This window comes from Scyliorhinus torazame, chromosome 4, assembly GCF_047496885.1.
Source record: "Scyliorhinus torazame isolate Kashiwa2021f chromosome 4, sScyTor2.1, whole genome shotgun sequence".
NCBI classification, from domain to species: Eukaryota; Metazoa; Chordata; class Chondrichthyes; order Carcharhiniformes; family Scyliorhinidae; genus Scyliorhinus; species Scyliorhinus torazame.
The window spans coordinates 18,807,708-18,879,570 of NC_092710.1; the positions used below are offsets into that span (position 1 = coordinate 18,807,708).

At 51.8% G+C, this 71,863-nt stretch overlaps 1 protein-coding gene across 1 annotated transcript; it reads left to right on the forward strand.

The window, feature by feature from the left end:
• Positions 1 to 4,948: 4,948 nt before the first annotated feature.
• LOC140411565 (beta-1,3-galactosyltransferase 5-like) lies at positions 4,949 to 57,453 on the forward strand. The gene is made up of 2 exons (XM_072500647.1): positions 4,949 to 4,984; positions 55,180 to 57,453. Exon 2 carries the CDS (start codon positions 55,192 to 55,194, stop codon positions 56,239 to 56,241), a length of 1,050 nt encoding a protein of 349 aa, XP_072356748.1. The 5' UTR covers positions 4,949 to 4,984; positions 55,180 to 55,191; the 3' UTR covers positions 56,242 to 57,453.
• The last annotated feature ends 14,410 nt before the right edge of the window (positions 57,454 to 71,863 follow it).

The window sequence follows — 71,863 nt, forward strand, 5'->3', positions numbered from 1 at the left end:
CTTCAAGTAAGGCAGTAACTCCCACCTGCTCCATTCCACCCAGTCGGAGGCCTTCTCCACATCTACGGAGACAACAGCCCCCTCGACTGAGTCATTATCACATTTAAAAGCTTCCTGATATTACTTGTTCTTATAAAACCAGTTGGGTCTTCTGCTACCAAATATGGCACACATCCCTCCATCATTCCCACCAACAGATGGGCAGAGGCCACAACAGATGTGGCCTGCAGCTTTCTGTCAGTATTTAACAATGAAATGGGCCTAAAAGACACACGCTCCAACGGATCTTTCCCACTTTTTGGGATTAATGTGATCAACGCCTGTGTTGATGTCTCTGGACATGTCTCCCTTCTCCACAGATTGATTAAACGTCCCAACAAGTGCGGACTCAATTATGCAAACACCTTGCAGAAGTCTGCTGGAAAGCCATCAGGCCCTGTTGCTTTCCCTGACTTCATTCCCCTAAAGAACTCCAAACTATCTAGGAACCTTCCCATGTCCCCTCCCCATTCCGTCTGCTGCCACCCTATATAACCTCGTAGTATCTCCGAAACACATCATTTCCTGGTCCTGCTTCACTCGCACTTCCTTTCTTCCTTTTAAAATTTCTCTGGGCGCGGCCGTCTTTCTTCGCTGGTGGGCCAGCATACGGCCCGCCTTCTCCCCATGTTCATATTGCACCCCCCTCGCCCTTCTTAACTGCCCCACTGCCTTCCCTGTCATCAGCCTACCAAACTGTCCCTGCGACGAATGTGATGTAAAATAGTCACTTTAAAGATATTAGCTACTGTAATGTAGGTGTAGGCCGGTCTAATTCATGTTAGCTCACAGACAAAGGATTTCAGAGAGCACGGCAAGGAAGGGGGGATGGGGTGTTTAGAGTATGAGGAGAAAAGGATGCTGGGTAAAAAGAGGCCAGGGGAAGGAATGAGAAGTGAGCCAATTAGGATGTATGGCCAGGTCAGGAGGGGTATAGGATGACCTATGGGAATATTGTGTGTGAAACTTGATGCCATTTGAATGTGTTGGTAGAGATTTCTTTGTTCTCCAGAGGCACTCGATCCTGGAGAGCTAGGAGGCAGCTTGTGTCCTGGGTTTTTGTGAAGCGAGTCAGACTTGTAAGTCGGTTAAAAATAACTAATGCTATGCCTACAAATCCATCTCGAGTTTTATTGAGGCCAGACTGACGGGTAAAGAATTTAGAAATTCTCACCTGCAACCTCTTTCTCACCACTAGCAACTCCTTTGTCGGGGCCCCTGCACTTCTCTTGTCCGCCTCAGCTATCTCCTCCAACAACCGTCCATATTCTTCCCTCCGCCTCCTGTCTCTATCCGCTTGAAAATGAAATAACCTCCCCTCAGACCACTAGCTGAACTCACCCCAAAATGTGGTCGACGACATCCTTTCTGGATAATCTCCACACACACTCCTCAATTGTCTACCTCACCTCCTCACAGAATCCCTTGTCTGCCCAAGGATTTGTGTCAAACCTCCAACCCGGCCTCCGCACCCGCCCCTCACTGGGTATCACCGCCATCCAATGTGGCGAGTGGTCGGAGGTTACGATTCCCGCATACTCCGCCTCCGTCACTCCCAGAAACACCGCCCGGCTCACCACAAAGATATCAGTCCTCGAGTCTGCTTCATGTACAGGTGAGAAGAGGGAGTACTCCTTCGTCCCCGGATTCCTAAACCTCCTCGGGTCAACTACTCCCGTCTGCTCCCTAAACCCTCCCAGTTCCTTTGCCACCTTCGGCCTTTCCGTTGACTTGGGGGCTCGACCTGTCCACCCTCGGCTCCATCACACAACTGAAACCTCTGCCCATCATCAATTGGTGCATATTCAGGTTCAGCATCACTCAGCAGCAGCCTCCTCAGAAACCCCGCATCATCCCAATTTGGTGCATATATGTTGACTAGCCCCACTGGTGTCCCCTCTAGCACTCCGCTCACTATTATATATCTCCCCCATCCAAGTCCCGTAGCTCCCTCGCTCCCACAAACCACATTCTCTTGTTCATCAAAATGCACCCCCCCCGGTGCCTTCGAGTCAAACCTTGTGTGGAATACTTGTCGCACCCATCCCTTCCTCAGCCTAATCTGATCTTTGACTCGGAGCTGCACCTCCTGTAGGAAGATCACCTCCGTCTTCAAACTCTTCAGGAGTGCCGCGGCTAGGGATCTCTTAATCGGCCCATTTAGCCCAAAAACATCCCACGAATGGGGGTCTACACCTCCATTCCCCTTGTTTTTGAAAACTCACCACTATTCTTAGAAGTCCCCCTGTACCAAAAAGGGCCGACATTCTAAATGGTGATCAGGGATTCTCACTCCCCGACTCCGATGCAAGCTTCAGTGGGTGCTATTCAGGTCAAACTATATTTTCAAGTTATCCCCCGGTATAACCCATACCTTCACCGAAGATTTAATCTACTTACCACTTAGTAGCATCGATCCTGGGCCCCGCATTGCTAAGTAAGTAAAGTAGACTTTGGAATAACCACTGTTTCAGGTTAAAACCTTTAAGTTATTTTTTTTTTCTCTTTTTAAAAGATGCAATCACCGTCTTTACAGAAAAGTAAAAAGATCTTGCTTCTGGATCCTTCTGGTTGGTTGAAGGGACCTTCAGGCCCAACTTGACAATCAATCTTCTTTAAAGTCTGGTCTTCCTTAGATGTATCAGCTATTTTAGCTCGGCTGCTCTGCCCTGTCCATTTCCCATGACCGAGCTGATTGTGATCTGACTCTAGCTGCTTGTTCCTTCTCTGCTTCTCTCTCTCTCCCTCTGAGCTCTGGTTGTGGATCTGGATCTGAATCTGATAGTTCCTGCCCTGGTCTCGAGGTTTATATTTGCTTTCTAACAATTGCGTTTTTTGATGTTATTGTAAAGTAACTCTTATTTTCTTCGATTGTAAAAAGGACCTTTTAATCTAAACCTTTTAATCCAACTAAGTATTCATTTTGACATGACTTCATCTCATAGATCTGATTACATTGTGTCCTTTGTGGTGTTCAAAATGCTTTGGTTTCAATAGGTGTTACTTTTAATTCCTGTCATTTCTATAGTTTTATTTTCCAATTGTGTCCTCAGCTCAATTTTGACTTTGATTTTGGCTTTGATATTATGTTTCTCGTAGACTGATAAACCTGGTATTAGCAAATTGTCACACCTAGAACCTCATTCATTCTTTTCCCGATCCTTACTAAGTTAGTTACTTTCAATGAAGGTGTGAGCCATTGTTTTTGGCTTCATTCAAAATCCTGTTTGTCTTGTTTGCTGAGCCTTCTTGACCAAGGATATCTGCATTTTACAATCCTTCCCTGGCAGCTGCTGTTAACCCTTTGTGGGATCTTGCCCTGTATTCTCTCACGTTTCTCTCAGACCAGATATTGCCAGACTTCCATGTTTTAAATGACACATCTTCCCGTATTATCAATTACACCCTTCGTCAAAGCGACTTGGGAGTTACAGGTCCATAGCTCCTTGAAAGTGGAGTCGCAGGTGGACAGGGTGATGAAGAAGCCACTCGGCATGCTGGGCTTCATTGGCCAGAACATTGAATACAGGAGCTGGGACGTCTTGCTGAAGTTGTGCAAGACATTAGTCAGGCCACACGTGGAATACTGTGTCCAGTTCTGGTCACCCAATTGGAGAAAGGACAGTATCAGACCAGAAAAAGCGCAGAAAAGATTTCCGAGGGTGCTACCGGGACTTGATGTTATCAGGAGAGGCTGGGATTTTTTTTCACTGGTGCGTAGAAGGCTTAGGGGTGATCTTATGGAGGTCTATAGAATAATGAGGGGCACGGATAAGGTAGATAGTCAACAGCTTTTCACAAAGGTAGAGGAGTTTAGAACTAGAGGGCACAGATTTCAGGTGCGGGGGGGAGAGATACAAGAGGGTCCAATTTTTTCACACACAGGGTGGTGAGTGTCTGGAACAAACTGCGAGAGGCAGTAGTAGAGGCGGGTACAATTTTGTCTTTTGAGAAGCATTCGGTCAGTTATATGAGTAAGATGGGTACAGAGGGATATGGGCCAAATATGGGCAATTGGGGCTAGCTTAATGATTAAAACTGGGCGGCATGGACAAGTTGACCGAAGGGCCTGTTTTCATGCTCTAAACCCCTGTGACCCTATCATCCACCATCTTCCTCAATCTCTCCTAAATCGGGCCCATTCAAGACTGCCCCTCTCTCTGTCCTTGACCATGCTTGTTTTCCACCGCATCGCAATTTTCTCTTCTGACTTATCCCTCTCCCGTCACCCCGCCATCATCCCTCTGCTCACGTTCTCCCCCCCCCCCCCCCCCCGCCCCTCCCGTTACTCCCCTCAACCACTTCTCTCAACCTCCTCCCCCGCCTCACCTCCGTTCACAAGCCAACGTGACAGGTCCACGTCCCCCCCGTCCACAGCGAGAGAGAAAAAAGACCAACGTTACAATCTGGCCCCCCCCCCCACTCCCCAAAAACACACCACGGAGAGAGGGGGCAACTACCCCCCCGCCCCGGGATTTCTATTGCCTTTCCTGAATCAGAGCAGCTCACGCCATGGTCGCCACTGGAAGTCCTGAAGAAGGATTGTCGGTCGTATCCATCAGTTCTGTTTCTTTCTCCACAGGTGCCGCCAGATCTGCTGAATATTTTCAGTATTTCTCATTCTTATCTCAGATTTTCAGCACCCACAGTAATGTGCTTTTGTCAGATAGTTTAATCAGCCAGCTACCCCCGTTTCCCCCTCCTTAATACTCAGGTGTCTCCATGGCTTTTCCTCATCGATAAACTTGGGTGGAATGTCAGGTTTTATCCAGCAGGACTTCACCTGGCAGTTAAAATAAAAGAGACTGAGGTAGAATTCAGTGGGACTTGGTAATGACACCAGGAAATGAAGCAATCTGAGTGCAATACAACTTAGAGACGGGACACACCCAACTCTTACTTGTGTCTCTGTTTTTGACTGATGGTGCAGTGAAAATCTCTCAGTGTGAGTATTAGATGGAAGGTCTGTTTGATTTGTTTCACTGGCTTGGATTTACAGGACAGACATTTTAAAGTTTGTAATTTACGCAGAACTCAGACATTAGTGAGGATAGGAACAGACTTCAGAAGGACACGGACAGGCTGGTGAAAGGGGCAGGCAGCTGGCAGATTAACTTTGATACGGAGAAATGTAAAGCGATTGATTTCAGTAGAATGAGGACAGTCAGTAGGAACTAACTGGTACAATTTTAAACGTGGCGCTGGGACAGACCCAGGGGAACGTGCGCTCATTCTTGAAGGTGGGAGGACAAGTCGGGGATTCTGCATTTTTTAAATCTGGTTTTATTAATGTTATAACTGTGCAAAGATAAACACGTTATGCCGAACCTTTATAAAATACTGGATAGCTCCCAGATGAAGCACTGTGTCCCATTCTGGGCCCCACGCTTGAGGGAGAGAGGCTTTGGAGAGAGAGTGGACATGAGATTGACCAGAATGATGGCAGGAATGAGGAAGTTCAGTTAATGTGGAGAGACAGGAGAGGCTGAGATTGTTCTCCTTGGAGCAGAAAGGGTGTGGGGAAGATTTAATCGAGGTATTGGAAATGGCATAAATGCGGGGAGAATGTTTCCCATGAGTGAAGGGCCAGTAAGCAGAAGAAAGCAATCGCAAAGAGTCAGAGGAGACATGAAAAACAATGTTAAAGTGCGCAAAGACATATGGGCGGGAATTCTCTGCCCGTTCTGGCAGCGGGATGCTCTGGTCCTGTCAGGTGGGGCATGTGGGTATGCGGCATGTGTGAATGGTGCATTCTCTCTCCCTGCTGGCAATTGCATAAACACTCGCAGGGAGATACGTCGCAGAGGGCGCGGGGGGTCAGTGATTCAAATCTTTCACAGTGTTTGCACAGGCTCAATGATTTGATCTTGCAACAGGGAGTGAGCTGCCTGCATTTGCATAATGTTGGGCGTGGCATTTGTGATGACAATTGGCACCTTGTTTTTCAAGAGGTGGCAGTTCCAGCATTGAAATACTGCGCAGCAAACCTGTGTGAGTGGGACTTTCTTTGTGGTGAAGGAGTTGATGGGGTGGGTGGGGTATCAGCATCTTTGTTGTAAACAGCGCCTTGTAGGTAGTTACAGGTATGTTCCACAGTGACCAATCAGGATGAAGCAGCCCAATATAGAGCACGGGTTTGCTTCCTCCGCAGTCTCACCCTCCGTCAAAGTAATTCAGAGACAGACTGCTGAAGGCTTTGTCAGGTGTGTCAGGGATAAATGCTGTGGAAAGTGGGGTGAGTTAAATCTGTTCAGGCTTGCTGGGTACAGAGGGAAGGTAATTATGGTTTTAAAGTATAACAATTTATTCTTGTCACAAGTAGGCTGACATTAACAGTGCAATGAAGTTACTGTGAAAATCCCCTCGTCGCCACATTCCGGCGCCTGTTCGGGAACACAGAGGGAGAATCCAGAATGTCCAATTCACCTAACGAGCGCGTCTTTCGGGACTTTGTGGGAGGAAACCGGAGCACCCGGAGGAAACCCACCCAGACACAGGGAGAACATGCAGACTCCGCCCAGACAGTACTAACTACTGTGCCGCCCCTATCCGTCCTGCCCCGTAGCAAATGTATTTCATGTTTAGGATGTAGAACACGGCTTTGCTAATTTAATAATGCAAATGCATGGCGGATCTGGCAGCGCTAAAGAATGATGGTCGACCTTCAGTGTTGGGAGAAAATATTCCCGAATAGACCTTTCTGGTGAGCAAGAGAAGCAATTTATTGTCACAGAGCTCTGGGAGAAGAGTCCTCGTGGAAACACGTACTCGCTCGAGCCAGGGCTTATGCTGGCTTAATATACAGTTTTGAAATGCAGAATTAGTCTGCGCACTATTTACATGCAGCCAATCGATTCTCTCAGCAGCACATTTAGGTCATTTTTCTCCAATCAATTCCTTTCAAATCGGGCGACATTGTTCCAACCAGCTCTTTACACTCGTGATTACATAATGGCCATGGTGTCTCAGGTCGTACCGCACAGGATCTCGGGCCTGATCCTCTTTTTGTTGCTGTCTCGACAGTTTGGTTGTGGAGCACGGGTCAGGCACATACACAGCATGCACCTGGTCAGGGGCCACATGTTTCACACAAAGTCCGTGTTCTACAGAATTCAGTGTTCGTACAATAGTCAAGTATGTCCAGCATGCAGCGTCAAGTCCAAAATGTAACTCCAACATTAAGCATTGGGTCTGGTTAAGCAGGCTTGAGTTAAAGTCTGTTTAGGCCCCGCTGTTCAATGGCATTTTGCCGATTCATTTTGGCCTAAGCGAGGAACTGCCCGCCGAGGTCATTCGTCAAGTCATATTCAGGAAAACTGCTCATGGGTCAGGGCGCCCTTTATAAAGGCAGCCACGTTCTTTCAGCCCCCCTCAGTGCCCCCCCCCTCACCCCCCCCCCACCCCTCCCACTGCAGCCTCCGGACCCCCCCCACCCCCATTAAACCATAAGACACAGGAGCAGAATTAGGCCACTCGGCCCATCGAGTCTGCTCCGCCATTCAATCATGGCTGATACGTTTCTCATCCCCATTCTCCTGCCTTCTCTCCATATCCCCTAATCCCCTTATCAATCAAGAACCTATCTATCTCTGTCTTAGAGACCTCCACACCTTTCTGCGGCAAAGACTTCCACAGATTCACCACCCTCTGGCTGAAGAAATTGCCTCTCATCTCTGTTTTAAAGGATCGTCCCTTTAGTCTGAGATTGTGTCCTCTGGTTTTAGTTTTTCCTACAAGTGGAAACATCCTCCCCACGTCCACTCTATCCAGGCCTTGCCGTATCCTGTAAGTTTCAATAAGATCCCCCCTCATCCTTCTAAACTCCAACGAGTACAGACCCAGTGTCCTCAACCATTCCTCATGTAATCAGCTCTTCATTCCGGGAATCATTCTTGTGAACCTCCTCTGGACCCTTTCCAAGGCCAGCACATCCTTCCTTAGATACCGGGCCCAAAACTGCTCACAATACTCCAAATGGGGTCTGACCAGAGCCTTAGACAGCCTCAGAAGTACATCCCTGGTCTTGTATTCTAGCCCTCTTGAATGCTAACATTGCATTTGCCTTCCGAACTGCCGACTGAACCTGCACATTAACCTTAAGAGAATCGTGAACAAGGACTCCCAAGTCCCTTTGTGCTTCTGGTTTCCGAAGCATTTCCCCATTTAGAAAATAGTCCATGCTTCCATTCCTCCTTCCAAAGTGCATAACCTCACACTTTTCCACATTATATTTCATTTGCCACTTCCTTGCCCACTCTCCTACCCTGTCCAAGTCCTTCTGCAGCACCCCCCCCCTTGCTTCCTCAATACGACCTGTCCCTCTACAGATCTTTGTATCATCTGCAAACTTAGCAACAGTACCTTCTTCCAGATCATTAATGCACATTGTGAAAAGTTGTGGTCCCAGCACCGACCCCTGAGGCACAGCACTAGTCACCGGCTGCCATCCTGAAAAAGACCCCTTTATCCCCACTCTCTGCCTTCTGCCAGTCAGCCAATCCTCTATCCATGCCAGGACCTTACCCTGAAAACCATGGTCTCTTAACTTATTCAACAGTCTCCTATGTGGCACCTTGTCAAAGGCCTTCTGGAAATCTAAAAAATCATGTCCACTGGTTCTCCTTTGTCTAAACCCCTTGTTACTTCCTCAAAGAACTCGAACAGATTTATCAGACACGACTTCCCCTTGACGTACTGACTCAGTCCTATTTTATCCTGCACTTCCATGTACTCCGCGATCTCATCTTTAAGAATGGACTCTAAAATCTTATCAGTCAGGCTAACCGGCCCGTCTTCTGCCTCCCTCCCTCCTCAAACAGCGGTGTTACATTAGCCACCTTCCAGTCCTCTGGGACCCTTCCTGCCTCCAGTGATTCCTGAAGGATCACCACCAATGCCTCCACAATCCCCTCAGCTATCCCTTTTAGAACCCTGGGGAGTAGTCCATCTGGTCCAGGTGACTTATCCACCTTCAGACCTGCAGTTCCCCCAGAACCCTCTCCTTAGTGATGTCCACTGCACTCCCCTCTGCCCCCCGATTCTCCTGGAGCTCTGGCATCCCACTGGTGTCTTCCACCGTGAAGACTGATGCAAAGTAACTATTCAGTTTGTCTGCCATTTCTTTGTTTCCTATTATTACTTCTTCAGCCAAATTTTAAAGTAGTCCAATGTCTATTTTTGCCTCTCTCTTACCTTTTATATATTGAAAAAAACTCTTCCTACCTTCTTTTATATTACTCGCTAACTTACACTCATATTTCATCTTCTCCCCCCCTTATTGCTTTTTTTTTAGCTGTCCTCTGCTCACTTTTAAATGATTCTCAATCCTCTGGCTTCCCACTAATCCTCGCCACTTTGTATGCTTTTTCTTTAGCTTTTATGCTGTCCTTGACATCCCTCATCAGCCATGGATGCCTTGACCTCCCCTTAGCATGTTTCCTCCTCCTTGGGATGAATTTCTGTTGTGCCTCCCGAGTAATCTCCCGAAACTCCTGCCATTGCTGTTCCGCTGTCTTCCCTGCTGGGCTCCTTTTCCAATCAACCCTGGCCAGCTCCTCCCTCTTGTCTTTGTAGTCACCCTTGTTTAATTGTAATACCGTTACATTTGATAAAGTTCCCCATGGTAGGCTTATGCAGAAAGTAAGGAGGCATGGGATAGTGGGAAATTTGGCCAGTTGGATAACGAACTGGCTAACCGATAGAAGTCAGAGAGTGGTGGTGGATGGCAAATATTCAGCCTGGACCCCAGTTACCAGTGGCGTACTGCAGGGATCAGTACTGGGTCCTCTGCTGTTTGTGATTTTCATTAATGACTTGGATGAGGGAGTTGAAGGGTGGGTCAGTAAATTTGCAGACGATACGAAGATTGGTGGAGTTGTGGATAGTAAGGAGGGCTGTTGTCGGCTGCAAAGAGACATAGATAGGATGCAGAGCTGGGCTGAGAAGTGGCAGATGGAGTTTAACCCTGAAAAGTGTGAGGTTGTCCATTTTGGAAGGACAAATATGAATGCGGAATACAGGGTTAACGGTAGAGTTCTTGGCAATGTGGAGGAGCAGAGAGATCTTGGGGTCTATGTTCATACATCTTTGAAAATTGCCACTCAAGTGGATAGAGCTGTGAAGAAGGCCTATGGTGTGCTCGCGTTCATTAACAGAGGGATTGAATTTAAGAGCCGTGAGGTGATGATGCAGCTGTACAAAACTTTGGTAAGGCCACATTTGGAGTACTGTGTACAGTTCTGGTCGCCTCATTTTAGGAAGGATGTGGAAGCTTTGGAAAAGGTGCAAAGAAGATTTACCAGGATGTTGCCTGGAATGGAGAGTAGGTCTTACGAGGAAAGGTTGAGGGTGCTAGGCCTTTTCTCATTAGAACGGAGAAGGATGAGGGGCGACTTGATAGAGGTTTATAAGATGATCAGGGGAATAGATAGAGTAGACAGTCAGAGACTTTTTCCCCGGGTGGAACAAACCATTACAAGGGGACATAAATTTAAGGTGAAAGGTGGAAGATATAGGAGGGATATCAGAGGTAGGTTCTTTACCCAGAGAGTAGTGGGGGCATGGAATGCACTGCCTGTGGAAGTAGTTGAGTCAGAAACATTAGGGACCTTCAAGCAGCTATTGGATAGGTACATGGATTACGGTTAAATGATATAGTGTAGATTTATTTGTTCTCAAGGGCAGCACGGTAGCATTGTGGATAGCAAAATTGCTTCACAGCTCCAGGGTCCCAGGTTCGATTCCGGCTTGGGTCACTGTCTGTGCGGAGTCTGCACGTCCTCCCCGTGTCTGCGTGGGTTTCCTCCGGGTGCTCCGGTTTCCTCCCACAATCCAAAGATGTGCGGGTTAGGTGAATTGGCCAATGATAAATTGCCCTTAGTGTCCAAATTGCCCTTGGTGTTGGGTGAAGGTGTTGAGTTTGGGTAGGGTGCTCTTTCCAAGAGCCGGTGCAGACTCAAAGGGCCGAATGGCCTCCTTCTGCACTGTAAATTCAATGATAATCTATGATTAATCTAGGACATAGGTTCGGCACAACATCGTGGGCCGAAGGGCCTGTTCTGTGCTGCATTTTCTATGTTCTATGTTCTATGCTACATCTGATTGCAGCTCCCCCCTCTTGTCTTTGTGGTTACCCTTTATAGTTCACCCAACTTACCTCTTTAGGGATCCTTGAGCACCCCCCCTCACCCCACCTCTGATGGGCTAGATGGCCTGGGGCCATCCAGATTGTGCCAGGTGGAGCGAGTCGGTGCATTCACGCGGAAATGCATTCACGCGACCTGGCTGTGCCACCATTTTATTGCCCAGCCCTCATTGCCCTTGAGGGGGCAGTAAAGAGTCAATGGCGTTCCAGTAAATATGGAGCCACATGGTGATCAGACCAGAAAAGGATGGCAGATTTCCTTCTCTGAAGGATATTAATAAACCAGATGGGTTGTTGTGACAATCGACAGTGGTTTTATGGTCATCATTGGACTTTTTAAATTCCAGCTTCATATTGAGTTCAAATTTCACTATCTACGGTGGTGGGATTTGGACCGGGTCCGTAGAGTATTACTCTACATCTCTGGTTTCCAAATCCCGTCACCGTACCACTATGCCACTGCCCCCCCCCCCTCGCGATCGGACCTGCCCATGGCGTGGAGTCCGATTTGGGGCTCTCGGGCAATGGGGGGCAATGGGGTCGCTGAATCATGCCCTCTAAGTGTGGGATTGTTCCCGTGAGAAACTCCCCAAGCTCAAAGCAAATGATTAAATTTGAGTGAATACTGGTCTGAGTTTCATCCAGACATCCGTCAGGAATCACCCCACGGAACCTGCCCAAACTCACTTTTGGGAGGAATTTAGCCCTCAATTTCTCATTGTCCTGCTCACATGCATAATGTTTTGTGAATATTTAGGAGGGAGTGAATTGAAGATTGGATAAAGGACTTCAAGGGGAAGGAATATGGTGATTGTCCCTTTAAGGGCAACACAGCAGAGTAAGGTTCACATGGCCTGTTTGACCAGAGTGTGGAATCACCCCATGATGAGAGACATTTGGATTGGAATTCTCCGGCCTTTGGGATTCTCAGTTTCTTCCCGCAGCACATCCCTGTCCGCGTGTTTCCCGGCGGTGCGGGGTGGCTTCAACGGGAATCCCATTGGCAAGCTGCGGGAGTAGACAATCCCACCGCAAGCGAAAGGCGTGCCACCGAGACACACGGGGCTGGGGGACCAGAGAATCTCGCCCATTCTGTTGCTTCCTGACTGCATCCCCTCCAACGCATTGACAATATTCCAAAATTGCAAGGTCGGCAATGCCAGGAGTCGGGCCAGCGGGGATCTTGCCACTTGGAGGGAGGGTTAAGGGGGAGCGTGTGTTGGGCGGGGTCTTCCCAAGGTTGGGGGCTGGGGGTGAGGGGGGGCATCAATAAAGTGAGGGGGGGTCCTGAAGGGGGGATGTGTTCGGAAGATGGGTAGCTGGTCAAAGGGGCAGCCAGATCTGCAGACGGCCTGTCCTGCTGGTGGGCTCAGCTGGCCAGCTGGAAATTACTGCTAAGTGTGGCCTCACCGGAGAGCGACGCCCTGAGCGAGGACAAAACAGGCAGCAACGGTTCTGTTGAATGCCGCCGCCGCCTCCGTAAAACACCCTGCAAAACGGGGCTGACAGTAGGCTTCGTTTGAAGTCCGCTGAATTGCTCCCAGAATTCTTTCCTGCACTGTCGACGAGACCGGCTCCTCAGAGAACGGCGCCATTTTTACAAGGCTACGCGGATCTCAAAAAGGGGTTGAAGATGCCCACACCTCCCAACCACGGATACCGCGACCTTTCTGCCCCTCCCCCCCCTCTCCCCCCCCCTCCCACCCCCCCTCTCCCTCCTCTCCCTCCCCTCTCCCCCCCTCTCCCTCCCTCCCTCTCCCTCCCTCCCCTCTCCCCCCCCTCTCCCCCCCCTCTCCCTCCCTCCCTCTCCCCCCTCCCTCTCCCCCCTCTCCTCGACTCCCGAGAGGCCAACCTCCCCACCATCACGGAAAGTCCGCATGACCTCCCCACCCCCCCCCCCCCGCAAGTCACCCAGGCATGAGGGTAACCTCCCCATCCATCCTCGTAGGCATTGGGGCATTGCGCCCCCCCGCCCCCCCCACTCCCCACTCTCCCTCCCCCTCAAAATTAGCAAACTCCACTGTAGAGCCACTCCGCCTTTGGGGCAACCCTTCCTCTTTCAGGCCCCCTCCCCTTCGCTCCCCCACCCTTCATAAAACCACTTCATACCCCTTCAATCCCAAGCTTCAAACCTAACCTTTCACGGGCATGGCCCCCTCAGGCCCTTCCCCTTGGCAGTGCCAACGTGGCACCTGGGAACTACCCCAGGCACTCCGACAGGTTGGCAGCGCTATGGCAACTGTCCTGCCCTGTCCCCGACCACCCAGGCCTCCAATGGCCTCCGAGCCCCCCCCCCCCCCCCCCCCCCCCCCCCCCCCCCCCCAAACACGGCCATCATTTTGGGTCTTCGTTTTGGAGATCAGCACCGATTCCCACTTGCGTGAGGCCAGTCTGGTGGGGCCGGCGAATACCGACAGGCTGGGTCCTCATGCAGGCTGCGTCAATTTAAATGATCCCAGTGACTCATTTCAATATGCTCCATTGGATGATGCCGAGCGAGGGCGTGATCCAGATTATGTCATGGGGGCCGAGTTGGCTGCATCGAGCTCAGAGCCTGGGGCAAAAGCCTCGCCTTTCCCACTATGAGCCTGGCGTAACGGTATCTGCGCCGTGCACAGTGCACATCCCAAGTCTTTGAGTCTTTTTCTTGTTGAGCAGAGTAATTCTGTAGTCTGAGTTGCTTCCACAGGATCAACGTTAACAGGAACTGCGATAACAGGTACCCCTGCTGGCACAGGTTTTTGCTTCCACGGAAGAATCAGTTCTGTTGACGACAGGCTGATCAGTTACTCTGGTTGGTTACAACCAGACCCCGACAGTGGGTAGGATACTGGACCGAAAGCCCAACATTTTAATTTAATTTTGTAGGACTGTGAGGACAGGATGCCGCGCTCCAGGAGTGACTGCACAATAAAATAGTGATATGGTATATTAAACCAATCTTGATCACGAACACAGTATTGGTACGGCACCCTGGTCTGGTGCACGGTCAATTTCAGCCCCGCTTGACCTGGAGTTGCAACACAACTGAATTAATCAATAATTCTAAGAAAAACACCCAAACTCTTTGGCCCTTGGCTGTCCAATAATTACAGTCACCAGGTTTGTAAATTTAAACACAATTACTTTTTATTTATAATAACAACAACAGTGAAATATAAAGCAAATACAATTGGTTAACTATTATCGACTTCCTAATCTACCACTTCTACCTACCCCCCCCCCCCCCCGCCCCCCCACCCTCTGTGAAGTGTTGGGTACTCTGATACACAGACGAACCAACGCGGTTGCGTATGGTACCACGCAAGTTTTATTTCATTGAACTATAAACATAGTAAACTCTGGTAATCAGCACAATGGTGAACCTCTGAGTGGCTGGCAATCAGGTCTGTGCCCTGAGCGCCCTCCTGCTCGAGTGCCCAGGAAGTGTCGTGTTCCCTGCTTTGTACTGTGTACGCTCTTGTCCCTGATTGGCTGTCGTGTTGTGTGTGTTGATTGGTCCGTTGATCTGTCCATCATTATGTGTGTGTGTATGTGCTGTGATGTTCACATGAAAATCATGGCACTCTGCACACATACAAGACAGATAAACACCGAAGAAAAGAGAAGGGTGACAATAATAAATAAAAGTAAAAGATGAGCCTTTGTTTTAGATAGTTGTCTACTCAAGTCGGACCTAATCACCGCCTGTTACCAGGCAGAATATGGCCTTTTAGCCAGTTCATTGGCCACCAGCCAACCAATCGAACCGAGTCCCACCCCATCTCTCGGGTGCCATAAAGTCTGAGCTCTCCTGTTCAAATACTAGCACCAAATACCATGTTGCAACTTCATGAATTCCCCGTTTTCTCTGCTGCTCGACTTAAAGATACATATCCATTATGCATCCAAATAGATCAAAGTGAAAACAGCAAAACAATAAAGAAAGGGGAAATGAGGGAGTCAACAGTATAAAATATCTTTAACGTCACACCAGAACATAGCTGGCATTTGAGCTACTACTCAATACAGTGAATGCACTACTCTTCAATGCTATCCTTATTCTCACTCAAACAACAAGAAATACCATCTCAATTCTCAATCCACTCCAACTATTATTAGCACTTAGGAATGCCTGCTATACAGAGATGATCTTTGAGAAAGAGGGATCTTTTGATACTGCTTTAAAGAAAAGACCTGAAGCCTGTCAGAACCATGCAGACACTCTCACTGTATTTCCTGAGAAGCTGCTTCTGTTCATCTTCTAATCAGACAAGTATGATCTGCTTTGAAAGATTGCTAATATGTCTACAGACCTATCTTTTACTGAACTGCAGAGAGCAAACTGCTTGGCTTTTGGTCAAGGCTGCATCTAAAACGCCACTGAGCTGCTTTCGGCAAAAAATGTCTGATACCTTAGCTCCACCCATTAATTACATAATCTTATCAAGCTGAAATCTAATTAACTCCACAGGGAACCCCCCTTAATCCAAACAAAAGTGCATTAACCCAAGATTTTTTATGGTGCCTTCATTGCACCCCTGGCTCCCAACCTTTCAAACCAGGATTCTTTGAAAACATGGCTGTGACAAATCCCAAATTTCTTTACCCGTCAGTCTGGCCTCAATAAAAGTCGAGATGGATTTGCAGGTACAGCATTAGTTATTTTATTTGACTTGCAAGTCTTTCTCAATTCACAGCAAGTACAAAGCACATCTTGCTTCATACACCTCTGGAATCAAGTGAGCCTGTAGGACAAAGGGATCTCTACTACTCACACAACTGGCATCAAGTTTCACATACACGATTCCCATAGGTCATCCTATACCCCTCCTGACCTATCCATACACTCTAATTGGCTCACTTCCAATCCCTTCCTCTGACCCCTATTACCCAGCATCCTTTTCCCCTCCGTAGCTGGACACACCTCTTCCTTTGCTTTGCCATGCGGTCTGAAATCCTTTGTCTGTGAACTCACCAGAATGAGACTGGCCTATCTCTACACTACAGTAACTAATATCTCTAAAGTAACTATTTTATATCACATTCATCATTCCCTCCTTTTATCATTCCATGATAACCGAACTATCCAATCCATAGCTACGGTTCCGCATCTAAAAAGGATCCGTCGCTGCATTTCCAATTCCTGGCGTAGCCCCCCTTCATCTGCTGCACCCTCATGGATTTTGACAGCTAAGATTTTAGGGGCGTTGATCTGTTCCAGTGCACCCCGCATTCTACCCATCACGCATTTAAGGATGGCTAGGCCCACAAAGATGCAGCCGGTAGCCACCACTAAATACATGGCCATAATTATCAACCAGTCCTTCCAACCTCCAAATCCCCAGTTACCCCAAGAGCCAGGATTCTGCATTCCGTCCAGGTGATCCCGTATGTGATCCATAAATTTAGTGATGTTAGCGGTCAAGTCCTGAACTCCCATGATACACTTGCCCTGCACTATGGCGCATACCCCACCCTCACGGGCCAGAAGATAGTCAAGAGCATACCGGTTCTGCATTGCAAACAACCGTAGCTGAGACAACTCCTTGGTTATTGCCCCGAGGGCTCCCAAGGTTTCATTTCCCAAGATGGTAAGGCCACAAATAAAATAATTCCGATCACTGACAGCCAAGGAACCCCCCACACCTCCCAGTGTCAAGATGCTCAGAATCCCCCACCCGGCTGAGTGGCCCGGGTTGGGTGCGAGAACCTGAGGTTTTTTCCAGTTCTCGCAGAATTCAGCTGAGACTGCCCGGCGTGCTAACTGATTATGCAGCATCCACGCCGAAGGGCAGGGGACTGTGGTAGGGACTAGAGTCCCAATAGCAATTTGGCGGGGAAATGGGGGTGACAAAACAGTGGTCGCTGTGCCATTAAATAAAAAGTAGTATCCTTGCTCCGTGTGCAGGCTAGCATCACAATCAGTATATCGGTTGCGTAAGGATCCCCCAGTAGCCCAGTTTATCCAGCTTCGAATCGCCCATTCGGGCCGCCTAGCAATGCGGAAAGCCCTAGTCCCAACAGTGATATGAGAGACATTCGCCCAGCCACAAAGGAGCTGGAGGCCGGCGTTCAATGGAACGCAAGTGGTGTTGTAACAAACGCATTGGCCAGACGCCTGGGTGATATGGCACCTCCTGTCCGTACAGGTGGGAAACAGACATGTTATATTTGTGTCCACCTCTACCAGCAAACAGCCGTATCCTTCACTGCTGAAACAATTCTCGTACGACCGGGAATCCCTATTGGGAGTGAAGTGGCTAGGTATATATGCCCTCCACCGTTGCAGCATATCATACTGTGAATGGGAATTATCCCGAGGAAGGGGAAGACAAATAGCCGGTGGTGCTGAACCCGGATCGTAAGGAAGAGTGACTAGCTCGGGCAGTGGCTCGGAACGCTGACAATGAACCACCGTTTGGGGAGTGCCCCAAAGCGGTGAAACAGAAAATAACCTAGACACCGCTGCGGGGTTCGGGTAGCAGACAACCCGTCCCTGGCCATACAAGCGGTGGTAAATCTGGTAGAAGAGATTCAAACTACCCAGGTTTTCCTCAGTTTGGCCTTTAACTAAATTAAGTGTATCTCCCGGTAACCTACGTTCTAGCTGTACTTCCCTTCTCACACGCCCCTCCTCTCTCTAGTCCCTCTCTCACAGCCTCTTCCTATGCTCTCCTGACGGTCTGATGTTACCTTTATTGCACCAATCTTAACACATCCAAAATCAAATTTACATGTATTCCAAAAACAAGGCAATGTCCATGTAATATTCCCTTCCCATTGCCGGGACCGGTGCAATTGCTTCATGACTCCTGCATTCTCCTTAACTTTGACGACCTTCCATGAGTCGATACCATGTCCTCGTATATGGGGGCAGCGAAGAACATCACCTTTGCATAGGTGATGTATCCTTGTAGATTGGTTGGGGTTATAAATGTAGATAATATTTCCCTTTTCCATGTCCGTCGCCAATAACACTCCAAGCGAGGTGAGGCCGTAGATCACACAGGCGGTGCGTAGCCACCCCATCATGCTCCACACCTGTAAAATAGCACTGGAGAAGGGAGGCAGGTTAGTATCCGACCTTTTACAGTAGTGGAGATGTACTCAATTTACAGTGATGTAGGTGGACCCAAGCACTTCGCCCCTCCACTTTAACTGCTGTGGGGGTGGTAAGGAGAACTTGGAAGGGCCCGTCCCATCGCGGCTCCGACCCCTTCCTAGTCCAATTTTTGACCATGACATAACTACCGGGCTGGACTGAAAGTGAGCTAGGTACTGGGGGCGATGGCTGGTGAGCCGCGCGGACCTGGCCATGGAGTTCCTTGAGGACCTGAGTGAGGGCTAGAACATCGGTGGTCATCTCTTCAGTCATATGGTGAAACTGAACCAGTCTGGGAACCTGCAGGCTCCAGGGAGTTCTAAGAGGCCTGCCATAAAGAATCTCGGCGGGAGAGAGCCGGGCCGGTCCCGCAGGTGTAACCCGCAGCTGGAAGAGGGCAACGGGGAGCAACTTAAGCCATGTCAGTCCCGTGTCTGCTCTTAATTTAGCCAATTTAGTTTTGAGGGTCTGATTGTGTCTCTCAACCAACCCGGCCGCCTGCGGTCTGTAAGCACAGTGTAACTGCTGGCGTATGCCCAACTGGGAGCAAAACTCCTTGTTAATTTGTCCAATAAAATGAGGCCCATTATCAGAACTTAACTGAGCTGGTATACCGTACCGGGGAATGATTTCCTGCATCAGAACTTTAACCACAGTAGCAGCTTTATTATCGATAGTCGGATACGCCTCGACCCATCTGCTGAACACATCCACAATGACCAAAACATATTTGTAACATTGACACCTTTCCAACTCAATGTAATCCATTTGGAGCGTCTCAAAGGGACCACTGGGCAATGGGGTTTGCCCCATCCCACAAGGGATACCTTTTCCGGTGTTATATTGCTGACAGATTAAACACCGATTACTGATACTCTGGGCCAACCCCTGCAACAAATCACTAGTCCCCCGAGCCCCACAATGAGTTGCAAATTGTACACATTCAATGACCCATAAAGCCAGCACATCAGACATACAAGTCTGATGTGCTGGCGTGGTCCATAAAGAGGAAACAGAATCATATGTACAACCTAACCACTTCCACATTTGTTTATCACTCTCAGGAGCGTCCTCCTGTAACCTTATGACGTCTTGGATGGTTGGCATTGACTTGTCAGAAGCAGACATATTTATAGTAGATCGTTTAGTCTGACTTAACATTTTAGGCACCATCACTTGCTGAATTTGCGCGGCTGTCCGCGCTGCACAATCTGCTCGTTCATTATCAACGTCAACTGGGGTCTTACCGTTTGTATGGGCAGCGCATTTAATAACGGAAATCTGCGCTGGCAGAAGGAGGGCCTGCAGTAGGTCATTAACTAAACCCCGGTTGGATATTTCTGTGCCTGCCGAGGTAAGGAATCCCCTATTCTTCCAGAGTTGTCCGATGTCAGGAACTACCCCGAAAGCGTATCGGGAGTCAGTGTAAATATTTACCCGACGATCTACCCCAAGTATACATGCACGGGTGAGGGCAAAAAGTTCGGCTTGTTGTGCTGAGTAAGGGGTCTGGAAAGCTGCCGCTTCTAAAATCAGACCATCCTGATCTATGATTGCATAACCGGACAGTCTCCGGCCAGTGGGGCTTACTAATGCACTGCCATCAACATACATAATCATGTCAGGTTGTTCTAACGGAATATCACTCAGATCGTCCCTTATTGTTGTAGTTTCCTGAATCAAGGCTAAACGGTCGTGACCAGGCGCATCCTCATGGACAGGGGGACCGCTAAGAAAACAGGCTGGATTGATAGTGGTACAATATTTAAATGTCAGGCGTGGATTGTTCAAAAGGTATATTTCATACCTATTCTGACGAGCTGCGGTAAGATGCTGAGTCTGCAGTTGCCCCAATAGTGCGATTACCGAGTGGGAGCTATACAGCGCAATATCCTGTTGGAGAGTGATGTTGGCAGCAGCCTGCAAACTATTGTATATCGCTGCCAAGATCTGGGTGCAAACAGGGTGGCCCAACGCCACTGGGTCGAGTTTGGAAGAGTAATATGCTACGGGCCGGTGCTTGTCCCCATGTTGCTGGGTGAGTACCGCTGTTGAACATCCTTCCAGAACAGTACAGTATATCTGGAATGGTCGGTCGTATAGGGGCCTACCGAGGGCCGGTGCTTGTAGCAAGGCCTGCTTCAGGCAACGGAAGGCCTCGAGTGCCTCGGTGGTGAGAGTAAAATTCCCCCCTTCACTAGTGTAAGGCGTCAGCAGCTTTGTATAGACAACGATGTTTGGTATCCACTGCCGACAATAATTCACCATACCCAGCCAATGACCGACCTCCTTGGCTGTGGTAGGGGCGGGGAATTGGCATATTGGTTCAATCCTACTGGGTTCGAGACCTCTTTCTGTGGCTGTAAGTAAAACTCCTAAGAACTTGACCTTTGTCTGAGCCACCAGGACCTTTGATTGTGAAACAACATAACCCAACGAGGAGAGGTGGGTTAATAGCTGGATCACATCATCCCTGTTACTGGGCTCGGCGGGACTCGCTACCAATATGTCATCTACATACTGCACTAGAGTGGAACCATGCTCCAATGTCAAGGCCTGGAGTTGGGTCTGCAGGCATCTGGAGAAGAGCGTAGGTGAGTTGAGGAACCCCTGTGGCAGTCGGGTCCAGGTATACTGCTGTCCATTGTAAGTGAAGGCAAACAAATATTGGCTTTCAGTTGCGAGTGGGAGGGCAAAGAAGGCGTGCTGAAGGTCAATTACGGCGAAGACCCGGGCTCGAGCTGGAATTTGAGCCAGTATGTGGGCAGGGTTAGGAACGAGAGCATGTAACGGCTGAACAATGGCATTGATTGAACGTAAATCCTGTACTAATCGGTACTGGTCTGGTTTGGCTGGTTTAGGCACAGCAAGTATGGGGGTGTTACATTCTGATTGGCAAGGGACCAAAATATCCTGTTGCAACAGCTCTTGAACTAATTTGTCTATTGACGGAGCAGCTTGGAGTTTCAGGGGGTATTACCGAATGGATGGTAGCTTTACATTATCCTTAATCGTTACCTTAATAGGTGTAACATTTGCCTTTCCCACTTGTGATGGGTATTCCGCCCAGACCTGTGGATTGACATATTCCAACACATCATGTCCCCTGTGATGCTGCAGTCGAGTGTTAATCGTTTCAGGGACCTCAAAATATTTTATGGCAGTGCCGTCCGGCATGACTTGAAGTGCGTACTCTGTTGGATCCGAATGACCCACTGCCCTCCTTACCATAGGCCCCAGATCCCTGGCATGGTACTGGTCGTGGACCTGACGTGTAATATGAGGGCTTACAGAAGCTGACTGTGGCCATAAATGTGGTGGTATTGTAACAAAATCGGCTGTACCTTCTTTTCCCGTGACTGTGGCTGTAACCTTGACTGGCCATTCGGTCCCAATTAATGGCCGGTATTTGTCCTCCAACTCCCTGTTTTGTCTGGTTCTGTCATAGGCCAGGGTAACGTGATGCAGTGACTGTTCAATTTCTAACGTCCACCGCTGGGGGGTGATAGAAATATAGCACTGTTGTCTCATCCTCCATGATTTAACCGTTACCCCCTCGTCTCCGCACTCTAGCTGTAGCTGGAAGATACACAGTAAATCTCGGGCCAACAAGTTACAGTCCAATCCAGTAGTCACTACAAACTGATGATCTGCAGACTTATTCTCGTAAATGACTGTCACAGGTTCAGAAATAGGATACTCACACAACTGTCCTTGGAACCCCGACAATTGCTGCGTGTGGTCGGATAGTGGTAGTCGAAGTTCTGATTGCACAGAAGACTTGGCTGCTCCAGTGTCGATTACAAATGAGTGATGTTGATCTCCTATCTGCAGAGAAATAATAGGTTCCCTGTACGATTGGAGAGTCCTTATGACTAAATTAGCTAGTCAATCCTGTGTTGGGAAAGGGTTTGCCTGGAAGAAGTCGCTGTACCTCGTCTGTCCTCCCCTTGGTGGGTACCCCCTCCTTTGGGTCGGGTAGTCTCCTTCTGCTGCCTGTCTTTTAAAGGGGCATTCCTGTTGCCAGTGATCTGCACGGCCGCAATTAAAACATGCATTGCTCCCTCTATATCTGCCCCGTCCTCTTCTCCCAGTAGACCAATGGCCCCTCAGAGGGGGCGGCGGTTGTATAGCTGTTTGTGCATACGGTGGGCCATAAAAAGGAGCTGAGGGTCCCTTTGGGTGGGTTTGATATCCTCCCCCTCGCTGATCCACCCACCCAAAGTCACAATATTGGGGTTCCAGCTGGTAAGCTACCATTTCTGCCGCTTGTTGGGGTCGCAGATCATCCTTTTTCATTACATACTCAGTCTTAACCTTTGTAACTGAGCCTCCTTCCTGGTCTACACCCTCCTTCCAATAAAATCTGACTGCCCTTGCCATCTGGGAATGGTCGTTCTCTGTCCAATTCATGTTATTACATTTCACAGCAGTAGCCACGGAAGGTGGTAGGCAATGCATTGACATAGCACAATATTGAGGGGAATTCTGACCATTTTGATATGGCAAGTCGCCTGACTGCCCACGGTAGATTTCATGAAAACGTTCCAGAAATTCCTCTGGCTCTTCAATCTTCTTAGGTTTTAGGTCTAAGATAGCAGAAATATTTATGGGCTTTTGAAATGTGCTATTCAACGCATTCAGGATTTGTGTCCGTCTATCGTCGTCTAACGCATGGGCTTGCTGAATTGCGGCGTGGCTAGCATAATCCAAGTGATTAAGATAATTGCGGTACTCTACTGGGGTTAAAACCTGCTGGACTAGGGCCCAGAGGTCCCTAGAATCAGCGTGATAAATTGAGATGGTAGTTCTCCGCGAATCCACGAAAGCAGCAGGAGATTTTTTTCTATCTGGGATTGTAGCCATAATAGCCATCATCTCACTGGGTGTCCATGGGAAGTAAACGTCTATCATGGGCTGCGCCCCGGCAGTCACCGCGTCAGGGTTTGGTAGCTTCCTAATCGGCAACTGTCTCCGAGTCTCACCAGGGGGCACTCTAGCTATTTCCTCTGGTTCTTCCAAGACTTCGAATTCCCTCCCTGTCACTAGAGGGAGTTCTTTCTCTTCAAAATCATCTGTGGCATCTCCCTTTGTTCTCAAAATTTGCGGTTTCCCCTTGGTCTGAAGGGATTTAGGTGGTCTGCTTAATTGTTTCTGGTTAGGATCAAGCCCTTCTCTCGCTGTCCGAGATCGGGTCCTAGAGCTAACTGGGCTTGTGGAACAGAGCTCCTCTTCCCCTACTGATCGTGAAGATGGTAAATCGGGACCCACGCTATCAACCAAAAGGGCTGGAGTTACTGGCATGATTGGAATCTGGGGAGCAGTGACTGGATATAAATGATTATACTCTGGTGGTTCTGGAATTAGTGCAGACAATGCTACAGGTGCAGTCGGAACTTTTGCTGACATTTTCAAATCATCAAATTGATCATTTTCTGTCAATTCAAGGCCAGCCATTGAACTATGTAGCCCATCTTTTGTTTGACCCGAGCCTTTCCTGTCTTTACTTGCGCGTTTTTTGAATGCACATTCCTTTTTCAAGACCTGTAATGTTTTTTGGTTACCCTGTTCACTAATTGGAATTCCCATTTTAAGGGCATTGTCCTGCCAACTTGATAACATGATCTTATCTCTTTCCTCTTGGCAATATTGTCTCCATAATCCAATTAATTCTTTTGCTTTCATACTTTGACTCTTTTTCCAGATGTGTCCCTGAATTTTCTTAACAATCTCTAGGTCTTTGGTGCCCCCGAGTGGCCATTCCTCCCCCATTTTACTCCTTAACGTTGCTGACATTTTCCTGAAATCTTTTGCTTTATCCGGATACATATCGCATAATATTTGCAGTGGCATGCCTGGATCATTTGTGCTATCCAAGGAATTCCCCATAATCTCAACTAGTCCTCAGAACTGCGTTTTTCACCACTACAGTCCAAGGGTACAATTTTAGCTTAATCAACTATAGATTTAAAACACTCACACATGGAATTGAATCATCTTCAGATTTAAAAACACTTATTGAACTGAACCTTCATCTACTGAAGTCCCATCAGCCTTAAAAACACTTACTTAACTGAACCTTCATCTACTGAAGTCCCATCAGCCTTAAAAACACTTATACATGGAATTGAATCATCGTTTTAGATGTCCAATCAACCCAAAACCTAACCCAAGCCAAATCAACAATATGAAATCCCATCAATTAAATTTCTAATCCCCAGACTGACCTTTGATTTCGTCGAGACGATCTTTCCGTACCACCCGCGAGTGACCAGACTAATCAGACGATAAGAAGAGGGGAAAAATCAATGCGCGGTCATTTTCCAGCTGTACATTGTGGGCCCCTTTTTCCCATCCTCCTGTTCATAATCAGTCTAATTCTGATTTCGCAGTTGGTCAGAACCGTCTTGAGAAATCCCGGGTTTCGGGCACCAAATGACAAATCCCAAATTTCTTTACCCGTCAGTCTGGCCTCAATAAAAGTCGAGATGGATTTGCAGGTACAGCATTTGTTATTTTATTTGACTTGCAAGTCTTTCTCAATTCACAGCAAATAGAAAGCACATCTTGCTTCGTACACCTCCGGAATCAAGTGATTCTGTAGGACAAAGGGATCTTTACTATTAATACAAATGGCATCAAGTTTCACATACACGATTCCCATAGGTCATCCTATACCCCTCCTGACCTATCCATACACTCTAATTGGCTCACTTCCAATCGCTTCCTCTGGCCCTATTACCCAGCATCCTTTTCCCCTCCGTAGCTGGACACACCTCTTCCTTTGCTTTGCCATGCGGTCTGAAATCCTTTGTCTGTGAACTCACCAGGATGAGACTGGCCTATGTCTACACTACAGTAACTAATATCTCTAAAGTAACTATTTTATATCACATTCGTCAGCTGCAGAAGTTATGCACACACTAACCCAGGCTTTAACCCTTACTGACCAAATACTTATAATACAATGTATCTGAAATTCCTCCATTCATTTCACCCCTATATATTCTCCTGTACGTTAAGGCTATCATCCTCTCTATTTACTACTCCACCAATTTTTGAATCATCCAAGAACTTACTGATTCATCCTCCTACATTCATATCTAAATCATTTGTAGAAACTACAAACAGCAAGGACCCCAACACTGCTCCCTGCGGGTCCCCACTCGACACAGGCCTCCAGTCAGAAACAACCCCCCTCGACCACCACCCCCCCCCGCTTCCTGCCACTCAGCCAATGCTGGATCCAATCTGCCTCATTCCCTTGCACCTCACGGCCTCTTCCCTTCGCTATCAGTCTCCCGTGTGGAACCTTATCATAAGCCTTGCTGAAGCCCAAGTAGACCACGTCAAAGGCGTTTCCCTCATCCACACACCTGGCCCCCTCTTCGAATAATTCCATCAAGTTGGTCAGACGTGACCTGTCATTCGCAAAATGACCCGTTTATTTCTCCACTTTGTTTTCTGTCTGCCAACCAGTTTTCTATCCATCTCAATGCACTACCTCCGAACCCGTACGGTTTAATGTTACACGCTAATCTCTTATGTGGTACTTTGTCAAAATCCTTCTGAAAGTCCAAATAAACCACATCCACTGGCTCCTCTTCATTAAATCTATGAGTTAGATCCTTGAGGAATTCCAGTCGATTTGTCAAGTAAGATCTCCCTTTCGGAACTCCATGCTGACTCTGTCCGATTCTGCCGCGTGTTCAACTACTAAATCTTTCATCATGGACTCCAGAATTTTCCAACTGCTGATGTCAGGCAGATTGAGCGACAATTCCCAGTTCTCCACAGTCCTTGTTGTTTTAAAAAATATATATTTTAATTGAAGGATTTATATATTTACACATCAAGGTGTACCTTAGTTAGGCCACACTTGGAGCAGAGTGTTCAATTCTGGTCGCCACACTACCAGAAGGATGAGGAGGCTTTAGAGAGGGTGCAGAAGAGATTTACCAGAATGTTGCCTGGTATGGAGGGCATTAGCTATGAGGAGCGGTTGAATAAACTCGGTTTGTTCTCACTGGAACGACGGAAGTTGAGGGGCGACCTGATAGAGGTCTACAAAATTATGAGGGTCATAGACAGAGTGGATAGTCAGAGGCTTTTCCCCAGGGTAGAGGGGTCAATTACTCGGGGGCATAGGTTTAAGGTGCGAGGGGCAAGGTTTAGAGGAGATGTACGAGGCAAGTTTTTTACGCAGAGGGTAGTGGGGGCCTGGAACTCGCTGCCGGAGGAGGTGGTGGAAGCAGGGACGATAGGGACATTTAAGGGGCATCTTGACAAATACATGAATAGGATGGGAATAGAGGGATACGGACCCAGGAAGTGTAGAAGATTGTAGTTTAGTCGGGAAGCATGGTCGGCACGGGCTTGGAGGGCCGAAGGGCCTGTTCCTGTGCTGTACATTTCTTTGTTCTTTGTTCAGATACAACCGTAACACAAGACACGCCAACAAGGTTGCAAATAACCAAATCAACGAAATACCTAACACCCCACCATTCTGCTTCCTGTTCCCCAGCTCCCCTACCTCCCTATTTTACGCCCCCAAACCCTCCTAACTGCTGACATCTTGACTGTTCCCAATAAAGTCGATGAACGGCTGCCATCTCCGGGCAAACCCCTCCACAGACCCTCTCGAGGCGAACTTTATCTTCCGCAGCCTAAGAAACTCTGCCTGCTCACCTCCCCCACCCCCCAGTTTTAGTGGCCCCGAGTCACTCCATTCTAATAAAATCCGTCTCCGGGCTACCCGGGAGGCAAAGGCCAAGACCTCGGCGTCCCTCGCCCTCTGGACTCCCGGGTCTTCCGACATTCCAAATATCGCCGCTTCTGGATTCGGGACCACCTCCACCTTCAGGACCGCCGACATAATGACGGCAAACCCCTGCCTGAATGCCCCAAACTTCGGACAGGCTCTAAACATATGGATATGGTTCACAGGCCCACCTGCACTCCTATCCGCCACCCCTTCAAAAATCTTGCTCATCCGAGCCACAGTCATATGTACCCTGTGGACCACCTTAAACTGAATAAGGCTAAGCCTAGCACAGGATACATTCACCCTCCTCCCAAACCCCAGCCTCCACCTCCCTCCCCAACTCTTCCTCCCAGTTACGCTTCACTGCCCCTATCGGGGCTCCCTCCCAATCCATCAACTCCTTGTACATTTCTGACATTCTACTCTTACCTACCCCTGTTTTTGACACCACCTTGCCCTCACCTTGCAGCCCCTGGGGCAGCAGGTGACTAAAGGTCGGTGCTTGCTTCCGAACAAAATCCTTCACCTGCGAACACCGGATCCCATTCCCGTTGGGCGACTCAAATTCCTCCACCAATCCCACCAAGCTCCAGAAGCTTCCCCCAATGAATTGGTCCCCAAACCGCTCGATCCCGGCCCGTTGCCAACCCCAAAACTCCCCGTCTAGCCACCCCCCACCTCGGGCCAAATCTATGATTGCCATAGATCAGTGCCCAAACCGAGGCCTACCCCAACCTCAGGTGCTGCCTCCACTGTCCCCACACCCTCAGGGCCCCCACCACCACCAGGCTAGTGGAGGACCTAGCCGGCGAGGATGGGAAAGACGACATCAATAGTGCCCCCAAGCTCGAGTCCTTAAGAGGCTGCCTCCATCAGTGCATTCAACCCCCGAAAATAGCCTTCGGGATAAAGATCGTGATATTCTGGAACACAAACAAGAACCTCGGGGGTTCCGTCACCTCCACCGACTGCACCCATCCCGCCAGCGACAGTGGGAGCACATCCCGCCTCCTAAAATCCCCCTCCATCTGTTCCACCAATCGAGCCAGATTCAGCTTGTGCAGCCGCTCCCATCCCCGCACCATCTGAATACCCAAATACCGAAAGGTCGCCCCCCCCCCACTCCTCTGAACTGCAACTCCCCCAGCCCCTTCTGCTGCCCCGTCGCTTGGGTCGGGAAATCGTCGCTCTTCCCCATATTCAATTTATGTCCCGAGTCCCCGCCAAATTCCTCCAATAGGCCCATAATCCCCCCCAAAACCTTTCAACGGGTTTGGTATATGGAGCGACAGATCGGCGAGGACAAGGAGACCCCAATGCTCCACCCGCGCTCCCCCCCCCACCCCCGCACAATCCCTTGCCAGTCCCTTGATGCTCTGAGCGCCATTGCCAGTGGCACTATCGCCAAGGCAAAGAGCAATGGGGAGAGTGGGCACCCCTGCCTCGTCCCCCGATGCGGCCTGAAATATTCCAACCTCACCCGGTTCATTCACACAGGTGCTACTGGTGCAGCAAACGGACCCAATCCACAAACCCCTTCCCAAACCCCCACAGCACCTCCCACAGATAGTCCCACTCCACCTGATCGAAGGCCTTCTCAGCATCCATGGCGACCCCACTTCGCCCCTCCGGGGGCACCATTTTAACATTTAACAGCTGATGTTGCCTGGCAGATCCCTCCCGTGAATGAACACCGTCTGGTCCTCCCAGCTCACAGTTCTCAATCCTTGGAGCCAAAATCGAGGCCAACAACTTAGCATCCACATTCAGCAATGACATTGGCCTGTAGGACCCACACTGCTCCGGATCTGGGGCTGGTTTAGCGCACTGGGCTAAATCGCTGGCTTTGGAAGCAGACCAAGGCAGGCCAGCAGCACGGTTCAATTCCCGTACTGGCCTCCCCGAACAGGGGCCGGAATGTGGCGACTAGGGGCTTTTCACAGTAACTTCATTTGAAGCCGACTTGTGACGATAAGTGATTTTCATTTTAATTCCTTGTCCGTCTTTAAGATTAAGGAGATCGAGGCCTGCGGCAGTATAGGGGGAAGCATCCCCTGCTCCCTCTCCTCATTCAACGCCCTCACCAGCAGGGGTCCCAAAGACGTTTTATAAAATTCCACCGGGAACCCGTCCGGGCCTCGGGCTTACCCCCCCATATCGCCCAAACTCCACCTGGAATTTCTGCCCCTCCCTCAACAACCCCGCCTCCGGGGACTCCGAATATCTCCTATCCACCGACCAAATCTCAGACACTAACCTAGCCCTCTCCGCCCGCTCCACCTTGTCTATGTGCGCCCGTATTGAAATAAGCTCCCCCCCTTACTACTGCCTTCAGTGCCTCACACAACATGGCGGCCAAAACCTCCCCCGTGTCATTCAGCTTACGCATCCCGAATGGCCGGCCCCACCCGCTCAGAGACCTCCTCATCTGCCAACAGCCTGTTGCTAACGTTTGGTTGGTTCAATTGCTCTGTTTTATAACCTTTGCTCTCGAGTCGCCAGGTATCTTTATGATACCGCCACGAGGTTCAAGTCCAAGTAATGATCAATAACTCAATACACCGATTAGTGAGATTCAAGTCAAAACATATTTATTAAACACAGTAATCGCTACTCATGCACAAATTCTACGTCTAAGCTACGTCTACAACTAACAGGCCTATACTTAGCTTCAGACTGGCCCACCAGGTCAGGGGAACAAATGGCCTTCAGTTCGGGTTCTGAGTCTGCGGGATTCAAAGTTGGTACAGATTGGTAGCTAGGAGCGCCTATCTCGTAGCGAGCGTTGACTTCAGACTTACTGGATATCGGCGGCAGTTGAGCCGGTCACGGTCAAGGTTGGTTCGCGTTGCTGAGTGACCCGGTCAAGAAGAACGATTCGAACTTGGGGGCTTAACTTTATAGTCCCCAGGGGCTTCCCGCCTTTCGGGGCGGACCCCGTACCTGGTTCTAGGTGATTGGACTTCGTTCCAATCGCTTGGTTCGATTTCTCCAATACTGGAGCGGTTCCCTGATCGATGGGCGGTCTTGAGGTGTCCGTTAACCTCTTTTGTGTTGGCTCCTGCTGAAGCCGGGGAGTCTGGCTTGGCTTTGTTTATCCCAACTGTTTCGATTGTTCCCGGGGATCGCTTATTAGTATTTTGATGGCTGCTACATTATTATGCAGATGGCTGCTTGTATCGATGCTGTCTGGGCTTTGCAGAGTTTAATGCACAGTAACTTGCACCTGCTAGTTTCTGCCTGTGTTGGCTGAATTTCCCTTCAGCCTTTGCTGTTCTCCATTTTAAATCGGGACTTGGCCAACCCAGGTGGCTACACACCCTCCTTGTGATCCTAATGCGAAGTGTGAAGGATCACATAACTACGTTGTTTTTCATTCCCTGACCCGGCGAGCACTCTTCTATGGCCTCTACACTGACCACAACTATGCAAAAAAATGTTAACTGACAATTCTAAGGGGCGCTATGGCAAACAGGGACATGCATTACAAAACAAGAAAATGGGAACCTCTAACTATCCTTAATACACTACACTCACTCAAACATTTCATCACACGGACTTCCTAAACCATACAAACAAAATCATAGCAGTTTTATACACATTTTCTGGCTTGGCAGTCAAGCTCAGGAACATTTTTTTATTTACAACAAACCGCAAACGAATGCTCTTTATTAAAGATCGCGGGTTCGGGGGTCTGGTCATATCTGAAAATAGGGGATCTGATCCTATATACCGGGGTGCGAGCACGGTAGGCTCTCCTTCTCCATTTTCTCAGACGAATAGTCTGCACGATGCGGCAGAGTATCGCCAATACCAAGAAGGATTCTATCAAGTAGGACAGGGAGTACCAGGTTATAAACCTGTCACCAAGATGGTGTGGTGTTGCTGGTGACTGGGCTCTGGGTACTGTAGGGAAGTGAATCATTAACGGCTGGGGGGGGGGTTGGGGTCAGGGGGTTCGCGTTCGCGCGCAACCAAATGTCCATTATGGCGATGAGCCACGCGGAGGATGTCCTCATGGTTCTTTTCTTCTCTTCTCTTCTCTTCTCCGGTCCTGGAGCTTCTGGGGTTCTGTGGGATCAAGCATAGTGTCTGTTACTATCTTGGTTTAATATCTCGTACGATAGCCTGTCTGTCCTTTAGTGCCAATTACTCCCTTTATAATTGGTCACTATGTGTGACTCACTCATTTATTTTTCAAAAACCGAATTTCAGGACAAGTGTAGAGGGTGCCATCTCTGCTACTCCACTACTGGGCCGATATCTGGGGTTTGAGTATCTGTGTGTGTCTCCCTCCAGCTGGCACTGAAACTTCAGAGGCCAGGGGATGCCACACTGGGACACCTCCGCGGGAGAGAGCACTGAATCAAGCCGGCAGTTTATCCCTAACCGGAGGCCTGAGGCTTATATCACACAGATATCCAGACCCCCACCAATGCCCAGGTGATTCTCTCTCTTGCCGGTGGTACAACACCCACCCGGTTCCTACTTCGCTGGAGTAGCTTTCCCAAGAGAGAGAATAGGACACTGCTGTTTATCACCTAACCAGCAGCCTGTCCTGAGTGAACGGGTTCGAATCGTTCAAAATGACCCTAGATTCTCGACCCCGGAATTAGGGTGAGGAATATCTTAACAATGACTTGGTCAGAGATCGCTGGTGAGAGATTGAAGAATTGAAACGACTCCAATTATCAGCAAATCGAGGTTTATTGCAAAACCCAGGTCGAAATCATCAAACAGAAGAAATTATAATAAAATCTTAAACTCTAACACAAACTAAGTCTATTCAGGAAGTACTATAACGGACACAACGTAAAATCTTATTGTTACACAGGTTTAGCAATGGTACAAAACACAAATCAAGCCCCTGCCCCAAAGCCTCAACCACTATCAAGGTCAAGGGAGTTTCGCAAGCTGCTGCAGGGTACTTACAGTCACAGGCTGCGGCTCGAGCGGGACGTCAAGTCGAAGGTGGAGAGGTCAAGCCAAGAGACCCTCAATCGAAACACAGCCCCTTTTATATCCGTTTTACCTGGCTTTTTCCTGTGTTCGGCCAGCCCCTTTTGCATTGAATCCATAAGGTTTAAAGTTCCCGCTGGTCCCGCCCCCTTTGAGCCGGTCAGACCTGTCAAGATGGGAGTACCTCCCCTAGATCCGCCTCCAGTCTGCTTTTTGAGATAACAAGGTTAAGCTCCCTTGTGAAGATTTTCAAAGTCTTCCATCTGCTCCGGAGATCGCTGCTATTCTCACCTCGCTATGTTGGTGGGGTGTTGATTGGATTCTGCTCTGGTGGAGGCCAAGTCATTTACATCTGCATGGGGCTATGACCATCCCATTGTCCTGCTCGCAGGCAGGCCCCTTTATATTACCATGCCCCTTTGTCTCTGTGTTTAATCTTATCTAGTTGTCTGGCCCCTTCTTCCTTGTAGCTCCGCGGGGGGGGGTTTGTAAGTATCCATACACATACCCAGCTCAGCGGGCCAAGCCTGCTGGGAAATTTGGTTATGTTCCAGTCTCTGGATTTTACTCTTGAACAGTCCAAAAAGGGCCGAGTTGCCTGAAAACCTTACAGATGCCCCTTCGATACGTCCCTACCTGCTTGGACCGTATCGACACAGGTGAAGGGCAATCATTTCCTTTTGTGTGGACCGCAGGCACCCCCTCAACAACCTGCCAAACTACAAGTCCCAAGACAGTTCCCTTAATCTAGGCTACCCCTAATTTCATTGAAAGAGAAAGACAAGACCATACTTAATTTAAACACACAGTAACATACACACATTTCACTGGAACCCCAAACGTAAGGGTCCCTGTACATACACCACAATCAAATAACTGAAACCCGCGAATCCATACAACTATTTACATTTGAATCTCTTTATTACACTAAGGATCCTCTTTTCTGGGCTGCACTTCGCTTCTTCCCAAAAGCCCGTTGAAGGCTCTTCATTTTCCTCCGTCGTCAATACCTGCAGCTGAGAGATTCCATACAACTGAGGCGACAGCATAATGTACCCCCTGGTGCAACATTTTCTTTGTGGGGACAAACACTAAACCATTCTCAGGCCCCCTGGTGGTGATCGGACAGTCGTGAGGGTCGATTGGTTGGGCTGTGGGCAGGGGTCGCTTTACCTGAACCAGCAGTTCGGTAGCTTTTACAGTCATCCCTTCCCTGGGCGTTACACATCCCTCCCCACTGTGGTCAATTCATCCCGTTCCCTGGGTTCTGCCACCACCTTCCAAAAGTGATCGATGTCCCTTGTGGACATGCCTTGGTAGACCCCCATAAACACAAATAAATGCCCTGGTCAGAAGCCCACCACTTATCCCAGCAAACGGTGATCCTACCCGGTGACCCCGTGATGGTCCGGTAGGTGTCATTGTCCAGGCGTTCCCAGTCCGAGGACCGATCCCTCATGTCCAGGCTCAGCTTCCTGGGCCACCACCATCTCCCCAAAGGAACGTCCCCCTCACAGGTTAAACACACCCGCCTGCCCTCAGTCACCCTAACCCGGTCAGTCGCCACCTGTATCTCCTCGCAGAGTACAGAGGCCTCTCCATAGGTGAAGCTCTGGTGGCCGGAGTACCTGGTCGAGTTCGACCCCAGCCACCCAGGCCACCTCCCCAGGTGTGAGTAGCGGGTCTGCTTGGAACCCTGGGGACTCCGCCTCTGGCTCCGCCCATCTGGGAGCCATACATAAAGGGCTGCCTCATGGTCTGTGTAACAGTCAGCTCTCGTCTCTAGCTCTAGTATAGTTATTAGTCTAATAAAGCCTTCTTTACAGTTTAATCTCTAAGCGTCATTATTGAGGGTACCTCAATTTATTAGACAAAACTAGATTCAGGATGGACGCAGGCCTAAAACCAGAGAAGCTCAATCTGGAAGCACGAACTCCGGAGGCAAAGGAAATTTTTTAATACTGGCTGCGGTGCTTCGAGGCCTACCTGGACTCCGCAGAGACTCCCATCCTGGGGCCACGCAAGCTGCGTCTACTCCACGCCCGGGTGAGTCACAGAATCTCCGCCACGCTCGAAAAGGCGACGATTTATGAGGAAGCGATTGAGTTTCTCCGCAAGCGGTTTGTCAAACCCGTCAATGAGGTGCATGCCCGGCATCTGCTCTCTATCTGCCGGCAGCGCTCGGGGGAATCGCTCGACGAGTTTGTTGAGAAACTCACCGCGCTGGCCAGGGACTGTGACCATCAGGATGTGACAGGGGAAGTCCATATGAACCTGCACATCAGAGATTCTTTCGTGTCCGGCATCCGCTCGACCTACATCCGGCAGCGGCTGCTCGAAAACGAGGCAAACGACCTCCAGGAGACGCTAACGCTCGCTTCCTCGCTGGTGGTGGCCTGACATAACTTGGGTACGTACCCCGCGGACTCTGCCAGCCCCCCCCGGACTTCCTCAGACTCGCCCGTATTCCAGGCCTGCGCCATGCGGCGACCCGCTCACCATGGGGGCACACCATGCTACTTCTGCGGGCAGGGCCAGCACCCACGCCCACGCTGCCCAGCCCGCTCCACGATCTGCAGCGACTGCGGGAAGAAAGGGCACTTTGCGAGGGTCTGCCTGGCCAGACCCAGGGGCCAGAAGCACAAAGAACAGCCTGCCCGAAAATCAGGCTCTCAGGTCCGAAGGCCTCGCAATGCTGCTGCGCATTGACCCGACACGCCCTCTTCTGATGCATCATCAGCCTCGTGCGAATCATGGGAGCGGCCATCTTGTCGGCGGCCATCTTCTCGACCCGACACGTGCGACCAGCGGCGGCGGCCATTTTACGAGTCCGACTCGGCTGACAACTCCGATACCCGCGACTGGGTGCGATCACCCTCGATCAAACTCGGCCAAAACACCTGGAGAACTCCATGATGCAGGTCCAGGTCTACGGGCACGACACTGCATGCCTCTTCGACTCCGGGAGCACGGAGAGCTTTATCCACCCTGAAACGGTAAGGCGCTGCTCCCTACGCACCCATCCCACATCCCAAACCATAGCCCTCGCATCTGGGTCCCACTCGGTACAAATCACGGGGTACTGTATTGCGGATCTCTCGATCCAGGGCGCCAAATACACCCCTTTCAAATTTTATATCCTCCCTCACCTCTGCGCCCCCCTGCTGCTCGGACTGGATTTCCAGCGCAGCCACCGAAGCCTGACACTGAAGTTCGGCGGACCCTTGCCCCCCCCCTCACGGTGTGCTGCCTTGCGACACTGAAAGTCGCACCCCCCTCGCTATTCGCTAACCTCACTCCTGACTGTAAGCCCGTCGCCACCAGGAGCCGGCGGTACAGTGCTCAAGATATGGCTTTTATCAAGTCAGAGGTCCAGCGTTTACTGGGAGAGGGGGTCATCGAGGCTAGCAACAGCATTTGGAGAGCGCGAGTGGTGGTAGTCCGGTCCGGGGAGAAGAAACGGATGGTCGTGGATTATAGCCAGACCATAAACCGATTCACGCAGCTTAATGTGTACCCCCTTCCTCGCATCGCGGAAATGGTAAATCGGATCGTCCAATACCGAGTCTTTTCCACGGTCGACCTCACATCCGCCTACCACCAGCTCCCCATCCGACCAAAAGACCGCCCCTATACTGCCTTCGAAGCAGCCGGCCGGCTCTTCCACTTCCTCAGGGTCCCCTTCGGTGTCAGAAATGGGGTCTCCGTCTTTCAAAGGGCGATGGACCAAATGGTGGACCAGTACGGTTTGCGGGCTACATACCCGTACTTGGACAATGTCACCATCTGCGGCCATGATCAGCAGGACCATGACGCTAACCTCAACAATTTCCTCCAGACCGCCCGAGCCCTTAACCTGACCTATAACGAGGGCAAATGCGTTTTCCACACCGCCCGGCTGGCCATCCTCGGCTATGTCGTGGAAGACGGGGTCCTAGGTCCCGACCCCGACCGCACGCGCCCCCTTAAGGAACTCCCTCTCCCCCGCAGCCTCAAGGCCCTCAAACGGTGCTTGGGGCTTTTCTCCTATTACGCCCAGTGGGTCCCCAGGTATGCGGACAAAGCTCGCCCACTCCTAAAGACCACCACTTTTCCCCTCTCGGCTGAGGCTCAATTGGCCTTCAACCGCATCAAGGCCGACATCATCAAGGCCGCCATGCACGCGGTGGATGAAACCATCCCTTTCCAGGTAGAGAGCGATGCATCAGACATCGCCCTGGCTGCTACCCTCAATCAGGAAGACAGACCAGTAGCGTTCTTCTCCCGAACGCTCACCGCCTCCGAGGTTCGACACTCTGCAGTCGAAAAGGAGGCACAAGCCATTGTGGAGGCTGTACGGCGCTGGAGACACTACCTAGCCGGTAGGAGGTTTACCCTCGTCACCGACCAACGGTCGGTCGCCTATATGTTCGATAACACGCAACAGGGCAAAATAAAAAACGATAAAATTTTGAGGTGGAGGATCGAACTCTCCACCTACTCGTACGATATCAAGTCTCGTCCAGGGGAGCTCAACGAGCCCCCAGATGCCCTGTCCCGCGGCACATGCACCAACGCGCAGGAGGACCGCCTGCAAGCCACCCACAATGACCTCTGCCACCCGGGGGTTACCCGGCTCGTCCATTTCATCAAATCCCGCAACCTACCTTACTCAACCGAGGAGCTCAAGGCCATGGTCAGGACCTGCCAAGTCTGTGCGGAGTGCAAACCGCACTTCTATCGGCCAAACAAGGTTCGGCTCGTGAAGGCCTCGGGCCCCTTTGAGCGACTGAGCGTGGACTTCAAGGGGCCCCTCCCATCCACCAGCCGTTATACCTATTTCCTCACCGTGATCGATGAGTTCTCCCGTTTCCCATTCGCCATTCCCTGCCCCGACATGACCTCAGCCACGGTGATTAAGGCACTACACAGCATCTTCACCCTGTTCGGTTTCCCCGCTTATATCCACAGCGACCGGGGTACATCGTTTATGAGCGATGAACTGCGTCAGTATCTGCTCAGCAAAGGCATCGCCTCGAGCAGAACGACCAGCTATAACCCGCGGGGAAACGGGCAGGTGGAGAGGGAGAACGCGACCGTGTGGAAGGCTGTCCTTCTGGCCCTGCGGTCGAGAAATCTCCCAATACCCGCTGGCAGGAGGTCCTACTCGATGCCCTACACTCCATTAGGTCGCTCCTCTGCACGGCCACGAATGAGACCCCTCACAACCGATTGTTTGTCTTCCCCAGGAAGTCTACCTCCGTGGTCTTGCTTCCACCTTGGCTGACGGCTCCGGGACCTGTTCTTCTCCGGAGGCACGCGAGGAGCCATAAATTGGACCCCCAAGTTGAAAAGGTCCGACTGCTCCACGCCAACCCCAGTTACGCCTACGTGGAGTACTCCGACGGCAGGCAAGATACGGTTTCCCTCCGGGATCTGGCGCCCGCTGGATCCCCCACCACAGACGCCCCTTCCCGCGCCGCTCCCCTGCAGGACCCGTCGCCCCCTACAACACACCCCCTTCCGGCCCTACCACCCGTTGGTGAGCTCCTACCGTGCGCCCCCCCTAGCGCCCCCCCTTTACACACCCCGCCGGCACCGGTTCCGCTACCCCCGGCCCTGCCTAGTTCCTCTGCCCCGACCCTGACCGAAGCTCCGACCGCTGTGCTCCCGCATGTGCCCTCAACCGGGACGTCCGTGCCCACCACACCACTGCCCGCATTGAGGAGGTCGAGGAGGACGATCCGGCCACCGAGAAGGATGGACCTTTGATGGCACTTCACACCCGCCGGACTCCTTTTTAAACAGGGGGTGAATGTGATGAACGGTTACTGCCTTATCATCATGTAAGGTGATGTCCCCTTTACGAACGGGCTTGGAATCCTGGGGACTCCGCCTCTGGCTCCGCCCATCTGGGAGCCATACATAAAGGGCTGCCTCATGGTCTGTATAGCAGTCAGCTCTCGTCCAAATCTGTAGCATAGTTATTAGTCTAATAAAGCCTTCTTTACAGTTTAATCTCTCAGCGTCATTATTGAGGGTACCTCACCAAGATCACCAGCAAGCTCCACATCGTCGGGTGTCCCATCTGTAAAACAGACAAAACACATCCTTGCCTCTACAGAACTACCTACCTTAAAGTGCATGGGTTCTATCCAGCGGCAGCAGCAGCTCCCGCTTTGAAGTTGGGAAATCGACATGAAATTGCCGCAGCCTGTCTGTGGTTCTGTGTCCACAGCCCGGCTCCACCAGGGTCCTAGTGCCTGCAGTTCATCCATTATATCACTGCACTATGCGCTTCTGTGATCCCACGATCCTAATTAACCCACACACCACTAAACACTAATTAGAACTAACAGGGGGAAAATGATATATACAATGCCACCCGTCTCCGGGTGGCCAAATTAAAACTGGACCCCGCTATACTGGGGCTGTTCACCTGTTTGGACCAAAGGCTCGGGCCAGACCTCCCCCTCCCGGGGGTCCGGACTGCTCCTTGCCTCTCCTTCCCCAAAGGGGTTCGGGGATCCCTTTCTGCTCCCTCCGGAGACTGGGCTACCTGTGGCAGCACTGGATAATGTCCTACATCCCTCACCGTTCCCTTCTACTGGGGACCATCTTACCGGGGGCTTGGGGACCCGATTGCTCCTTCGTCCCCTGGATGGTTCCCACGCCCAAGGTGATACCTCCCTCTACTCTGCCTCCCTAGCCTCTATACTAAGGCAGGCTACCTGACCCACAGGCAGGGGCTTGGGGATTGTTACTGTCCCTGGGCTGGGTGCTTGCAGCACTGTCGGTCTATTTGGGACTGCCCCTTCGGGACAGCACCTTGTCACCGGTTGTGTGACCGTGGAGTCAGGGACCTCCCCCACCGTCGTTAATTCTACGAGGGCTTCCTTCACCACCACCCCCAGTCTTCTCCCCAACTTGCTCTTTCTTGCCCTTCTGGGGTGGAACAATTTAAATTGACTGATGTGGCGTTCGCATGGGTCCCACCTTAAGGGATTTAAACTGCAAATAGCCGCTGAGGCAGCCTCCAGAATGGGACCCTGCACCTGGACCGGACCAGGGTCTGGGGCTAGAACTACCCCTGCGCTCCCTTTTTCCTGAGGCTGCTCCCTGGGTAGTCACACGGGTTCTTGTGGTGTGGGTGCGGGCAGGTCCTGGCCCGTTGCCATTGCCACCTGTCCCGACCCAGCTGCTAGGCTCTGCAAAAAGGCTAAAAGCCTTTTCAAGCTGATGTTTTCCGGGGCAGCTGCTCCTGCCGCCGGGGTCTGACTCTCTACTGCGGGAGCCCTCTCCTCCTTGCTAGGGTTCTCACACTCCCTCTTGAAATGCCCGGTCTTTCCACACCCGGAGCATACCGGTCTCTTGTCGGAGGTCCGGGTGCCCTCATGCTTCCACTCGCTCTTAGGGGGTGCTGGCGCGATTTCATGCACCTGACCCTTATGGGGCTTTTCCTCACTCCTCTCCCCGTTGCGATATGCAAGGGTGAGTTTTCTAAGGACCTCTGCCTCATTAAGGGCCGGACTCTGCGGGTCGAACCAGTGTTCGGCCTTTGCCCTAACGTGAGGGAGACAGTTAGCTACGAGGGTCTTCAGCCAGTGGGCTGTTCTCTCATCTAAATTCTGTCTATCCGCGGGGACCCCGCACGCCTCCACATAGACAGTCCACAGCCTGTCTGCGAACATATTTGGCGATTCCCCTAGCTGCTGCTTGGTTTCCCCCACCCTCATGAAAGGGCTCCCCAGATTCAAACCCATTGCCTCCAGAACAGCAGTCTGTGCTGCCGCCCATGTGTCAGGTCGTCCCCCATTCCCGGAGGTCACTGCCCTGCATAGTTGCGACTCTACAGTCATCAGGAGCATCCTTACCTGCTCCCCCTCGTCGCAGTCATTAATGCTGGCAGCCTGCTCCACCTCCATAAAATGAAGCGACGGATCCCCTTTCGGAGTCAGCCTGGGAACGTGGGCCACCATCCCCCTGAGTGCGGATGCCCCATGAGGAATGATAATGTCGCCCTCCACCTGTCCCCTATTCGCCAGCCCCGCCGGGGGACCATACCTTCTCTGCCTTACAGGGCACATCTGCCCTACCTGGGGTTCCTGCTCCTCCTCCTCCTCCCTGTCTGACTCTTCTTCTCCTGTGTCCTTTGGCCCTACCACCCCTGGGTTAACGACACACACAGGAGATGCTGTTACCTGGGGATCCCTCTCGGCTCCCCCTTGGGCCCGTCCCTTCCCGGACGTCCCGATCCCTGCCTGCCGACCCGGACACCATCCCGGCCCCTCAGGAAGCGGTCTGTTCCCCTTGGCCTTTGGGGAATCATCCGCTGCGAGGAGCATCTTGCCCCTTGGGAACCCCCCTGGGCTTACCAGGTGTACCTGTCCCCTGACCTTGGACAAGATCTCCTCCAACTCCGTTATCCGTGCCTGGCACGGCCCGTGAGCGCAGTCCCCTACCGCCTCGCGAGCCACCCGGTACGCTGCCTGGATGTCCCGGGACTTCCCCTCCATCTTCCTATACTGCTCCGTACTTCGAGCATAGAGTCCCTGGAGCCTTCGTTCCTTTGCCTTACCCTCCACTATCTGGCAGTGGAGATATTCCTTCTCATACCGGTTAGACTCGCTTTCCTGTAGGCTGCCCTGTTTCATTTCTGCCAATTCCTCCCGCAGTCGTTCCGCTGCACTAGCGCTGTCCCCTGCGCTGGCCCTAACTTCTCCCAACTCCTGCTCTAATTCTTCCACCCTTCGCTCTGTTTTGGCTACCTGCTGGGACAAGCAGACCAGCCACACTGCCTTCTCCAAGTGCCTTTTGTGCGCCTTACTCTCTGTCCATGCGGCCGCCGCCATTACGGGTCGCTCCGCATTGATTAGCTCTGAGACCCAAGGTTTGGTGAGGTTGACCTTTTGCCACATATACGAGGAGATTCTCTCCTCCATTTTACTTCGTTCCCTTACCCCCTCTGCCAAGTCACATACTCCAAACCACCGGGGTCCTGCCGCGGTCGCCATTGTAGAGGGTTCCATCTCTGCTACTCCACTACTGGGCCGATATCTGGGGTTTGAGTATCTGTGTGTGTCTCTCTCCAGCTGGCACTGAAACTTCAGAGACCAGGGGATGCCGCACTGGGACACCTCCGCGGGAGAGAGCACTGAATCAAGCCGGCCGTTTATCCCTAACCGGAAGCCTGAGGCTTATATCACACAGATATCCAGACCCCCACCAATGCCCAGGTGATTCTCTCTCTTGCCGGTGGTACAACACCCACCCGGTTCCTACTTCGCTGGAGTAGCTTTCCCAAGAGAGAGAATAGGACACTGCTGTTTATTACCTAACCAGCAGCCTGTCCTGAGTGAACGGGTTCGAATCGTTCAAGATGACCCTAGATTCTCGACCCCGGAATTAAGGTGAGGAATATCTTAACAATGACTTGGTCAGAGATCGCTGGTGAGAGATTGAAGAATTAAAACGACTCCAATTATCAGCAAATCAAGGTTTATTGCAAAACCCAGGTCAAAATCATCAAACAGAAGAAATTATAATAAAATCTTAAGCTCTAACACAAACTAAGTCTATTCGGGAAGTACTATAACGGACACAACGTAAAATCTTATCGTTACACAATTTTAGCAATGGTACAAAACACAAATCAAGCCCCCTGCCCCAAAGCCTCAACCACTATCAAGGTCAAGGGAGTTTCGCACGCTGCTGCAGGGTACTTACAGTCCAAGGCTGCGGCTCGAGCGGGACGTCAAGTCGAAGGTGTAGAGGTCAAGCCAAGAGACCCTCAATCGAAACAGCCCCTTTTATATCCGTTTTACCTGGCTTTTTCCTGTGTTCGGCCAGCCCCTTTTGCATTGAATCCATAAGGTTTAAAGTTCCCGCTGGTCCCGCCCCCTTTGAGCCGGTCAGACCTGTCCAGATGGGAGTACCTCCCCTAGGTCCGCCTCCAACTTGGTAGTTGGAGCTTGGTGCGGGCTCTGCCCACTCCGACCATGGTTCCTGTCAATCAGACCTTCCAAGATTGGAGTACCTCCCCTAGGTCCGCCTCCAACTTGGTAGTTTGAGCTTGGCGCGGGCTCCGCCCCCTCCAACCATGGTTCCTGTCAATCAGACCTTCCAAGATTGGAGTACCTCCCCTAGGTCCGCCTCCAACTTGGTAGTTTGAGTTTGGCGTGGGCTCCGCCCCCTCTGACCAGTGAATTCCTGCCGGTGGCTTCTGTCAGGATTGGAGGACCTCCCCTAGATCCGCCTCCAACTTGGTTTTTTCTACCGTTTATCTTTCCGGGCTTTTCCAGCGCAATATACTAAGCCCAGACAGTCTGCTTGTTTAGATAACAAGGTTAAGCTCCCTTGTGAAGATTTTCAAAGTCTTCCATCTGCTCCGGAGATCGCTGCTATTCTCACCTCGCTATGTTGATGGGGTGTTGATTGGATTCTGCTCTGGTGGAGGCCAAGTCATTTACATCTGCATGGGGCTATGACCATCCCATTGTCCTGCTTGCAGGCAGGCCTCCTGTGTATTCCCGTGCCCCTTTGTCTGTGTTTAATCTTATCTAGTTGTCTGGCCCCTTCTTCCTTGTAGCTCCGGGGGGGGGAGGGGGGGGGGGTGGTTTTGTAAGTATCCATACACATACCCAGCTCAGCAGGCCAAGCCTGCTGGGAAATTTGGTTATGTTCCAGTCTCTGGATTTTACTCTTGAACAGTCCAAAAAGGGCCGAATTGCCCGAAAACCTTACAGATGCCCCTTCGATACGTCCCTACCTGCTTGGACCGTATCGACACAGGTGAAGGGCAATCATTTCCTTTCGTGTGGACCGCAGGCACCCCCTCAACAACCTGCGAAACTACAAGTCCCAAGACAGTTCCCTTAATCTAGGCTACCCCTAATTTCATTGAAAGGGAAAGACAAGACCATACTTAATTTAAACACACAGTAACATACACACATTTCACTCCGGGGAGGGGGGGGGGGGTTTGTAAGTATCCATACACATACCCAGCTCAGCAGGCCAAGCCTGCTGGGAAATTTGGTTATGTTCCAGTCTCTGGATTTTACTCTTGAACAGTCCAAAAAGGGCCGAATTGCCCGAAAACCTTACACAAGACACACTTACAAATACCGAAACCGTGCGAGCCGTCTCGCAGACTGTGCGGTTTACCATCCAAATGTTTGAGGATGTAAATAGCAGAGGGTTGGCAACCTCAGGGTCACCTGAAAACAAAAGAAAACTTCTTGAACAAAACTTGACGGAACGAGGTGCGCACGGGCCGCGGCGGGTACGATTTGGATGGAGTCCCCGGGTAGGACGGCGACCAATGCCGTGTGTGCCCTACCCGAGCGTAGCTGACCAGGTTCACCTGCAGGTCCACCCAATGTGGCACATGGTCTGAAACTACAATTGCTGAATCCTCCTCTCCGACCACCCCTGCCGACAACGTCCTATCCAACACAAAATAATCGACCCGGGAGTACCCTGTGCACGTGAGAGAAAAAAAAACAAGAATTCCTTCGCCCTCGGCCTACCAAACCTCCACGAGCCCCCCCCCCCCCCCCCCCACCCCCCCCCCCCCCCCCGCTCCATAAACCACCTCCGTTTCCCCCCCCCCCCCTCCCCTCCCAATGTCCACCGGTGTGAGTCTGGGCCCGCCTCATAAACTCTACATCGTCCCAGTTCGGGACATAAACATTCACCAACACCACCAGCATCCCGCTCCCCTTTCTATCCCACACTGATCCCCCCCCCCACCCCTTGCCCCCCACTCTCACAATAGCCTGATACAAACAATAGCAACATTCAAAGACCAAAAGAGAACAGAAGAAGGGCCCATCCCCCACCGAAGAACAATGGCCCCCAAATAAAAAAGGACACCTCCTGCAAAGTTCAATGTCCTCCCGCTCCTGCCACTCCATTGTCCCTCAGAAGTGGCATTGCTTCCTCCGGTGCCCCAAAATAATATTATCGGCCATTGTAGGTCACTCAGAGACGGGCTGCGTACAGCATCCCCAACCTCACCCTTTCTGAAAGAGGGCAGCCTTCACGTTAGTAAAACCCGCTCTCCTTTAGGCCAGCTCTGCACGCAGGTCCTGGTAAACTCGAAGTTCACTGCCCTCCCAGGCATACCGCCTTGCCTGCCTCCTCAGGGTCACCCAGAAACCGGTGCAGCTGCTGCACCATCGCCCTCGGGGGCTCGTTACTCTGCGGCTTTCCTCATCGGCTCCCTGGGCGCCAGGACCGCCTCCCGTGGCCGCTCGAAGACCTCCTCTCCCAACAACCTCTCGGACATCTTGGCCACGTACAAGCCAGCGTCCGCTCTCTCAATGCCGACCAGGAATGTAGGCCAAAACAAGCACCAAGGCCCGGGAAACCTGGTTATCGAAGAAGAGCTGACGGGGCTCTTCAATGAAAAACCGTTCAAGTCAAAAAGCAAGATTGAGAGTGACCTGTTCGGTCTCTTCAACTCGCGTAGACCTGAATCAGGTCTACCGTCCTCGCCCCGCGACGAGCAGCTTACCTCGCTGCCGGCCGAGATGGGGGCGATGCGTGATATCCAGAAGCGGCTTCAGGAGAAGGTGGAGGATGTGGAGAACGTGGGGTCCTGAGGATGGTGGGGTTGCCAGAGGACATTGAGACAGTGGACGCTGGCTTGTACGTGGCCAAGATGTTCCCGAGACTCCTTCCACTGCTGGGTGAACCTCTCGTTCAAGAGGCCCACCAGTTGCTCCATTGTGACGTTAGGGCCGGTCCCTTACCCTCTGAATTCTTCCCCTGTGGCACAGGGAAAGTTGCCCGCACCAGCAGCTCCTTTCGCCCCAAACCTCTCCTGGTCCATGACTCCATCCACCGGTGGGACAAACTCTTCCTCCACTACTCCTCAACCTTTTTCCATTAAAAAGTCTGCCCGTTAACCAGCCCAAAAACATCACCACAAGTGGGAGCTATTGAATGCGTGACCACTCACACCATGGCCATCACCGGAAGTCCCTCTACCTCCCATTTTCAATAGTGGAGTTACGTTAGCTACTCTCCAATCTATGGGAACTGTTCCAGAGTCGATAGAATCGTGGAAGACGACCACCAATCCATCTTCTACTTCTCGGGCCACTTCCTTAAGTAGCCTGGGTTGTAAATTATTCAGCCCTGGGGATTTATTATCCTTTAACCGCATCAAGTTCCCCAACACCATCTCCCTATTGACACTGATTTCCTTCAGTCCCTTCCTCTCACTAAACCCCGTGCTACCCAACATTTCTGGTTCATTATTTGCGTCCGCCTTTGTGAAGACAGAGCCAAAGTGCGTATTCAGTTGTTCAGCCATTTCTTCGTTCCCCATTATAAAGTCTCCTGTTTCCTGACGAAGCCATTTGTCTTCCCCAATCTTCTTCCCTTCACAGACTTTAAGAAACTTTTACAGTCAGTTTTTAATGACCCCCCGCGAGCTTTCTCTCGTACTCTACTTTCCCCTCCTTATTCAAGTCCATTGTCCTGCTTGGCTGAATACTCTTAATTTTAAAAATAATCCTTATTGTCATTGTAGCTTCCATTAACGCTGCGATGAAGTTACTGTGAAAATCCCCTAGTCGCCACACTCCGGCGCCTGTTCGGGTACACACAGAGGGAGAATGCAGAATGTCCAATTCACCTAACGAGCGCGTCTTTCGGGACTTGTGGGAGGAAACCGGAGCGCCCGGAGGCAACCCACGCAGACACGGGAGGAGAACGTGCAGACTCCGCACAGGCAGTGACCCGAGCCGGGAATCGAACCTGGGACCCTGGCGCTGTGAAGCAACAGTGCTAACCGCCGTGCTACCGTGCTGCCCTCTTGTGCTATGACTCTGGGACAAGTGCGGCTGTAACTTACCGCTTGTCAGGATATCACTATCCACCATCATCCCTTCAAGTAACCCTTCCCAATCCGTGATAGCCAACTCGTGCTTCATACCATCATAGTTTCGTTTATTGATATTCATGACCCTCCTCTCAGAATCAACTACTTCACTCTTCACCTTGATTAAATATTACGGTGGCTCACCCTCAAAGGGCCTCGCACAACCAGATTGTCAGCTATTCATTTCTCATGACACAAATCCCAGTCTCTGATGGTCTGTTCTCTCGTTGGTTCCTCAACATGTTGGTCCAGAAAACCACCCCGTATACACTCCAGGAATTCCTCCTTGTTATAACCTGCCTACTTACCATTGGCTGGGGACTAATGACAATCCCACAATCCTGTGGGAGTATGAGCTTCCCCAATGAGGGGGGCGGATAAACCATTAGTAAACTCCCAGTATAAATAAAGCTGGCCAGTTCAGGAACCAGCAGGAAGGAGTATGTAGCAAGGGAAGTTACTGCTACTGTTATGTATATACGTTATAGTAAATAAATGTTATTACTTTGTATCCTTAAAACACGTGCTGGATTCTTCGTGGCCCTCACAAAACTCCTCTACGGTATTGTTACTACTACTAATAATAATAATCTTTATTCGTGTCACAAGTAGGCTGACATTAACACTGCAATGAAGTTACTGTGAAAATCCCCTCGTCGCCACATTCCGGCGCCTGTTCGGGTACACACAGAGGGAGAATTCAGAATGTCCAATTCACCTAACGAGCGCGTCTTTCGGGACTTGTGGGAGAAAACCGGAGCACCCGGAGGAAACTTACGCAGACACGGGGAGGACGTGCAGACTCCGCACAGACAGTGACCCGAGCCGGGAATCGATTTGATTTGCTCAATCTATGTGCAAATTAAGATCACCCATAATTACATAATTACTTTGTGTCATGTGCCTCTCATTTCCTGTTTAATGCCATTTCCAACATCATTTTGAGGGTCTGTATACAACCCCCACTAATATTTTTTGCGCATTTGTCTTTCTCAGCGATATCCATACAGATTTGTGTTAATATCCTCGAAAGCAGCTGTAGACTTTTGGATTCCATTTCGTGTTGAATTAAAGTATTTAATTTATTAAATATGTTACCAGTGACGATAGAAATAAATGATTTCTTCAGTTGAAGGAATATGTGAGTGAGGGTCAGAATCTTTAAATGAGAACTCGGTCATTCAGGATGTACCGTTGGCAACAAAGAGGAGCGAAAGTCTGGAACTCTGTCCCTCAAAAGCTAGTGAGGCTAGCGGGCCATTTGAAGGGTTCGGATCGGGGATTGACAGATTTGTGATGGGATGGGGTGTTCAGAGTTAAGGCCTCCTCCTGTTGCTGTGTAACAGGCTGGAGAAGGGGCTGAATGGGGCCTCCTCCTGTTCCTGTGTAACAGGCTGGAGAAGGGGCTGAATGGGGCCTCCTTCTGTTCCTGTGTAACAGGCTGGAGAAGGGGCTGAATGGGGCCTCCTCCTGTTCCTGTGTAACAGGCTGGAGAAGGGGCTGAATGGGGCCTCCTCCTGTTCCTGTGTAACAGGCTGGAGAAGGGGCTGAATGGGGCCTCCTCCTGTTCCTGTGTAACAGGCTGGAGAAGGGGCTGAATGGGGCCTCCTCCTGCTCCTGTGTAACAGGCTGGAGAAGGGGCTGAATGGGGCCGCCTCCTGTTCCTGTGTAACAGGCTGGAGAAGGGGCTGAATGGGGCCTCCTCCTGTTCCTGTGTAATAGGCTGGAGAAGGGGCTGAATGGGGCCTCCTCTTGTTCCAGTGTAACAGGCTGGAGAAGGGGCTGAATGGGGCCTCCTCCTGTTCCTGTGTAACAGGCTGGAGAAGGGGCTGAATGGGGCCTCCTCCTGTTGCTGTGTAACAGGCTGGAGAAGGGGCTGAATGGTGCCTCCTCCTGTTCCTGTGTAACAGTCTGGAGAAGGGGCTGAATGGGGCCTCCTGTTCCTGTGTAACAGGCTGGAGAAGGGGCTGAATGGGGCCTCCTCCTGTTCCTGTGTAACAGGCTGGAGAAGGGGCTGAATGGGGCCTCCTCCTGTTCCTGTGTAACAGGCTGGAGAAGGGGCTGAATGGGGCCTCCTCCTGTTCCTGTGCAACAGGCTGTATAACGGGCTGAATGGGACATCCTCCTGTTCCTGTCTAACAGGCTGGAGAAGGGGCTGAATGGGGCCTGCTCCTGTGTAACAGGCTGGAGAAGGGGCTGAATGGGGCATCCTCCTGTTCCTGTCTAACAGGCTGGAGAAGGGGCTGAATGGGGCCTCCTCCTGTTCCTGTCTAACAGGCTGTAGAAGGGGCTGAATGGGGCCTCCTCCTGTTCCTGTGCAACAGGCTGGAGAAGGAGCTGAATGGGGCCTCCTCCTGTTCCTGTCTAACAGGCTGGAGAAGGGGCTGAATGGGACCTCCTCCTGTTCCTGTGCAACAGGCTGGAGAAGGGGCTGAATGGGGCCTCCTCCTGTTCCTGTCTAACAGGCTGGAGAAGGTACTGAATGGGGCCTCCTCCTGTTCCTGTGTAACAGGCTGGAGAAGGGGCTGAATGGGGCCTCCTCCTGTTCCTGTCTAACAGGCTGGAGAAGGGCTGAATGGGGCCTCCTCCTGTTCCTGTGCAACAGGCTGGAGAAGGGGCTGAATGGGGCCTCCTCCTGTTCCTGTGCAACAGGCTGGAGAAGGGGCTGAATGGAGCCTCCCCCTGTTCCTGTGTAACAGGCTGGTGAAGTGGCTGAATGGGGCCTCCTCCTGTTCCTGTGTAACAGGCTGGAGAAGGGGCTGAATGGGGCCTCCTCCTGTTCCTGTGTAACAGGCTGGAGAAGGGGCTGAATGGGGCCTCCACCTGTTCCTGTGTAACAGGCTGGAGAAGTGGCTGAATGGGGGCTCCTGTGCCTGTGTCACAGGCTGGAGAAGGGGCTGAATGGGGCCCCCTCCTGTTCCTGTGTAACAGGCTGGAGAAGGGGCTGAATGGGGCCTCCTCCTGTTCCTGTGTAACAGGCTGGAGAAGGGGCTGAATGGGGCCTCCTCCTGTTCCTGTGTAACAGGCTGGAGAAGGGGCTGAATGGGGCCTCCTCCTGTTGCTGTGTAACAGGCTGGAGAAGGGGCTGAATGGTGCCTCCTCCTGATCCTGTGTAACAGTCTGGAGAAGGGGCTGAATGGGGCCTCCTGTTCCTGTGTAACAGGCTGGAGAAGGGGCTGAATGGGGCATCCTCCTGTTCCTGTGTAACAGGCTGGAGAAGGTGCTGAATGGGGCCTCCTCCTGTTCCTGTGTAACAGGCTGGAGAAGGTGCTGAATGGGGCCTCCTCCTGTTCCTGTGTAACAGGCTGGAGAAGGGGCTGAATGGGACATCCTCCTGTTCCTGTCTAACAGGCTGGAGAAGGGGCTGAATGTGGCCTCCTCCTGTTCCTGTCTAACAGGCTGTAGAAGTGGCTGAATGGGGCCTCCTCCTGTTCCTGTGCAACAGGCTGGAGAAGGGGCTGAATGGGGCCTCCTCCTGTTCCTGTGCAACAGGCTGGAGAAGGGGCTGAATGGAGCCTCCCCCTGTTCCTGTGTAACAGGCTGGTGAAGTGGCTGAATGGGGCCTCCTCCTGTTCCTGTGCAACAGGTTGGAGAAGGGGCTGAATGGAGCCTCCATCTGTTCCTGTGTAACAGGCTGGAGAAGGGGCTGAATGGGGCCTCCTCCTGTTCCTGTGTAACAGGCTGGAGAAGGGGCTGAATGGGGCCTCCTCCTGTTCCTGTGTAACAGGCTGGAGAAGGGGCTGAATGGGGCCTCCTCCTGTTCCTGTGTAACAGGCTGGAGAAGGGGCTGAATGGGGCCTCCTCCTGTTCCTGTGCAACAGGCTGGAGAAGGGGCTGAATGGGGCCTCCTCCTGTTCCTGTCTAACAGGCTGGAGAAGGGGCTGAATGGGGCCTCCTCCTGTTCCTGTGTAACAGGCTGGAGAAGGGGCTGAATGGGGCCTCCTCCTGTTTCTGTGTAACAGGCTGGAGAAGGGGCTGAATGGGGCCTCCCCCTGTTCCTGTGTAACAGGCTGGAGAAGGGGCTGAATGGGGCCTCCTCCTGTTCCTGTGTAACAGGCTGGAGAAGGGGCTGAATGGGGCCTCCCCCTGTTCCTGTGTAAGAGGCTGGAGAAGGGGCTGAACGGCCTTGTATTCCTGTGTTGCCAGTTGAACCAAAGAATCTTAAATGGGAAAGTGATTCCTATGGTGTTGGGTGCTCTGAGGTACAGATGCACCAACACGGTTGCAATTGGTACAACGCAGTTTTATTCCAACTTGTTATTTACACATATGTCCTTGTACTCAGCACGTGGTGACTTCCTGAGTGTCTTGTTAATGAGGTCCTGTCCTTGTCCTGGTCTCTAGATGGACCGGCCACCACGTGTGGTGTTTCTTGTCTTATACTGTGTGTGCTCTTGTCTGTGATTGGCTGTCGTGTTATGTGTGCTAATTTGTCTGTTGGTCTGTCAATCATGATGTGTGTGTTTGAATATCATGACATCCCCCCCTTTTTTACAAGATTATGTGCCTAAGTGGTGAAAATATGAATGTGTCCTGAGTGCAGCTAAAGGTGTGTGTGCGTGATATGTACAGCATGTACATGTGGCGTAACTATATACATGGGGCGATGTCAGGTGTGGCATGCTAACGAGGTTGTACCATAACAAAAGAAGAAAAAAACTTTGAAGTGTGGTCCGGTCAAACGAGATCTGGAATGATAAAACAGTGACATGTTACAATACAGTAGTTGCTAAACTTTGACATGTGAACAGTCTCATAAGTCCAGTCTAGTAGGTGGGTGACGAATTCGGGTTGACCGCCTCAAGGGTGGGTTGAGAACCACCGGCCGAGGTGCGAGCCTGGCCACGGGCGGCGACAGAAGGGGCATGGTCTGTGGCCGCTCCACGAAGTCGCTATCAGGAACCAGTGGAGGACCCGGCGTCTGTGTGTGGTTCCGTTGCGAGTGTGGAAGTAGGCGAAGGGCTCGCCGATTGCGCCTACGCACGGATCCATCCGTCATGCATACCAGGAACGAGCGGGGAGCCACCCGTCGGAGAACTTCGGCAGGTGCTGACCAGCCACCGTCTGGTAGGTGGATGCGGACGTTGTCTCCAGGGGCCAGGGGGGGGAAGATCAGTTGCTCTTGTGTCGTACGAACTCTTCTGGCGATCACGCTGCAGTTGCATCTTATGCAGTACCGTAGCATGGTCCGTTGTTGGTGTCAGGATGGAAGGCACAGTTGTCCTGAGGGTGCGACCCATCAGCAGCTGGGCTGGTGAGAGACCCATGGCTAATGGGGCCGAGCGATTGGCCAGCAGGGCGAGGAAGAAGTCCGATCCGGCAGCAGCAGCCTTGCAGAGGAGCCGCTTGGCAATGTGAACGCCCTTTTCCGCCTTTCCATTGGACTGGGGATGCAGAGGGCTGGACGTCACATGTGTGAAGCAATACGAGGCGGCAAAGGATGACCATTCATGGCTGGCGAAACAGGGCCCATTGTCCGACATGACAGTCATCGGAATGCCGTGGCGAGCGAAGGTGTCTTTGCAGGCCCTGATGACAGCAGACGACGTCAGATCGTGCAGGCGTATGACTTCTGGGTAATTGGAGAAGTAGTCCATGATGATAACATAGTCCCTGCCAAGCGCGTGAAATAGGTCGACACCCACCTTCGCCCAGGGGGACGTCCCCAGCTCATGGGGCAGAAGCGTCTCAGGAGGTTGCACCAGCTGAAACCTTTGGCAGGTTGTACAGTTGATCACCATGTTGGCAATATCGTCACTGATGCCCGGCCAGTATACCGCCTCTCGGGCCCTCCGTCTGCACTTATCGACCCCCAAGTGGCCTTTGTGTATTTGATCAAGAACCAGCTGGCGCATGCTGTGCGGAATGACAATCCTGTCCAGCTTCAGAAGGATCCCATCAATGATGGCTAGGTCGTCTCGTACATTATAGAACTGCGGGCACTGCCCTTTGAGCCAACCTCCCGTCATGTGGCGCATCACTCGCTGTAAAAGGGGGTCGGCCGCTGTCTCTCGGCGGATGCGGGCCAGACTGGAGTCGTCAGCCGACAGATTTGCCGCTGTCAAGGCCACTTGTGCCTCGATCTGACATACGAACCCCTCCGTATCTGGCGGCGTGCTCACTGCTCGGGATAGGGCATCCGCCACGATGAGGTCCTTCCCTGGAGTGTAGACCAGTTGGAAGTCGTACCTCCTGAGTTTAAGTAGAATGCGCTGGAGGCGAGGGGTCATGTCGTTCAGGTCCTTGTTTATTATGCTGACCAGGGGGCGGTGGTCAGTTTCGACCGTGAACCGTGGAAGACCATATACATAATCGTGGAACTTGTCCAAACCAGTTAGCAAGCCCAGGCATTCTTTTTCGATTTGCGCGTAGCGCTGCTCTGTGGGGGTCATAGCCCGTGATGCATAGGCCACTGGGGCCCATGATGCCGTGTCATCCCTCTGCAGGAGCACTGCTCCAATGCCGGATTGGCTGGCATCAGTTGAGATTTTGGTGGGACGAGACGTGTCGAAGAACGCCAACACTGGTGCCGTGGCGAGTTTGCGTTTGAGCTTCTCCCATTCCAGCTGGTGTGTGTGTTGCCACTGGAAGTCTGTGGATTTTTTTACGAGATGGCGCAGAGCCGTTGTGTGGGAGGCAAGGTTGGGAATGAATTTCCCTCGGAAGTTGACCATGCCCAGTAATCGTAGGACAGCCTTCTTGTCGGCCGGCCGCGGCATGGCTGTGATGGCGCTCACCTTGTCTGCATCGGGACGGACCCCTGATCGGGAGATGTGGTCCCCCAGGAACTTCAATTCGGTTTGGCCAAAAGCACACTTGGCTCGGTTGAGGCGCAGGCCGTTTTCCCGTATGCGGGCGAAAACGCGCTGGAGACGATTGATGTGCTCCTGCGGTGTTGTGATGGACCAGATGATGGCATCGTCCACATATACGCGCACCCCTTCGATGCCCTCCATCATCTGCTCCATGATTCTGTGGAAGACCTCGGATGCCGAGATGATGCCAAATGGCATCCGGTTATCGCAGAATCTGCCGAAAGGGGTGTTAAAGGTGCATAGCTTTCGGCTGGACGGGTCCAGTTGGATCTGCCAAAATCCTTTAGAAGCATCCAGTTTGGTGAATATCTTGGCTTGGGCCATTTCAGTGGTGATTTCCTCCTGTTTAGGTATGGGATAATGTTCCCGCATAATGTTATTATTTAGGTCTTTAGGGTCTGTACAGATGCGGAGCTCGCCGGAGGGCTTCTTGACACACACCATGGAGCTGACCCATGGCGTGGGCTCCGTGACCCTGGATAGGACCCCTTGGTCCTGGAGATCCTGCAGCTGCAGCTTGAGGCGGTCTTTAAGTGGCGCAGGAACCCTGCGAGGTGCGTGAACGACCGGGATGGCGTCCGGTTTGAGGCGAATTTTGTATGTGTATGGCAGTGTTCCCATGCCTTCAAATGCCTCCTGGTTGTGAGCGAGGAGCGATTGTAGATTTTAGTTGAACTCAGCATCCAGGAAGTCGGATGTGTCGTCTGGAGAGAGAGACATAATTCGCTGTACAAGGTGAAGAGCCTTACATGCCTGTGCGCCCAGCAAGGAATCCTTTGATGAGCCAACAATTTCAAACGAGAGTGTGGCCGTGTATGTGTTGTGTGTCACCTGGAGCTGGCAAGATCCCATGGCCGGGATGACGTTCCCGTTGTAGTCGACCATCTTGCACCGGGATGGCTGGATAGGTGGTTTGACCTTCATGGCATGGAATGCTGAATACACTGTGAGGTTGGCGGATGCGCCAGTGTCCAGGCGGAAAGTGATCGGCGATCGGTTGACCGTCAGGGTGGCACTCCATTCATCGGCCGGATTGATGGTGTTGACGCGGTTCACATCAATGACCGCAACCCGGAAGGCATCTTGGTCATCTGTGTCATCGGGCTGGATGTCCTGATGTGCGGGCTGGACGGTCCTTACGTGTCTGCGAGGTTGTCGGAGATGTGTAGGATCCATCGGTTGAGCCGCTCGACAGTAGGCAGCGTAGTGGCCCATCCTGCCACATCGTAGGCATTGTCGGGTTTTTGCAGGACATTGCCCTTTTAAATGTGCATCTCCACAGTTGCCGCACGTCGTGACGTCACGGCGTTCGTTACGCCACTGCGCATGCGCAGTTCGGTCTTGCATCGGGCGCGCCTGCGCAGTGCGTCCCTCGATGTTGCCGTTCGTTTTGGCGCGCACAAGCGCGGGAGACCTCGAAAAGCGCACGAAACGGCCGCCCTCGTCCGGGCCGCGGGCCGGGAGATACTCGATTGCCTGGATGCGTTCGGCCTCGTGGGCGGCCTGGCTTGCCGATTCGACAGCTAGGGACCCCCTCCGTGCCGATTCGGTAGCCTGAAATTGGGCGAAACGGCTGGTCACATTTTCATGGAGGACACAAACTTCCACCGCAGACGCTAAGGTCAGGCCTTTAATTTTAAGAAGCTGCTGGCGTAGGCCACTGGAGGCAACGCCAAAAACGATCTGGTCCCGGATCATGGACCCTGAGGTGTTGCCGTAACCGCAGGACTGCGCGAGTATGCGGAGGTGCGTCAGAAAGGGTTGAAAGAGCTCATCCTTACCTTGCAGGTGTTGCTGAAAGATATACCTCTCAAAGCTTTCATTTACCTCAACGTTGAAGTGCTGGTCGAGCTTGAGGAGGACCGTGTCATATTTGGATTGGTTCTCGCCTTCCACGAACACCAAGGAGTTGTATACATCGATGGCGTGCTGACCTGCGGTAGTGAGGAGCATGGCAATCTTTGTTTCGTCCGAGGCACCCTGTTTTTCGTTGGCTCGCATGTACAGTTCAAATCGCTGCTTGAAAAGCTTCCAGTTGGTGCCCAGGTTCCCAGCGACTTGCAACGGCTGCGGTTTGTTGGTGATGTCCATGGCTCAGGATGGCAGGTTTGCCGGCAGGTATCGATCCACTCACTGGTACCATGTGGTGTTGGGTGCTCTGAGGTACAGATGAACCAACACGGTTGCAATTGGTACAACGCAGTTTTATTCCAACTTGCTATTTACAGTTCTGTCTTGATACTCTGCACGTGGTGATTCCCTGAGTGTGTTGTCAATCAGGTCCTGTCCTTGTCCTGGTCTCTAGATGGACCGGCCACCAGGTGTCGTGTTCCTTGTCTTATACTGTCTCTGTCCTTGTCTGTGATTGGCTGTCGTGTTATGTGTGCTAATTTGTCTGTTGGTCTGTCTATCATGATGTGTGTGTTTGAATATCATGACAATTCCCTTTGTGTCATCTGGACCCCACTAAAACCAACTTGTTTTATTTATTGTATTTTACAGGTCACTCGGAGCATGAAGGTATTTTATTCTGCAAGTTGGTGCTTCAGATTGCTTCAAAAAACCAAATGTATTTTGTTTTTAGTGCCCGCGTTGCTGATATTTATTGTACTTGGATATCTCAGCCAGTACATGGGTGATGACTGGCAGTCTGCAAACCTCATCGACACCCCTTTCCTCATGTTGCCAAATAGCTGCTCTGAGACCCGGCCCCCATTCCTGGTCCTTCTGGTCACCAGTGCCCAGGACCAGTTGGAAGCTCGCTCGGCCATTCGCCAGACCTGGGGGAGAGCGAGGACCACCCATGGCAAGAGGGTGGCGACCTACTTCCTGCTGGGGTACAGCCGAGAGCATCAGGAACAGCTGCAGAAAGAGAGTTCACTGCACAAGGACATCATCCAGAAAGGTTTCACCGACAGTTATTACAACCTGACCCTCAAGGTGCTGATGGGCCTGGAATGGGTGGACCGATTCTGTCCGTCCACATCCTTCGTGATGAAAACCGATTCCGACATGTTTGTTAACGTGGATTATCTGGCCGAGCTCTTGTTGGGAATGAACCGCAAGGACATTTTCACCGGCTTCGTCATGAGGAATTTTGGACCTGTTAGGAATATATTCAGTAAATGGTTCATCAGCCGACAGACTTATCCTCCGAATGTATACCCATCATTCTGCTCCGGCACTGGGTACGTGCTGTCGGCCGATGTTGCCAATCGAGTCTGGAATATTTCCAGGGTCATCCCCCACTTTAAACTGGAGGATGTTTACATCGGGCTGTGCTTGGCGGAGTTGAAGATTGCACCAGTGGAAATCCACTCGGAGGAGAAGTTCCACAATTGGAAGGTGACGTTTTCTGTTTGCGAGTTTCGTACACTCATCACCTCTCACGGGGTGAATCCCTCCGAGCTGCTGAGCTACTGGGAATCACTGGGAGAGGCAGCAGGTGAGCACTGCCCAGAGACGGGCGAAGGAGGGAGGCCACCTGGAAGAGGCTTCATGCTGACCCCATCAAATACACTTCCCCTAATTCCCCTGCTGTTCAACATCATTGCAAACTTGTAAGCTCCCATCACCGGTGCTGATGCTGTGCGGGCAAAATACTCATTGTACTTACAAAACTACCTCTCTGGATGCTTTGACATGTTTCTCAGGTGGGCCAGAGTTTTTGGTTTAACTCTCCACTGTAAGAAATTCTCTCACTCACATTCATTGTGGGAATAGCGTTTAAGTGGCCGCCGCGCTGGAATTACACCCTCCGCCCCAGTGATGGTGCTGCAGAGCCTCAGTTTGACGTCTCCCAGCTGCTGAAACTGGGCCACAGCCTAAGGCACAGGCCGACGTCGCAAATTGCCATCCCGCGTAATTTTAAAATTGATATTCTCGTATTCAGGATATTTTTGATAATAAATGGATTAGGGTGAAGCTGTGGAGAATTTGTCTGGCGCTGTGAGCAGATTCAGGAATAACTTTCCAAAGAGGAGCTGGATAAATTGTCGAAGGGGAAAATGGTTTTCTCCGGAGTTCTGGGGAAAGAGCTGGGTGAGATTGGAACTGATTAGATCGCTCTTTCACAGGAAGGAGCGGGGGTGGGGGGTGTCCAGAAATGGTCAAATTAAACGGAATGCTTTTCAGGGAACACAATGTCTGAAATTTCTAATCTGAGACATCAGGATCTAAATTAAGTTTTAAAAAAATTATGGACCAATTCTCAAAACAAATTTGTAAGTGCGGTCTGAGGCAGGAAACGGGGTACGATTCCCGTTGGGTAGGCCGGCGCAATCCAGATCGCAATCCATCCCGGGCGGGGACATTTCCTTGTGAGGCTGGGGTGATTTGCGCTGTTACCGAGATATGCGGGGCCTAACACGGCAGCGACCATGTTCCTCAGAGGCCGTTTTTGACGAGGGTCCGACCTGAAGACAGGTCTACAGAACCCCAATCCCAATTGTAAATGTAAATCGCTTATTGTCACAAGTGGGCTTCAAATGAAGTTACTGTGACAGGCCCCTAGTCGCCACATTCCGGCGCCTGTTCGGGGAGGCTGGGACGGGAATCGAACCGTGCTGCTGGCCTGCCTTGGCCTGCTTTCAAAGCCAGCGATTTAGCCCTGTGCTAAACCAGCCCCTCGTTGTCCACCAACACCCCCCCCCCCCCTCTCCCAAATTGCTGTCATGGGGCCTACCCAATGTGAGCGACACCCCGCTATGGGGGTCGCCGAAGGCAGCCCTCCCCACTTCAAGCTCTGCCCCCCCCCCCTCAGGCCCCGCCCCTGGGCAGTGCCAACTGGACACTGTCCCCTTCCCCCCCCCCCCCCCCCCCCCGGCACCCTGGCACTGCCGAGCCAACAGAGGGCAGTGGGCGGCACCTTTCCAGCCATTTCCCTGACCACCCCGGGCCTGGCCTCAATTTTTGGAAACCAGCAGTGATTCTCACCTTGAGCTGTGCCAGAAGGGAGAATTGGAGGAGGCCGGCGAATTCAGCTCAAAGACGATTCTGCAGATTTGAATTATAATTTAGATATCCTCGCCCAGCCAGAATGTGAACCAGGTTACCTCACAGCCTTGGTGGGTTCGGAGAATCACCCCACACCCGCCTTCATATTTCACACCCACCTGATTAATTCGAAGATTCACGCTGGTTTTGATATTGTTTTCAACGCCTTCCATGACGGTTTTCTGTCCAAGCGTTTCCTCGAAAACTTTTTCTTTTGTCGTCATTTTAGAATGGCTGAATAAATCTTTCAATGAGGTATGTGTATCCCGAGTTCCCTGGATTTCTGGATCGCCGAATCCAATGTTTCAGATCTCCGTCCGTGGGCCCCACTCCATGTTCACAATCCGTTAGGTCACTTTCCTGGTGCTGCAGCTTTGGCCTCCTTACTTGAGAAAGGGCGTACGGGCACTGGAGGGTGTGCAGGGGAGATTCACTCGGTTAATCCCAGAGCTGAAGGGGTTGGATTACGAGGAGAGGTTGAGTAGACTGGGACTGTACGCGTTGGAATTTAGAAGGATGAGGGGGGATCTTATTGAAACATATAAGATTATGAAGGGAATAGATAAGATAGATGCGGGCAGGTTGTTTCCACTGGCGGGTGAAAGCAGAACTAGGGGGCTTAGCCTCAAAATAAGGGGAAGTAGATTTAGGACTGAGTTTAGGAGGAACTTCTTCACCCAAAGGGTTGTGAATCTATAGAATTCCTTGCCCAGTGACGCAGTAGAGGCTCCTTCATTAAATGTTTTTAAGATAACGACGGATAGTTTTTTGAAGAATAAAGGGATTAAGGGTTATGGTGTTCGGGCCGGAAAGTGGAGCTCAGTCCACAAAAGATCAGCCATGATCTCATTGAATGGTGGAGCAGGCTCGAGGGGCCAGATGGCCTACTCCTGCTCCTAGTTCTTATGTTCTTATAAGATAGATACAACATTCGGTCCCAACTAGCAACTGATGGTGTTTACCCTCCACTAAACCATATTGACCCATCCTGTTCCAATCTCTGCTTGCAATTGTCTGAAGAAGCAGAAGTGGGAAGACACTTACTTTATAAAAATGCCCAGAAGAGATAAATGCCAGAAGGGTTTGCGTCGTCATCACTCTTAGCCGTCTCAGGACTGGACACAAAGTAAACTGATGTGGGCGGGGGGGGGGGCTCTCTTTCTCCCCTACCGACCACACTGCTGACGGCGGAAGACATCGGCCGCATTGTGGGTTGGGTTGGGTCAATAAGGTTGGGTTGGGTTACAGGGATAGGGTGGGGGTGTGGGCTAGGAAGGGCGCTCTTTCCAAGGGCCGGTGCAGACTCGATGGGCCGAATAGTCTCCTTCTGCGCTGCAAATTCTCTGACTTCAGCCCTGATTGAATGGCGGAGCAGACTCGATGGGCCGCGAGGCCTAATTCTGCTCCTGTGTCTTATGGGTAAGATGGGGGCTCGGTCGTGGACCACCTCCTCCTGGCTTCGCTCCATAATTACTGCACTGCTGCCCTCGCAAACCCCTCACCCCCCCCTCCCAGGTTTCTCCTCGAGCCCTCCAGAGCCATGCCCATTATTAGCGTTATTTGGTGTCTCTGGCTGTCCAGGATTTCACTCTGAGGTGGGGTTGGGCGTCCCGTCCTGTGCCCCTTTCGTGTCCAGGAGGTGAACATTGCCCAGCTGGACTTCGCCTACGCCGCCTCGCGCATCCGCCAGGTTGGGTGACTTGAAGCACTTGGAGCAAATTAAGTATTTCACCAGGGTATCGGTGGGGAGATTCTACCTGAGGGGGGGCCACCTGTAATCTCATTTTCTAAAGACCGAGAAACAGTCAACTGTTAGGGGGGGGGTTAGCTTAGAGTGGGGTTAATTTGTTTGTGACAATCGTAGACGGAACGGTGGCACAGCGGTTAGCACTGGGGCTCCACGGCGCCAGGGACCTGGGTCACTGTCTGTGCCGAGCCTGCACTTTCTTCCCGTGTCCGCGTGGGTTTGCTCTGGGTGCTCTAGTTTCCGCTGTGCTAACCCCTGTGCCACCGATAATTGTAAACGAATCCCCCCCCCCCCCCCCGGGTTGCTGCTGCCTTTGACCAATGTCTAGCGTTCTGCCAGGAAGTCTAAGAACGGTTGCCACCGCCTAAAGAACCCTTGTACCGACCCTCTCAAGGCGAATTTCACCCTCTCCAACTTAATGAACCCCGCCGTATCGCTGATCCAGGATTCCACGCTTGGGGGCCTCGCATCCTCTTCCACCGAAGGAGAATCCTTCGCCGGGCTACCAGGGACGCAAAGGCCAGAATTCCGGCCTCTTTCGCCTCCTGCACTCCCGGCTCCTCTGCCACCCCAAATATTGCGAGCCCCCAGCCCGGCTTGACCCTGGATCCTCCCACCCTCGACACCGTCCTCGCTACGCCCTTCCAAAATTCCTCCAGCGCTGGGCACGCCCAGAACATGCGTCATTGCACTGTTAATGTAAGCCTACTTGTGACACTAATAAAGATTATTATTACAATTAATATAAGGGTGGATGTATATATAACTTTTTGACTCTGCATTTCTATCATGTTGGTTGTTCGTTGATTGATAATAATGTGATGTGGAGATGTCGGCGTTGGACTGGGGTGGGCACAGTAAGAAGTCTTACAACACCAGGTTAAAGTCCAACAGGTTTGTTCCGAGACTTCTTACTGCGATAATAATGTGGTTTCTGTTTGTTTGTGAAATTCAATTAAGATACTTATCCAGACAACAAATCGAATCTTGAATGTTGATACAGGGCACGATTCAGCGGACAAAGCTGAAGTCCTTTTTGGGGGCGCGTGTGGCCTCCTCCCTTGTCCCTGCTCTTTTAGACATAGAAGTTAGAGTGCAGAAGGAGGCCATTCGGCCCATCGAGTCTGCGCCGACCCTTGCAAAGAGCACCCTACCCAAGCCCACACCTCCACCCTATCCCCATAACCCAGTAACCCCACCCAACACTAAGGGCAATTTTGGACACTAAGGGCAATTTATCACGGCCCAATCCATCTAACCCGCACATCTTTGGACTGTGGGAGGAAACCGGGGCACCCGGAGGAAACCCACGCACACACGGGGAGGACGTGCAGACTCCGCACAGACAGTGACCCAAGCCGGAATCGAACCTGGGACCCCTGGATGCAATTGTGCTAACCACTATGCTACCGTACTGCCATTTTGGGTGATCCCCCCCCCCCCTCCCCCACCCCCCCCACCGAACCCCCAACCCCTGCCAATACCAACCTGGCAGCCGGGCACCGTGGCACTGCCAGCCTGCACTGCCACCTGGGACCCCTGACATTTTGGCAGTGCCAGGGGGAGTGCCTGGATACCATCCCACCCTGTCCCTGACCACCGGGGGGGGGGGGTCTCTAATGGTCTGCAAGACCTCCCAAGGTGCCACTGTGCCTGGTCTGCGTTCTTGGGAACCAGTGCTAGACTGCGCCCGGTTGAGGCCTCGCAATGGCGACGGGGAGATCCAGAGTGACTCTTGATCACCCCAGCGCCCGGCCAGGAGGATTTGGGGCTGTCGCGCGATTCAGACGTTGGACCTGGATCGCACCCATAGTTTCTGCATCAGTCACTAACCCGCCATGTCAGTTCTATCTGCTAACTGCTTATCATTCTGAAGATGAATTATGAAGATGCCAATCTTTTAGCTAATAGTAATACCAGATTTATTAATGGAATAGAACATTTTATGTCTCCTCCATAACCAATGTCACAGAGGTCTTTCTTTACAAATGCTCAAAGTACCTAATCAATCAATGTACTTCCCCTGTGTAACCTTCACCGGACCAATAAAATGAACATATTAAAAGACTGCTATATTTTCTTTAAATCAAAACTTTATATCACACACGTAATATTTCCAAACAAATGAAAATAAAAAAGAATAAAGTTTTTCCATACTCTACTCCACATCACAAAAGCTGTGGCTCTACTGGGAAGTCTCTTTATGCAACTTTCCTTTTCGTACAGCAGTGTGACAACTGATGATCCATGTCAACCAGTTTTATTTTGGAGGTGTCTTTTCTCCCTGGTACCCGTTTGTCATTGGCAAGCTCAGCCCTGAACCTTTTCCCGAGTCACACCGTTTGGTGACAGTTGATTGAAGGGGAAACATTTCCTGGATTCTGCGGCAGGATTGGAGAACGGAGACGAGTCGAGAGCCCATACAAATCGGGGCTCAGTGGGCCGAATGTTTTCCTGAACATTACAATGGGCTAGGTGGCAATTGCCAAGCTCACCAAGTCCGAAAGGGAAAGTTTGCAAATGTGCGTGTGTTTCTGAGTATATTGTGTGAGAACTCCAAAATGTATCATGGAGTTCAACCAACCCCCCCCCACTTTAATGGATTATTGCTTTTGAAGCACCCGGCTTGTTCCCCAGGTGTGGGATTACAATTATGGACACGTGGTTTTTAACACAAAACAATGTTTATTCCATGAACTCAAATTGACCTTTTAAATAAAATTGGATCTCTTAACACCCCTTACTTCAAGGATAACCCCAAAAATAATACAACACTAAATAATCTCTCAAAATGTTCCTTTAAACATCCACAAGACTTCACCTTTAACAACAGACATGAGGTTACATTAAATAAACTTATAGTCTTTGGATTTGCAGACGTCCACAGACCAGCTCGGTGTTTTTCTTCCTGCCGCTCTTTTCAAAACACCCAGACACTCCCAGCCTCATCCTCAAACTGGCTTTCTCCTTCCAAGCAGCTCTCAGCAAACCAGCCAGGCACCTTTCAGCTGCTCTCAGCAAAACCAGCCAGGCACACCCAAGCTCTCAAACTGAAACCAAAAGCAGAAGTGAGCTCAGCTCCGCCCCCCCCCCCCCCCCCCCAGTGACATCACTTCAGTGAGATGATCAGCTCCATTCCTTAAAGGTACACTGCTTAAACATCCATTTCTTAAAGGTGCTCTCACATGACAGTGTGTGTGTGAGTGTGTGTGCATGTGAGAGAGTGTAGTGTGTGTGTGTGTGTTTGTGTGAGAGAGTGCGTGTGTGGGTGTGAGAGAGAGTTTGTGTGTGATTGGGGCTGGTTTAGCACAGTGGGCTGAATAGCTGGCTTGCAATGCAGAACAAGGCCAGCAGCGCGGGTTCAATTCCCGTACCGGCCTCCCCGAACAGGCGCCGGAATGTGGCGACTAGGGGCTTTTCACAGTAACTTCATTTGAAGCCACACAGTAAGCAATTATAAAAAAAGATAGAGTGGGTGTGTATGCATGTGTGTGGTGTCATAATATACACGCAGGTATATGATGGTGCACAGACAGGCAGTGATTGACACACAGGATGACCAGTGAACACACAGAACACAGCAGCCAATCACCAGACAGGACACGACCACTATAAAGCCAGAGGGCACTAGTTTTCCCGCTCTCTCGGGACCCAGCCTCTGAGACAATCAGAGCCCGTGAGCAACAACTAGAACATGCACCATGTGGTAGTAAGATAGTCTGGTCAGGTTAGCCTCAGGCCTCCAGTCAAGTCAGCAGAGTGTCAACCCACAGTTAAAGTCTGTATGATAGTTAAGAGTTCAATAAAATCGAGTTGCATTTCTTCAAGTGTTGGAGGCCTGTCTCTCTCTCTGCTGCAGTAAACGCAGTCCCCGCAGACCCGGCCTACCCAACACATCATGGTACCAGTGAGTTATGCTTGGGTTTGACGGACCTACCTTGAGATAGTCTGTCTTTGACCAGCGATCAGCCATCCGGTAACATGGACAGCGCCCTCCCTCTACAGCCGGGGACCACGTGATCCACATCTTCAACTCCCTCACCTTTGCTGAAGGCGAGGACAGGACAAAGTTTAAAACAGTCCTGCTGAAGTTCTTCAGCCACTGTGACATCGAAGTCCACGAGAGCTTTGAACGCTGTGTGTTCTCGCAGAGGCTTCAGGGTAAGGATGAACCTTTCCTTCTTAACCCATCTCCGTATCCTCGCGCAGTCCTGCAACTACGGCTCCACTTCCGACTCCATGATCCGCGACCAGATCGTTTTCACGGCCCACTCCGATCCCCTTCGCCAGCAGCTCCTTAAAGTTAAGCAGCTCACCCTCACCATCGCCATCGAAACCCGCGTCCTCCACGAGCACGCTGACAACCGGTGCTCCCATATCAAGGCCGCAGAGACGGCGCGGCAAGGCCCCCACGATGCGGAGCGGGTGCAGGCCGTAAAACAGCTCCAGGGCCTGAGTCTGGACGAGGGCGGCCATTTCGCTCGCCTTTCCCGGCCTCCACGACCAAGGGGGCGGCGAGGCCGACGACCGAACTGCGCAGGTGCGCACATCGTTCGACCGCAGCGCGCATGCGCGAGTGGCGCGCGGAGCGCCCTGACGTCGGCGTCCTGACGTGCAGCAACTGTGGCTCCGCCCATTTAAAGCGGCAATGACCCGCGAAATCTCGGCGCTGCCTCCAGTGTGGCCACTACGCAGCCCTGTGCAGATCTGCTCAACTGCCCAATCCACAGCCATCCCCGTCGCAGCGCAGGGGACGTCCGGTCAGTGGGGCAACCCGTTGCAGATTCCGACTCCGACATGGTTCCAGATTCCGACACCGAGGGCCTCACATCCCCATTCCGGGTGGGCATCATCACCAAGCATACCATGCCTTCAGCGAAGAAGGTGAAACAATTCTCAGTGATGAGCATTGATCCGGACGACGAGTGGTGCGCCACCCTTACGGTCAACGAGGCTCGCGTACGCTTCAGGCTGGACATAGGCGCTTCAGCAAACCTCATTTCCAAGTCTGCCCTTGACATCATCTGCGTCAAGCCCAGCATTCTTCCACCGGCCTGCCAGCTCCTCGACTACAATGCCAACGCCATTGCTGCCAGTGGCTCATGCCAGCTTGCGGTATCCATCGTTCTTCACAAGCAACCCTGCGTTTTGAAATTGTAGGAACCGACTTCCGGGTCGCGGCGATGCGGAGCTAAGCCGCGCGATTCGGCAGCTCCCGCGAAGACGGAGCTTTGGGCCCGCTAATGGAGCCCCAACGGCACTTTTTAAATAACCAACCCGTGGGAAGGAAGGGGAAAGGTCCCCTACTAACCTGCATGGATCGGACCAGCAGCGAAACGGCGAGGAAAGCGGCCCTGGAGCAGCGGGAGAAGAAAGAAAAAAAAAGGAAAATGGCGGCGCCCACGGACAGAGAGGAGATGCAAGAGTTCATCAAGGGCTGCGTAAGGAGATGGTGGCGCCTATACTAGCAATGGTGGAAAGACTTGGAGCAACCCAGAAAGCCCAAGAGGTGAAGATCCAGGAGACCCAGGAAAAAGTGAGTGAGAACGGCGACGAGCTCGTGGGCCTGGCGGAGAGAGTGGAGCGGCACGAGGCGCTGCACAGGACGTGGGCGGGAAGACTCGAAGACCTGGGGAACAGATCAAGGAGAAACAATTTGAGGATCCTGGGTCTCCCAGAAGGAGTGGAGGGGGCCGACGCCGCGGCATATGTGGGCACAATGATCGGGGCGCAGATGGGCACGGAGGCCCCCCGGGATTGCTGGAGCTGGAAGGGGCGCACCGGGTGCTAGCGAGGAAGCCCAAGGCAAAAGAGCCGCCAAGGGCGATGGTGGTGAGATTTCACCGGTTTACGAACAGAGAGAGGGTCCTGAAATGGGCCAAGAAGGAACGGAGCAGCAAGTGGGACAATGCGAAGATCAGAATATACCCGGACTGGAGCGCGGAGGTCGCTAAGCGGAGAGCGGGTTTCAACCGGGCCAAAGCGGTGCAGCATCGGAAAGGGTGTGAAATTTGGAATGTTGCAGCCAGCGCGACTGTGGGTCACACATAATGGCCAACACCACTACCTCGAAACGCCCGAAGAGGGTTGAAGTATGACGGTTGTTGTACATAGGGGATCAACCACGCGCAGGAAATGCTATATGGGCTGGGGACGAGAGACAAGGCCACGACGGGAGCTGCGCCATGGGGGGGGGGCGGGGCAAACTTTGGAAAGCGCGGGGTTTTCTTTCCTGCGTGCGGGAAGGGGAACGAAGGAATGTACATTGATTGGGAGATTCCCACACGGGGGGGGTCAAAGGGATGGCGGGGGAGCCGGGGTCAGCAGATGTCAGCTGACTTACGGGAGGGATATGGGGGGAGCAAAAAAGCTAGACGGGGATCTAGCGGGGGGGGAGGGGGGGGGGGCGGGGGGGAGGGGGGGAAGTGGGGGGGGAAAGGGTTGCTGCTGCACTGGCCGAAAGAGAACGGGACACAGAAGAGGTGGTTGGGACGGGGGTCCCCCGGCTGGGGGACTGGAGAGTGAGGGAGACGCGGAGGGGGGGGGTGAGAGTCCCTCCATCCGGCTGATAACGTGGAATGTGAGGGTGCTGAATGGGCCGGTGAAGAGGGCTCGAGTGTTCGCGCACTTAAAGGGACTGAAGGCAGACGTGGCCATGCTCCAAGAGACACACCTGAAGGTGGCGGACCAGGTCAGGTTAAGAAAGGGATGGGTAGGACAGGTATTCCACTCGGGACTGGACGCGAAAAATAGAGGGGTGGCAATTCTGGTGGGAAAGCGGGTGTCATTTGAGGCCAAGACTACTGTAGCGGACAATGGAGGGCGATATGTAATGGTGAGTGGGAGGCTGCAAGGGACGTGGGTGGTGTTGGTAAACGTATACGCCCCGAACTGGGATGATGCAGGATTCATGAAGCGCCTGTTGGGGCGCATTCCGGACCTGGAGATAGGAGGTCTGATAATGGGAGGGGACTTCAATACAGTGTTGGATCCAGCACTGGACCGCTCCAGATCAAGGACGGGAAGGAGGCCGGCGGCGGCCAAGGTACTTAGGGGGTTTATGGATCAGATGGGGGGAGTGGACCCATGGTGGTTTGCAAGGCCGCAGGCCAGGGAATTTTCTTTTTCTCCCACGTACATAAGCTTACTCCCGGATAGATTTCTTTGTTCTGGGTAGGGCGCTCATCCCTAGGGTGGAGGGGATGGAGTATTCGGCTATAGCCGTTTCGGACCACACCCCGCACTGGGTGGAACTGGAGCTGGGAGAGGAGAGGGACCAACGCCCGCTGCGGCGGCTGGATGTGGGACTGCTGGCGGACGAGGTGGTGTGTGGGAAGGTGAGGGGGTGTATCGAAAGGTACTTGGAGGCCAATGACAACGGGGAGGTGCGGGTGGGGGTGGTATGGGAGGCGTTGAAGGCGGTGATCAAGGGAGAGCTGATCTCCATCAGGGCTCATAGGGAGAAGACAGAGGGCATGGAAAGGGAGAGGTTAGTGGGGGAGATTCTGCGAGTGGACAGGAGATACGCAGAGGCCCCAGAGGAAAGATTATTTGGGGAAAAGCGACGGCTCCAGACGGAGTTTGACCTGCTGACCACGGGCAAGGCGGAGGCACAGTGGAGGAAGGCGCAAGGGGCGACTTACGAGTACGGGGAAAAGGCTAGTCGGATGCTGGCACATCAGCTCCGTAAGAGGGCGGCAGCGAGGGAGATAGGGGGAATCAAGGAGGGAAGGGGAGCCACGGTGCGGAGTGCGACGAAAATAAACGAGGTATTCAAGGCCTTCTATGAAGAGCTGTACAGATCCAGCCCCCAGGGGGGGGAAGGGGGGATGAGGCGATTCCTGGTCCAGCTGGGGTTCCCGAGGGTGGAGGAGCAGGAGGCGGTTGGTTTGGGGGCACCAATTGGGTTGGAGGAGCTGAGTAAGGGTTTGGGGAGCATGCAGGCGGGGAAGGCCCCGGGGCTGGACGGGTTCCCGGTGGAGATCTATAGAAAATATGTGGACCTGCTGGCCCGCTACTAGTGAGGACCTTTAACGAGGCAAGAGAGGAGGGAACCCTGCCCAGACAATGTCGGAGGCGACAATCTCCTGATCCTAAAGCGAGACAAGGACCCACTGCAATGTGGATCGTACAGGCCGATTTCGCTCCTCAATGTGGATGCTAAACTATTGGCGAAGGTGCTGGCCACTAGGATTGAGGACTGTGCCCGGGGGTAATCCACGAGGACCAAATGGGATTCGTAAAGGGCAGGCAGTTAAATACCAATGTGCGGCGGCTCTTAAACGTGATAATGATGCCATCGGAGGAGGGAGAGGCGGAGATAGTGGCAGCTATGGACGCGGAAAAAGCCTTTGACCGAGTAGAGTGGGAGTACCTCTGGGAGGTATTGCGCAGGTTTGGGTTCGGGGGAGGGTTTATTGGATGGGTTAAGCTCCTTTACAGCGCCCCGGTGGCGAGTGTAGTGACGAACCGGCGGAGGTCGGAGTACTTTCGGCTGTACCGAGGAACGAGGCAGGGGTGCCCTCTGTCCCCCCTGTTGTTTGCATTGGCGATCGAACCCTTGGCCATATCACTTAGGGAGTCTGAGAAATGGAGGAGGATAGTCCGCGGGGGAGAGGAGCATCGGGTATCGCTATATGCGGATGACCTGCTGCTATACGTGGCGGACCCAATGGAGGGGATAGTGGAGGTCATGCAGACTCTGAAGGAGTTTGGAGAGTTCTCGGGCTACAAGCTTAATGTAGGGAAGAGCGAGCTTTATGTATTACAGGCAGGGGACCAAGAAAGAGGGATAGGGGACCTACCGCTGAGGAGGGCGGAGGGGAGTTTTCGGTATCTGGGGATCCAGATAGCCAGAAGTTGGGGGGCCCTACATAAATTGAATCTGACGAGGTTGGTGGAGCAAATGGAGGAGGATTTTAAAAGATGGGACATGCTCCCGCTCTCGCTGGTGGGTAGGGTGCAGTTGGTCAAAATGGTGGTCCTTCCGAGGTTTTTGTTCGTGTTTCAGTGCCTCCCCATCGTGATCACCAAGGGCTTTTTCAAGAGGGTAGGTAGGAGTATTATGGGGTTTGTGTGGGCAAATAGGACCCCGAGGGTAAGGAGAGGGTTCCAGTAACGCAGTAGGGGACCGAGGAGGGTTAGCGCTGCCAAACCTGGGGAGCTACTACTGGGCAGCAAATGTGGCGATGATCCGCAAGTGGGTTATGGAGGGAGTGGGGCGGCATGGAAGAGGATGGAGATGGCGTCCTGTAAAGGAACGAGCCTGGGGGTGTTGGTAACGCCACCGCTGCCGCTCTCGCCGACAAATTACACCACAAGCCCAGTGGTGGCGGTGACACTAAGGATCTGGGGCCAGTGGAGAAGGCACAGGGGTGCAATGGGAGCATCGGTGTGGTCCCCGATCAAGGGTAACCACTGGTTTGTCCCGGGGAGGATGGACGGGGGGTTTCCAAGGCTGGCATCGGGCGGGGATAAGAAGAATGGGGGACCTGTTCATTGACGGGACATTTGCGAGCCTAGGGCACTGGAGGAGAAATTTGAGTTACCCCCGGGAAATGCATTTAGATATATGCAGGTGAGGGCTTTTGTGAGGCGACAGGTGAGGGAATTTCCGTTGCTCCCGGCACAAGAAGGTCAAGATAGGATGATCTCGGGTGTATGGGTCGGGAGGGCAAGGTGTCGGAAATACACCAAGAGATGAAAGAAGAGGGGGAAGCGCTGGTAGAAGAATTGAAGGGTAAATGGGAGGAGGAGCTGGGGAGGAGATCGAGGAAGGTCTGTGGGCTGATGCCCTAGGTAGGGTTAATTCCTCTTCCTCGTGTGCCAGGCTCAGCCTGATACAATTTAAGGTGGTTCACAGAGCGCATTTGACGGGGGCGAGGTTGAGTAGGTTCTTTGGGGCAGAGGACAGATGTGGGAGGTGCTCAGGAAGTCCGGCGAACCATGTCCATATGTTCTGGTCATGCCCGGCACTGGAGGGGTTCTGGAGAGGAGTGGCGAGAGCAATATCTAAAGTGGTGAAAGTCCGGGTCAAGCCAAGCTGGGGGCTAGCAATATTTGGAGTAGTGGACGAACCGGGAGTGCAGGAGGCGAAAGAGGCCGGAATTCTGGCCTTTGCGTCCCTAGTAGCCCGGCGAAGGATCTTGCTATTGTGGAAGGAGGCGAAGCCCCTAGCCTGGAGGCCTGGATGAACGACATGGCGGAGTGCATAAAATTGGAGAGAATTAAGTTTGCTTTGAGAGGGTCTGTGCAGGGGTTTTACAGGCGGTGGCAACCGTTCCTAGAATATCTCGCGGAGCGTTTAGAAGAAGGTCGATCAGCAGCAGCAGCAACCCTGGGGGTGGGGGGTGGGGGGTGGGGGAGGGGGGAACGAGAGACTGTTTGAGGAGATTGACGAGCGGGAGACAGCATGGAGGGTGGGGGGAAACGGTACGTGCGGCCAAGAGCCAGTGTATAAAGCTATGTAAATATACCATCTTGCCTTGTATATATCTTGCTCAGGGAGATTTTGCGTTATTTTGTTACGGGGGGGGGGGGGGGGGGGGGGTTATTGTTTGTAAGGGGAAAAAATTGTGTTGTTAAAAAACCTTAATAAAAATATATTTTTTTTAAAATTGAAGGAACCAACAGAGCTTCCCTGCTCGGTGCTCGGGCCTGCAAAATCCTGAATCTTGTGCAGCGGGTTCACTCCATGTCGTCCGCAGAGGCAACGGCCTCGCCAGATGTCAACTTCCAAGCCCAATTAGGTGACATCATAGCACAATACCACAGCGTCTTACGGATACAAGATACTGCTGAAACCGAATACCACACCTGTGGTTCAGGCTCTGCGTCGGGTGCCGGCACCCCTCAAGGACCGCCTCAAGCAGCAGCTGCAAGACCTCCAGGACCAGGGCCTCATTTCTAAGGTCACTGAACCCACGGACTGGGTTAGCTCCATGGTCGGTGTCAAAAAACCGTCAGGGGTACTTCGCATTTTTATCGACCCCAAAGATTTGAACCGTAATATCATGAGGCAACACTACCCTACCCCTAAACGAGAAGAGCTCACCAGCGAAATGGCTCACGCCAAGTTTGTCGCAAAGCTGGATGCCTCCAATGGGTTTTGGCAAAAACAGCTGGACGCGTCCAGTCGAAAGTTATGTACATTTAACACCCTGTTCGGTCACTACTGTTACAACCGGATGCCCTTCCTGGCATCATCTCTGCCTCGGAGGTGTTCCACCGCACAATGGAGCAAATGATGGAGGGCATCGAGGGGGTGCGAGTGAACGTCGATGATATTATTGTCTGGTCCACAACTCCTCAGGGGCACATCGATCGCCTCAAGCGAGTGTTCCACAGGATCCAATTGAGCCGAATGCTCGTTCGGTCAAGCAGAAATAAAGTTCCTTGGCGGTTCGGTGTGCAGCCAGACAAGGTGGCGGCGATCAACGCCATGAAGACCCCGGAGGACAAGATGGCGGTCCTCCGCTTCCTAGGGATGGTCTATTTCCTTGGGAAGTTTATCCCCAACCTTGCATCACACACCACAGCTCTCCGCAATCTTAGACCATAAGACCATAAGACATAGGAGTGGAAGTAAGGCCATTCGGCCCATCGAGTCCACTCCACCATTCAATCGTGGCTGATTCCAACTCCATTTACCCGCTCTCTCTCCATAGCCCTTAATTCCTCGAGAAATCAAGAATTTATCAACTTCTGTCTTAAAGACACTCAACGTTCCGGCCTCCACCGCCCTCTGTGGCAATGAATTCCACAGACCCACCACTCTCTGGCTGAAGAAATTTCACCTCATCTCTGTTCTAAAGTGACTCCCTTTTAGTCTAAGGCTGTGCCCCTGGGTCCTAGTCTCCCCTGCTAATGGAAACAACTTCCCTACATCCACCCTATCTAAGCCATTCATTATCTTGTAAGTTTCTATTAGATCTCCTCTCAACCTCCTAAACTCCAATGAATATGATCCCAGGATCCTCAGACGTTCATCGTATGTTAGGCCTACCATTCCTGGGATCATCCGTGTGAATCTCCGCTGGACCCGCTCCAGTGCCAGTATGTCCTTCCTGAGGTGTGGGGCCCAAAATTGCTCACAGTATTCTAAATGGGGCCTAACTAATGCTTTATAAAGCTTCAGAAGTACATCCCTGCTTTTATATTCCAAGCCTCTTGAGATGAATGACAACATTGCATTTGCTTTCTTAATTACGGACTCAACCTGCAAGTTTACCTTTAGAGAATCCTGGACTAGGACTCCCAAGTCCCTTTGCACTTCAGCATTATGAATTTTGTCACCGTTTAGAAAATAGTCCATGCCTCTATTCTTTTTTCCAAAGTGCAAGACCTCGCACTTGCCCACGTTGAATTTCATCAGCCATTTCTTGGACCACTCTCCTAAACTGTCTAAATCTTTCTGCAGCCTCCCCACCTCCTCCATACTACCTG

Excerpts from the sequence above, each read along its gene's own strand:
- LOC140411565 (XM_072500647.1), top strand. The coding sequence starts at position 55,192 with ATGAAGGTATTTTATTCTGCAAGTTGGTGCTTCAGATTGCTTCAAAAA.